This window comes from Prinia subflava, chromosome 3 (assembly GCF_021018805.1).
Source record: "Prinia subflava isolate CZ2003 ecotype Zambia chromosome 3, Cam_Psub_1.2, whole genome shotgun sequence".
NCBI lineage: Eukaryota > Metazoa > Chordata > Aves > Passeriformes > Cisticolidae > Prinia > Prinia subflava.
In genome coordinates this window covers 47,191,892-47,263,980 of record NC_086249.1, presented here as the reverse complement: position 1 = coordinate 47,263,980, position 72,089 = coordinate 47,191,892, and the positions used below count along the sequence as shown (strand labels likewise).

The window sequence follows — 72,089 nt, the reverse complement described above, 5'->3', positions numbered from 1 at the left end:
GGCTCCTGGACACCCAGGCTTCTACCCAAAGATCAATCCTCAGCTTCAGTTTCCCACTTCTTAGGTTATACTCAGTGGCAGGAAAAGGAACAGAGAAGCAAACAAACCTCCTGCCTGTCTCTGTGCTGAAAGGACACAGGTTCAACCCTGCCAGGCTGAAAATATGCTGCCCTATAAAACTGTGCCACCATGCCCCCTCCCCTGCCTGTGGTGTCCCCAAGACCCAGAAGGGTGGGCCAGTCCCTTGCTTGTAGGCACGCCCACAAGCTGAGTCAGGCAGCTGGCACATCTGAGGCTTTCATCAGCATCAGTGTGAAGCCATCAAGGGACCACAGCAGGGTCTCCTGAAAAGAATGGGACCACGGTCTCAGGGAAAAAACCCCACAAACCACAAACCAAATATATAATGGCTACAGGCATAAAGAGATTTCTGCCTGGTGCCAGGGGTAAAAAAGGGGGCAAAACCCTTTGACAAAGTCCCAAGAGACACCTGATTTCTCTGAGTGAACATGTCCAAATGTGTGTGTGGGCATCCTTTCCTTCTGGAAGGACAGAGGGTAAGGTATTTCTGGGCCTCCAGGATACTTGCAGAGGCACGAAACATCTAGCTACCAAATGGTGACTTCCCTTAACTGGAAACACAGTCCTGGGAAGTGAGAAAATGCCCTTCCTCAGTATCGTCCCTCCCCTCACTACAGTCCCCACCGTCCCCACCCGGCAACAGGCTGCAGCTGGCAGGGCATTTAGTGGTGTTCTTCACTTGACAGTGAGCTACTTTTCCCAAAGTTATCACCTTTTCCCAGCCTTTTCCTCCTGGCAGCAAGCCACCACTGTCAATCTCCAGGCAGATGTGGTAGCCAGACCTTCTAGCAGGCAGAGTCTGCTGCCCTCAGCCCCATCCTTGTGGGGTGGGAATGCTCCCTCAGACTGTAGCAGCCCCTTCTCAGTGCCAGAGCAGACTTTGGGCAGATGTTGAGCCACTATCCTGGCACAGGATTTCTCCAAATGATTTAACTTCTGTGCTACCTGGCTTTGCAGTGAGTCCCAGCTCTTCACAGGTGCAGAAAGAGGCCAGACATGTCCTCTTCCCCTTTGCTGCACAATGGTTTGGAACCAGGAATAGACAGATACCCTGAGAGCTGCACTGAGATCCAAAACCTTGCATCTTTGATCGATTAAAATAATTCTTTTTTATGCTGGAGCAGACAAATGGTGCATCTGGAATAACATGAAAATATTTGTTTGTCCTTTTTATTTTTGCTATGCTAACAAAAATGGTTAAAATAAAAATAGCTCCTGTAACAAAAAGATGTTGTTTAAAACTCCTACCAGAACATCAGCTTTTTCTTAAGTTTTATTACATACATTTTCCTCACAACATATTTCTTGTTTTATTCAGATTTATTCAAAATTATTATGTTATTTCACTTTGCCAAAAATAAACAAGAAAAGGAGAATTGAGTCACCTGGCATACCTATAGAACATTGGCAAAGTAGTAACAGATTCCAAAAATGTAAAGACAACTGTTCCAAAGTCAGCACCTGCTGCTGTGAGTTTGGTATTATTGTTTTTGCTGGTACTTCTATTTCTCATGGTTTGTCGAAGCAGATGTTGCCATTTGGGAAGGCCTCTAGTTAACAAGACCACTCTTAATCAATCACAGCATTTTTCCAGCAGATTTATTCCTCATGGCAAGGTGTGCAGTCGCACAGAATGTTCTCTATGTGCAGGATCAGAGCTGAATGAATGTAACATAGTTCCCCAGCCCTCCAAGCAATAATACAAAATGACACAGTTAATGTGGTTCCTCATTAAGAAATTGCAATGACTGATTAACACTTCACTCCTTCATGTCTGAGATCACCCCCATTCCCAAGGACTCCCGAGTATTTCATTTTATCCCTGTCAAAGCCGTACAGTGGGAAGGGGATGTGGCTGTCTCCCACAGGCTGCTTGGTGATGTTGGCAGTGTTCTAACATGAGAGGCCCTGCCATGGTGGCTCATGCTGCAGTACTGCTCTGCTCATATGGTGGGATATGAGGCTCATTTTTGCATGGACAAAGTGAACCTGAGGACCCACTCACTGCTTAGAAACAACAAATCACTGCTGGGATAAATGAAGCTGAATTTGAGGGAGCGCACAGTGTCAGTCTCTGTTATGGGGTTTTATTACTGCTTGATTGGGCTGCAGGGAAAAGTGCTGAGCTTGTCTGGAAAATCCATGACCACACAGAGGAAATGAAACCTAGACAGTAATTTGTGGTTCTTACCATTATAGGTAAGTGTGGCATGAAATTAATTGTTTAAAAATTGCACCTTGCCCTAAGCATGCTAATTCAGGTATGACATTCATCAGAGTAGATTCATGGCCAGATGATGCTCTTGGAGATGGAGATGTGTGTGCCTTGCTACAAGCTCTCTCCCACAGCCACAGGTCTTACACTGTGGTTGTGTAATAGCTGAAGATCACGTGAGCTGAAGATGATGTGGTCCAGCTCCTCTTCCCCTGCCCTTGAATGTCTTTCTCCACCCATTTCCAGTGCTGGTACCACTGAATATGAACAGTGGCAAGTCAGTTCAAGAAGCTGATATGACTAAAATCAGACCTGGATGGTTGTGTGGCAACTTCTGCTGGTGAGAAATCCCCTACAAGTCATTATTTTATGGCTTGTTTCTCCTAAGCAGTAGCAAAAGCCACGAACACGGCTTTGCAAGACTTCCCCTTCCTCTGCCCCTTCTGTGCCACTCCTTCTTCACCTTGGTGTGGCTGAACTGTCATGACACTGGCCAGATCCTAGGTTCAGCCTTACTATCAGCTTCCAAATGCCCAAACTCAATTTTCCCTACTCTGCTGAAAGACTATAGTTGATGTTGAAGCCAATCTGTGGAAATCATAAAAAGGAGCATAAAAAGAGGAAAATAAAGATTTTAATGAATGAAGGGAAATGTGATTCAGTAGTAAGTTACTTGTCTAGGGATGTGCTAACATTTTCTATCAAATGAGTTTCTTTTTACTGAACCCATCCTTTACTATTCTCTGTATGGTGGTTGGAAATCTCCCATTCTCCCACTGATCCTAACTATTCACAGCCACTCTTCTATTCTTTCCCTTCTCAAAAAGTAATTTCATTCAAGGCAACACTGCTCCTCCTAAACCTGAATGTTCAGAGCATCATCACCAAATGCCCAGTTTGCTACTTTTGGCTATGCTTCAGCAGAAATCAGTATGGCGAAATTCCAAGGAATAACTCTTCACTGAGAGGATGTTCAGTCCCTGGAACAGGCTTTCCAGGGAAGTGGTTACAACACTGAGCTTGTCAGAGGTGAGGGATTGTCTGGATGATGGTCTGAATCATATGGTTTAGTTTTAGGTAGCCCTAACTACCAGCAGGGAGTTGGGCTTGATGATCCTTAGGGGCGTCTTCTAACTCAAGATATTCTGTGATTCTGTTTCTATGAACTCTGGTTCAGGCTTTTGTGGTCAAACCTGGAAAGTATAAAATAACAGACAAATATAATTTTAAATTAACTAAGGGGTAGCCCGATATTATACTGACGGGAAACAAATGGTCTCCATGGCCAGAGACAGACCAAGAAACGGTGGACTGTCAAACTGTATTGACAGGACTTCTGGGCTGGATCAACTCTTTTTGGTATTGAAACGATGCATTCCCTGCCTCTCCTCCCATTTTTCTACCTAACTTTCCAACCCCAGGCCTGCATAAAAGAATTCAGACTTTATGCTTTTCTAGTTTATGTATTTCCATCAAGACTGAAGATTGCATGCCTGGGACTTGGCAATAACAGTATAGAGCAAGAGGAGAAGCAATAAACTTATTATGTGTGTCAATAAAGTCAGCAAGTAAGTCTTGGAACACACACATGGAGTGAAACTGCTGAGTAAGGGAGAGAGACTTTTCCAATTATAACACCACATTAACACCCATGTCAGAGGTTGAAATATTAAAAAGCGGTTAACAGGTCTCTTGAGAAGCCCTGGTAATGCACTGCAGTTCTGCATACTTGCAGACAATGTAAAAAGCCACAACATTATCCCTTAATACCACACACTTAATGTGCAGAGCTCAATTAGTGAAAGCTGTTCAGGAACTGAAATGTTAGTTCTGCTGGGAGATGCCCTGCCTGCAAACAGAAGTAACAGCACTGTGCACCCCAGGACCCAAATGTGCATTGCCAGGCTGGGACACTGCTGAAGGCTGTCTGAAAGCCAGAAGCTGGAGAAAAAATTAAAGGTGCTGCTGCCTTTTTACACAGATAAACATCCTTACTCATGACTGCCCTTGGGTTTTCTGTTGCCACCCACCACGCTTGAGGTAGTAACACTTTGGTTCTAACAACCTTGAATGCAGTTTCAAGCATGTCACACATCCCCAACTAGAGCTAGATTTTTTAATAGAAAGGTTAGTTAGTTATTAAAACTCTGTATCTTTTATGGCTCTTATGCAATTCACTACCCTCAGCTTACTGACTTTTTTACTGAGTGTCACTGGGAAACACAGCACGTGTCCTTTCCAACCTCTAGCTGAAATGTTCTTATCAAATACATTTTCCAGCACGGATGAGTTAGTGTTAGGGGTTCAAAAGCACCTCAGGCTCCATGCACAAGCAACTGAATCCCACCTATCTCACAGTCCCATGCTACAGATGAGCACAGATTGCCTGCTTCTCTGCCCTACAGCATTTCGTGATTTCACATCTGGCCTATGGGACACATGTTGATGGACTGAGGTCAGCATGGGAGTCCATGATTGTTTCCAGCTTATCTGCTGAATTTGACTCACTGTTTTACTGCATCCATGCTTGGCCTGCTGTTAGGAGCACATGTGAAGTGACTGTCCTCCTAGCTATTCACTGGTTTAGGGGAGAAACTATCTCCTTGCTAAACAGTATTTGCTTGCTTATTATTATACTATAATTGCATCTAAGTCACTGGAGAAGAGGCTTTAGTTTTTCTGTAAACTCCATGGCTTTTGTGGTTTTGTTGCAATGATTTCATACCCTGAATTTAAATAAATTGGGAAATAAGAGACTGTTGTAGAGCCCACCCAAAAGATTGGTGGTCTTCCCAGTGCACTGATCAGGCAATAAGAAGGGAATGTAAAACCTACATCTGACCAAAACAATATGAAACCAAAGTTTCTGCGTGCACCACGCCAAACAAACAAACAAATGCTGAGCCCAGCGATTTTTGCAGTCAATATGCTCCATCATCTGCATGATAACTTGGTAGATGCAGTCAGATCTTCAGTCCCAAAGCAGAGGCTGTTTGACAATGAAATCATGGCAGTTTCTTCTGCTGAGCAAAGCAGTGCCTGGCTCTGCCAGAGATAAAGCTCTGCCTGTTGGGAGGAAAATCTCAGTCACTGTGGTGGTGTCATCCTCACTCTGGGTGGAAGCTGCTTTTATGGGTAACAGCTGTTATTTTCATTGAAATCTGAAAGACCTGTCTACATGTTTTGGTGTTGGTTTTTTTCCCCCAGTATAGGATGTGAGAGAGGGAAAAATAACCAAATTGACCTTTCAATTGACAGAGATGCAGTGTAAAAAGAACTCCAAGAAATGAATATCCTTACAATTATGCATAGTAAGGCATTCTTACTAAGTTTTTCTCATGTAAAGAAAACCAAGAAAAACAGAGCTATTATGACTTTACCCACCTACAGACAAAGATCTTCTGAGAAGATCCTATTTCTCAGACCTTTGTCAAATTTTCAGTCTATCTAGTGGGAATTCTTTTTCCTCCCTTAAAAGATAAATATGCTAAGTATTCTCAAAGGACAATGGCTTCTCATCTGAGAAAACAAATGTCATCACTGTTTCTCATTCTCAACCTTGTCTGCCTTTCCCTGCTCCATCTTTTACGCCTATCCCTCTAGCCTATCCCTCTAGCCCCGGGAATACATATTCTCCTTTGCCATTAATCCCTTTTCCTGAGATCTTAAAACATTTGGGGACAATATATACTGAGTCAAAAATTGAACTTTAGGAAAATAGCCGATCTTTCTGTTTGGTTTTAAGTAAAATATAGTAGAAAAACATTAAATTAATGAGGATCTTGAGACAAGGCAACAAAAAGGAAAGGACCTATAAGAGTCATAGCTAGGAGATACTCAGAGATCTCCCCTCATTCTGAAATAGGCTGGGTGCACATTTGAGGCTCAGAGGACTGAAAAAAATTGTGAAGGTACATTTCTGCCCACTTCCATGGGGTCACATTACAAATTTTCATTGTGGGAGCTGGTCTGGAATTGCTTGAGACTCCAGAGAGTTTGGCCAGCTCTGTACAACAGTCTTGTGTCTTTTGATGCCTTGTCCAAAATATTTGTATCTCCAAATAAGGCTTGCCAGAAAATAAACAGTAACAAAATAGCTCTAGAGATGAAAGTTGTGCATGATTCTGATAGTTACAAAACACACTATAGTGTATATATGTCTACCATGTTTCCTAACTTCCTTTGCCATCTTTTTTGCATTCTTATTTGTGTGTCTTCCTCCTGGACCTTTAAAGACAGAAGATGAAAGGATAGAAGTCCCAGTGCTCAGCATCATTGCGCAATGTGGATTTGAAGGACTGGAACATTTCAATCTAGTACATGGGCTTCTACCAGTTGAACTAAGGAAAAAGCTGCTTTTGTGGGTACTGTAACATAATTGCAGGGAAAAACCCTTTAAAGCCAGATACTGAAACCTCTGTAGTGCAAAATGACTTCTTGTCTGCCAGCTGACATCTCACTAGCTATGTCCAAAATAAATGGGTTTGACTTTTTTTTTCTTTTCTTTTTTTTTTCTTTTTTTTTTTTTTTTCCTTTTTTTTTTTTTTTTCCTTTCTTACCATTGTCATATCCAACATCAGCAATTTCAACCTGGACAATAAAAGATCTACTGACTGACAAAAAAGTTAAATTAGATCTGAATGTCATAACAAAGAGCATTGAGTGAGACTAGATAGGCAGAACCACCTTTGGCATCTATCTAGGTGAGGAAACAAGCCCAAATGCACTTCCAGATTTGGTACTAAGTCACAAGGATGCTATTTTGTGCAAGAATCTTAATGACCCTGTTTACTTTTTCTCTCTTGACCTCTCTCACTTCTGTTCTCTCAAGTTCTTTGATAATCATTGCAACATATCTGAAATTGGATTACAAAGCAGGTGTTGGTAAGTTTGGCTCACAGATTTCTTGGTGTAGCTGCCTTATTTTGGTGTAGCAGTGACCATAGGTTATGAGCTCAAGAGGTATGATTTAGGCTGTTACCTAAGAGGGCCAAACTATGACTTCATATTCAAGAAACAGAAAGGTGTTAAGGATGCCCAGACCCCTACTGCAGGTACCTGACTTGGCATTGACTTCACACTGACAGCCAGAAAATTGCAGCCTAGACTTCAAATATTTGTATCTTGGTGGTGCTGTAGACAAAGCTGATTTCTCCATGCAGCCTTTTCAACCAGCGAGCTCAGGGTGACATCTAGAAAGAAAGCTATGTTTGGGCATTTTAGGTAATCAGCTGTCTTTCCACTGCCCTCCCTTGCCTTCTGGCTTGTGTTTGGAGAACGGGAATTTTCCTCCACACCATTCCTCCCTGCTGTCAGTGCCTTTAAGCTGGCTCCTGCAGCTGTACTGAGAGACGTGCTGGCCTGCAGGCTCATCGACACTATGCAAATTCACCCCGTAAGTAGATTACCTGTTACTGTGGGAACAGGCTAACCTGCATCTGCCAATTTGCTTTCGCTTTTACTGGACAAGGTTAATGATGAAAATAAGCTTAATCTTGTAAGAGGTTAAGCAATTTATTACAGAACAGGAAACGGAGTTACAAAGAATGACAAAAATAAAGCAGCGGTGCTGCTGTCTTTACTTGGTTCCTTCTGGGTTTCTTTTCAGCATTTTGAATTTGGTTACTACTTGGGGTTTGGGAAAGTAATAGTTCCTCATTTTGGCAGGAGGATATTCTTCATATTGGCAGGTAGATATTCTATGCTAGTAAAAAACAGATTTAGTTAATTTCTATGAAAAATGCCACTAATTTTAAATGTATCAGAGGAAATTAATTGCCCACTTCATCTTGTTTGTTGGTGGTTTCTGTTTTTGGTTTGAGTTTGGTTTTTTGTTGTTGTTTTTTTAGTGTGTTGACTGTACATTTTTTTTTGTTTTTTTAGTGTGTTGACTGTACATTGCAGAACTACTTTCAGGCTAATTTTAAGGTTTATCCACCTCTTATCCTCTCAAATTCAACCAATAGTGATTCCCATACAGACCGTACAATGCAACTTCTAAAAACTGTATCTGACACTAAAACTTTAAGACAGATTTAGAGTGAACAACACTCTTACCAGAATGGAGAGCTATGCTTGTTTTGTGATAACTAACTCACCAGGTATTGAGGCCTAATGCTGAATATAGTGTATTGCAAGCAAGCAAAAAGAGCAAATGGAAATTGCACAAACCAATTTGCACTTTTCACTTATGCTTCAGAGGTCTGAATGTCATCTTGGGTTGAAAACTTCTTAGCAGTTTTCTCTAGCCATCTGAAATCATTCTAATACATTGAAAAATGGCAGTGGCATTTCCCCAAGATATTTTTATGTGTGATACTTGGTCAATCCTAGGTGAGAAGTGTTATAAAAAACAAGTGTGTCTTCAGTAGAACAGCTCCTTTTTCCCCCCACAATATATACATGTTATTCCAGATTTTTTCCTAGAAGAATAATTTTTAAACATTAAAACTACTGTATTAAAAGTACTGTATTTTTAATTCAGAATATAACTGAAGTAATAAACTCTCTCTTCTCATCTTTCTTTTTTTTTTTCTTTAAGTAGACAAAACAGCAGTTGCAGTTACAATTCATACGCTTGCTATTCTCTCGTCAGACTGAACAGAGCCTGAGTGCAACCTCCTCAGTATCAGCAAAGGCATTTGGACTGGCAGACAAAGGGTTTAATTTAATGGATATTTCCTTTCTCCCCACATGATGGTGACTGAGCTTCAAACAAGCCAGTGCACTTCAGGTGAACTATAAACTTTAGGTGCATACAGAATCTGGGAAATAGATCCAAACCAGTCCTGGAGTAGACATTTACACACACACCAGGTTTTACAGCATTTTTGGGCATTGCTTGTGTGGAAGAATGTTTTACCCACTACCAGACTGACTAAGGAAAGGACATTATCAGGTTTTAGCTTCTCTTGGAGTACCTGGAATAATGCTGGGTATATCAAGATATGCTTTTCATGTTGTCACGGCTGAGCAGGCAACAGACAGCAACACAGGGTGCTATAAATATTTTTTGCTATAAAAATCCACACACATCCCCTAGAATCAAGGTGGATTTAGAGCAAAACTTGCCCTGGACAATCCGAATGCTTACATGCTTCTCTTCTGGTAGAGCAAAATGACTCCACAGTCCCATGAGCATCTGGTGCCAACTCTCCTATTTCTGAAGATAGAAATGATGACCATGAATGAGACCATGACCTGCTCTGTAAAAATTATCATTACTACCTCTGAGGTGATGTAAGCTAAAACATTGCTTGCTGAAATAAGCTACCGCCCTTATGCTATTATTTTGTGCATATATACTAAGAAAATAAAGGAGTAATTTCTACTGTCAAAAGGAGCCTTAAATTAATATTTTTCAAGTGATATTTTATTTTGGACTGGGACCAAGTAGGAGTCACTTTTATTTCTGTATTTCTCACATAAAATCAGAGATAGGCTTCCACCTTTAATGAACAAGAGGGAAGATTTATTACATAGAGAGGAAAATCTATGACCTAAACTCAGAGGTGCTGTTCATGGATGTATGATTTTTCACATATGTGCATGAGTTTCACTCTGTAAAGAGCAGAAAAGCAACTGCAAGAGGAGTGGGAAGAGGACAAAGGAGGACAAAGCTTCTGTGTATCATTCCCAAGGGTGAAGCTGAGAAATAGGCACCAGCATCTCCAGTGCTGTTAGTACCTTACAAACATAAGGTCCTGCCACCTTCATGCCTGGAGTGTAAACAGACCATGGACACAAAGTGGGGTTGGCAGATGGGAGAAAACATCCACACCTGCAAAAAAACCTGGGTAAAGCACAGGAGTGTCCAAATATAAGTGATGTGCAGCCTTGTCTGAAAGTAGCAGTAGAGCTGGAAGGCCAAATAGCTCACTTTGAAAATCTCAGATGAGAGGTTGTTCCTTATTTGTTGTTTGGGTTTGGTTTTTGGTTTTGTTTTGATTTTGGTTGGGTTGGCTGGTGATGTTTTTTTCTGTTGTTGGTTTTTTTCTTTCAGGGATGTACATGATAATTGGTGTTTATTCAGATAATCAGCTTCACAGACAAGATTGGGAGCATAAGCTGGATTTTCATCCTGGCTAGCATATTTTTGAGAGAATCACTTCAGTGATTGTAAGAAAGCCCTGCAAACACAATTCCTGGAAGTAATTCCCAGCTGTCATGTTGAATTAGAGAGACTTAGAGCTGCTAAGTTTTCTATGTCTCTGTTTAATCCTCTGTAAAGTGAGCAAAGTAAAACATAGCTCAGAAGGATGTAGTAAGTTACCAAAATGATATTGTGAAAGATTTCCTGTCTCTTTGGAAGAGGTGAGCTGTCTAGTGAGAGGTATTAGTGTTCATCTGCGATGAAGCAATCTCTCTCCTAGATAAAACAAGGCAAAATCCTGTAATTTGGTGTTTCACTACTGATGACTGACAGCTCACTTTCAATTCATAATTATAGTCAAAACACACATCCATCTTTTCATAATAAGTGTTTGGATTTGTGTAATTATGATGTAAGAAAAAAAATGTTTAGACCACTTCTTTAATTTCTGTAAAGAGGAATAAGGGAATAGCATGACATAATCCACCAGTTTCAAAGAAAAACCATCAAAAACATATTTGCATTTTGTTTTCCTATATGTTACACATTTTCCAGGTTATGTTAGAAATCCATATTCACTTCATATGTAACGTATTTGCTGTTTTCTGGTCTTCTTCCAAGACATTTTGCCATTATCCTGCCAGGACTGTATGTTGTCTGACCACTTCCCCATTGCAATTAAGGATTGAAACCACTTGCTTACGCACAACGGAGACCATCATACCTAACCCCAAAGGAGGCCAGAAACTCCTAGCACACTGCATTTCCCAGACCAACCAGGAGGCCCAGGGCACAGGACAGCATGCTATTTGCAACAAGGGCTGGCAGACTGACAGTCCACATGAGTGCAGCTATTCAAAATAAATTGAAAAAACCCCAAAACTTGTGTGTGTGGGGATTTAACACATCTCATAAAGAGATACTGCCTGAACTTCCATAATAAAATGAGATACACTGCTTCAAAATCTGTTGTAAAGAAGACACTGCCAAAGAACCAGCCTCAAGGAATGATGTTTAACCAGATGTTTTCCTTCAAATCATGCAGTATATGTTTAGTAGAGAATGTGCAGAACTGCAGGCTTGATTTGAACAGAAATCAGAACATGAAGCTTGCACAAGAAACACAGCTTTTCTTAAGAATTTCACTTTGTCCCTCCTATCCCTTCCCTGCTTTTCCTTCTTTCTTTCTCCCATGCCAAAGCCAAAGAGGAGAGATGATGCCTCTTGGGGTGCTGGAGGCAGGGTGGAAAAGAGAAGAAGGCATCTCTGACTAAATTAAAATATTTCATTCACTTCAATGTGAAGATGAAAGTGATTGCTCAGTTCAGACTGCAGTTTTCATATGTTTGTGTGTGTGTGCATGTGTTTGGGCTGGGGATAGTACTAATAAATCATGTTTCTGAATCTTTAGTCTTCATAAGGCAAAACTTGTCATATTACACAGCAACAGTGAAATGTGTGTGAACCTGGTAATCTGTGCTGAAAATAATCTTTGCAGCCATCTCTGCTTCAAGCCTAATATTTAAGGACTTCAAAGTGAAAATTGGTTTGGATCACCAGAGAATACATGAAAACCTGAGAAGGAACAAATTGTATTTGATATCTAAGTCCACGTGGCAACATTTTTGAAATGCTCTTGCACAGTTACAATGTGAGGACATGGTGTTTTCTGAGGATTAGGAAACACTGGGAAAGGAAGAACCCTCTCAAATGACACACCCGCACAGACATGCATACATACAGACAGAGACCTTAGGTGGGAGCAGTGCTCTGTCTGCATGCATATTTAGTTTGAAAGTGGTTCTGAAAGAAAGTTCCAGTTCAACAGTTAGAGGAAAGATCTTCTTTACCTTCTGAATTTTCATATTAGTCTGAAGTGACTATGGATAGAAAATAAGAAGCTGTTTGGATTTATTGTGTTCCAGAGCCATTAATTACAGTGAGTCCTGCTTCTGTTTATTTGTCTTAGTTCTTCTTGGTGTTGAAACACTGACCCTCATGGACATAAAAAAGATTATCTAGCTTCATCTGTCTCACCATCTTCTGCGGCTCAAGTCCTTGTGGTAGAGCACTTCCCCAGACTACATGACACAGCCAGATGCAGCAACCAGATACCAGGCTATGAAACAGCACTAATTTCAAAAGTCAGCCTTCACACTCCATAAAACAGGGAGCATATTACAGTGTACATTAAATTCCAGAGCAAATAATACTTAACATCTATGTGCATGCATTGTAGATTTGAATAATCTGGCAGAGTGTATTTGGAAATATTATCTAAATTTCCTCTGTGCCTGCCCTGAGACTGTGGTAAGTAGCGCAGAGACCAGCTGTCCAGCCTTGTTTTTCTAAGCCATTGACTAAACAGTGAGTTCATGTTCAAGATAACTGTGGGGAACCAGTTCATGAACTTCTTGAACTCTGCTCTCCGTAAGTGTGGGGATGGGATAGAAAAGCTGTCATTTAATTAATGATGAGTCTTGTAGCTAGAAATGAATTTTGGGGCAAATGGGGTTTTGTTCATTGTTTTTTTGTTTTGTTTGTGTTTGTGGGTTTTTTGTGGTTTTTTTTTTGTTGTTGGTTTTTTGTTTGTTTGTTTGTTTTTTAATTACAAGATGACTGGATAGCAAAAATAAGTAAAATCCATTGACTAATTGCCTGGGAAATGCATTGCTCAGGAAGATAAACAGGAAGATAAAACCGTCACCTGCATAAACAGTTCAAGGACTTGCAGTGCATGTTGGCTGCAACGCCAGAGCATTAATATGGAGCAGAATATGTGCTCCTTTCCAGATTCACTTCTCAATTTGCAAAATTGCTAGCATGGAGGTCTTTCTACACTGGTGTCTATTTTACTGTAAGAGTTTGAAACTTTCCCTTTTCTTTGTGGGATTCAGTTTTCTGCTAATTACAGGCACAATAGGTACCAGTCTCCGAGAGAAGAAAGCTGCACAGAACTTAAAATTGAAATCTTGTATTGCAGTTTCATTCTCTAAACCTCTCTATTCATGTTGATAACAATACTTAGATATTGAGCCTTTCTCCCATAAAATTATTCACTATTTTAATTTTAAAAGTGCAGGAGAAACAGCCTCATTTTATAGAACTAAGGTAGAAACCACTTAATTCCTCTGTGCTTCAAGGTACATGCACCTTGCACAAGCATAGGATCATCTTCTGCTTTGTATTCAAAAGTTCTTGACATCCAGAAGCAGAAGTCACCATGGGAGGAGGACTGGAAAACACCTTTCAAGACATATACTTGCTGCTGCAAGACTTACAAAACACTTAAATAACTCCTGTCACAGATAAAGTAAAATCTATCTAGTGAGATTTCTGGAGAAACTCCTTGCTCCATTTACTCCAACTGATAGGTTATTCGAGAAAATTACTCTTTCCATGGGTAAAAAAGGAGCTGTGAAGCTGGTGAAGGGTCTGGAGCACAAGTCTTATGAGGAGCAGCTGATGGAGCTGGGGTTTACCCTGGAGAAAAGGGACATCAGAGGGACCTTATCACTCTCTACAAGTGCCTGAAAGGAGAGTGTAGCGAGGTGGGGGACAGCCTCCTCTCTCGGGCAACTAGCATAGGACAAGAGGAAACGGCCTCAAATTGCAAGAGGAGAGGTTTGGGCTAGATATTAGGAAAGATTTCTTCGACAAAAGGATTGTCAAGTGTTGGAACAGGCTGCCCAAGAAAGTGCTGCAGTCACCATTCCTGTAGGTATTAAAAGACAAGTACGTGTAGTGCTTAGGGAGAAGGATTAGTGGTGGAATTGGCTGGTTATGGCTGGTTAATGGTTGGACTCAATGATTTTAATGGTCTTTTCAAACCCGAAGTATTCTACGATTCTGTGAAAGCTTTCTTCTGATGGCCTGTTTAACAATCATTGACAATTTATTATGATTTGTTTGTCTGTAGACCTTTACTTTAAATAAAATCCTTTTCCACTTTCATATACCTAATGTATTTGTGACAAGTAATTACACCCCTTTAGCCTCGACTGAAAGCTTTTCACTCCTCTGGTATTCTAAAAGCACTTCTTTGTTCTGGGTCCTGTTTGAATTTTTTTCTTCAGTGTGGTACCAGATTGGGACAGATTGTGAGCTTTCACCAAGGTTTTAGCCCTATCCCCATGTGTAAATAGATCAGGAACAAGAGCACTGTATTTGGAGTCTCACCCAACTTCACCAGCTTGCTGGTAATTGCCTTTGAGGAAACAAAGCAAATGCAAACATTTCAAACTATAATTAGTAGGAAGTTCTCAACAAGCAAAGTATTATTTTAACAGTTTGCTTTTATATGAGGCATCAAAGTATTTTATGACATGTAATTAGGACTGAGATCTTAAAAAATGTGGCAGAATAAACAGCATTATTCCCTTTTTCAGTTCATTCTTTTATTGTGCTTTTGTGTGAGGAAGCAGAATATGATGTAATTGTAAGTAGTTATTCATGAAGAAACTATCCTATTTCTTCAGGCTCCAAGCGATGCTGAGCGAGTTTCTGCTTTACACTTGAAGATTTCCTGAAACCACTGCTGATTCTGTGCGGTTCTGATGCATTTGTTGAAGGGTTTTATACAAGTTTTAGCACTACAGCCCTACTGATAACTGATCAATACAAAAAAATGATAACAAGTATAAGTGCATTTCTTTGCTATTGACTATGCTACAGCGGCTATGCTATGTTAGGTGGCCTCAGACTGAAACCTGGTTCTGCTTTATAAAGCTCCTGGGCAGCTTCTACCACAGTCTTTATTTGAATTGTTAAGTACTGCTGGCTGCAGGATCAAATGAGGTGATAAAGGAAGAAAAAAATAGTGAACATGTGTTTCAGCAGGTTACTTCAGCTACTGTGCAGGCTTTGATCATCTACAGCACACTGGGGCTGGCATATTGGGCACTGTGACACTAGACTTCAGGTTGTCCTTAACAAAGCATTGGGACACTGTCCTGAGCTGGCTCTGCAGTCAGTTCTCCAAGCAGGTACTTGGAATGAAACTCACAAGGCTGGTGCTGAGTGCGAACTTCCTCAGACCTGCATCCCTGCTCTCAGGATATACATTCAACATACCATCCTAAATGACATGAAATCTTTCTCTAATTCCATCCCCTTTTTACACTGAGCATCCTACTAAGTTTTGAAAATCCCTGTTTGTTTTCTTTCTAATCATTCCAATCAATGTGGAATGGTTCTGGCGGGTAGGTGGGCTTACGCAAACGCATTTGCTACCATGTCAGAAGGACAGATGATTGTACTTCTTTTTGGGGACGTGGGACATGCTTCTGTGCCTTCATGGAGGCAGAATTGAAACCAGATGCTCTTGCCCCATGCTTTAACCACTGAAATATGTGGAGAAAAGAGGAAGTGTGAGATGAAGACAGATGTTCCAGATAGATAGATAATATCTCTAAGGCAAACATTGCTTTCTATGGGAACACACCTATACACCACCTCCCTCCCCCATATTATTCTTTTTCCCATTTCCTTCCTCTTCAAAATCCCTAAAACTGTGCAAACTGGGAGAGCAAATTCTTCAGCCAGCACACGGATATGTGGTTAGGATTTCTTCCTAGGGATCCTGGAATATTTGTGGGCTTGAATCCCACTGGAAAAAAAGAAATGTGAAGAGAAGTCTCTCACATCCTGTGGAGCAACTGTGGGAGCGCCCAGCATCTTCTCCTCAATGGCTGTTCTGTGCCAAGCCCAGAGAGCACCTACAGACATGACCACCACCACCAACATGAGTGGGAATAAAATAGTTTGTGAAATTTGATGGGATTTGATGAGAGCACTGTCAAAACTTTAATGGGAAGGGTAGAGGCACTGCCTTTCCTCTTCCAAAAAGAGATCCTTTTTCATCCTCCCATATAGCCTGGAATGGCATATCCCTTTTGTAAGATGAAGATTTGTCTGTATCAAGTGGACACTTAATTTATTGGGAAGAAACTTCCTTTGCAATATCACTTTGTACTTAGTACTAGATGATCTTAAAGGGCCTTTCCAACCGAAGCCTTTTGATGATTAAGTTAAATTTTAAGAAGGAGGGGTTTTTTTGTGTTGAACTCCAAGTGTTTCATCTTGCTATTTTCCCATGGGTCTTCATCCAGTACTTCATGTTTCCAGGTCTCCTTTGTTCAATATTCCCTCTAAGGGATCTTTGCTACATCATCTGGTACTCTCTGTCCTCTCTTGAGAGCCACAAGCACTGCTGGGCATGTCTGACAGCTTCTGACTCATATTCCTTGTTGTGATCACTGCTGTGTTATGCCTTTTCTTTTTGTGTCACATCTCCTTGAGCCTGCCCCATCCGAGACTCAGCTCCCACCAAGACTCCATCACATGTCCACACACCATCAGAATCTTCAGGCAGCGTCAGGTACAAACTTAAACACAAAAAAAATACCACCACTGACTTAAGGCAGCTCTGAGCCACAAGCTGCTGGAGTGTACTGGGAAGTCTAATTACATGCTTGCCCTGTTCTTTTATTTCTTTCCTGGGCATAAACTGTTGGCCGCTCCTACTTCTGACATCAGAAAGTTATTCTCTTGTCTTAGCTGGGTTTACTCACTATTGATTTTGGGTTTCTTGGGCAGCAAGAGTCTGGATATTGAATAAGCATGAAACTGTTCTGCTCCCTGTCACTGTGGATGCAGAACTGCTGGTGCTAGTGCATAATCCTGGGTTGGGAGTATTTTTTTTTTTTTTTTGCCTGAACCAGCCAGTTCAAGAAATCAGATCCAGAAATTCCAGCGTGGTGGCTGGAGCTCTAGACTCCACTTGATTAACAAAACCGTCCCTGTGAAGGACAGGCTCCAGGCAACTGCAGTCTGGTTTCCAAAGAGCAGGGCTTGGGCTAGCCACACTGCTTTCCACAGCTGGACATGGCTGCTCCTACCCTACAGCAGCTGCCACCCACACAGGCCAGTGTGAGTAGATGGATCTCCATCTGACTCAGTGCTGCTCTTATCCTCCTGTGTGAGAAAGCTGTCCTGCAGCACAGCTGCTGCCAACAAATGATTTGTTTGCAACTGCATATACCTTAACTCAATCTAATCAGTACTAGCAGCAACAGGGTCTTCCTTAGCATCAGAGGAATTCCACCATTTCTAGGTAGTGCTGAGAGCAGTAGGTGTGTAGTACCAGCTTGGAAGACAGCCATAAGAAGGTAAAGTTATGCAGTTATAAAGTTATACTGTTCCTAGCTGCAATCTAAACGGAAATATTTAAATTTAGGCAGCTGGTCTTAATAAAACTTAGGGCTGTGTGTATTTCAGCATAAAATCATGGAGAAGGAAAGGGTGCTCAGTGAAATAAAATAGAAAGTGTTCATCTAATTCTGATGGCATCATTTAATGAAAAATACTATTCTGAAATACTTTAATACATTCAGCTTATGTATTTTATGATGCTTTGATTTATTTTATTTAGAAAAAAAATTTGAAGTACTTCTAATGTATGGTTTGACCAGAGTGACCTTGTCCAATATCAAACTCTTCTGACCAAAGTGCTTCATTGTCTATGCTCCTGGTATGGATTACAATCACCGGGATGTACTCTCACCTGACTTTTGACTCCATCTCAGGAGTTTCACAGCTCTGCATGTCACCTGTAACTTGGACATGGACTAGGATACTTGAAATTCAGACACCACAAGGAAATGTGCCATGACAGTCAAGTGACAGTAAAGAAATCTTTTATATTAAAAAATGTTTCAGCATATCTGGCTTAAAAAATATCCAGAAAGTCTCTTTTCTGCAAAAGAGGTCTTCAGGTGCTGCAATCCTAATGTGTGAAACTTGTACAGTGCAAAAATAATTTGTGCAAATCCATATAAGGTGACCTCAAGCCTTCTTACTGGAGAAACCTGATCCAAAACATATTGAAGTCCTGAAAAATATATTCACCAATTTCTCTGAGCTTTTCAAAAGGCTCTGAGGACTTTAGCTACTGACAAGCAGAGTGGTTTTTTTGGTTTTACCAAACCTAGAGAGATATGAACTCTTCTCCCAGTAATTTCCCCTACAACCCGTTGTTGTCTTCAGCTCTAAAATAATGTAAGAATGTTCCTAAAATTTCCTTTCAGTTATTTTTTCCTGAACAGGGATGAAGTTAATTTTATTATCTTAAGTGTTCTTACATAAATATAAAAGACAAATACATGAATTATTTCTGTTGATATTTCAAAATCAGTTTCATTGTTTTGACCTTTGTCATATCCACTAGACTAGAAAGAAGCAGATTGGCAATTTGCTGGAAAACTTAAATGACATTTTAATGCATTTTTCCACTCTTTTAAAATATAGTAATTATTTCCAGTGTATCAATTGCTGTTTCCCAGACTTTTCTAGAATAGTATGCTAAATAAAATCCTAAGTTTTCACTAAGGCATTCTCTGTTATTGGTCATATTTTGCCATCCTTCTCTTTACATCTACATATTTACTTATATTAACCACTGTATAGCATGCTAAGAAGTGGAAAAAACAAAGGTAAAGTTCATGTCATGACAATTTTGGAAGCTGTAGAATTTCATTCCCTCCCAACATACATGGAATTTCTGCCTATTCTCACTACTTTCATCAAAACATCCCTGTGCACACTGAGTAGACCAGAGTTTCAGTACAGGATTCTCTTTACATCTCCTAAAGAGTGTGCTGTTCCTTGGAATCCTTACTGTCCAAAACATGCTCAAAATTGATACAACTCAATTAAACATTTGTGTCAAGTCAAAAACAACCTTTGGCTAAGGAAACAATTTCACTGACATTGACTGACAATATTCCAACCAATAGTAATACCAGAAAGTTTAGTTACAAACATATGTCCACAGGAAAAAAAATCTTGTTTAAGAATATACTGCTTGTTTAACTGCTTTACCAAAATGGAATATTTCAGCTGCATAATCTCTCTTGAGGTAGAAAACACTGTATTATTTGAAGTGTAGGTCAGGACAACAACTTTTTGTGATTCTCTGTGCTTTGAAAAAACAAATTAAAATTAAAAAGCCTAAATTTTCCCCCTTAATGTTTTATTTTGACCTGCAAGCTTGTTGCTCTTTGATATTTTCAGATTTTTCAAAACTTTCAATTTTGCAATGAGAATCAGCCTCACAATGAGAACTACTTTCAACACAGGCGTTTTATGTAAACACAGTTTCCTGTTTTGCTTCAAAGCAAAATGATGAAAAAAAAAATCCTAGCAGCTATGCAGTCTTATCACAACAGGTACTATATTTGTGATCACCTCTTGCAAAACAAGTATTTTGTAGACAATAGGGAAAAGCTGTCCTCTGCTCAAGGCCCAAGAGTTCATATTACAGAGCCAGGACTTGTTTATGGAAATTTTTGTGTATTTCATTAGTCCCCACAGAACCCAAAGAATGACACATGTTTTAAGAAGAAAATACTTTTATTAGTCCCACAGAGACAATTGTGTAAATGAGATACCAGATAAAGCATATTAATTTTCATGCAGATGAACTACTCTTTGAGTCCAAAATATAGAGAAAATATGAAAGTAATTGCAGGTCATTGCTTTGAATTCCATTTGATTATCTTAAACAATCTGACTTTTGAGAGAAAAATGTTTTCTATTTGGGAGCAGAGGGTGATGCTGACCCAAGTAAGAGTATAAGCAGTGACAGAAGCAGAATGATCAGAGCAAACAGTAATCAAAGATCAGCAAGACTTGAGAAAAAGGGAAACTCAGAAGTCTTTCTCAAATTCATCTGATATGAAATCTGGTATCTGATAGAGTTGTACATTTTGGTTCTCTGGCCCATCTTTGGTTTTGTAGTGTCAGGATTGCAAGGTTAGAGATGGACTAGTTGTTTTGGGAGTATATTTTTCCAAATGGTAAGTGGGTGTTGCTGTTCTTTCCTAATTAGGTATCTTGTGGTGGATGTTTGGTTTCACCCACAGAGCTCCCTAAGAGCAGTGAGTGCATTTCATGCTGCCTATGGCGTATCAGAATGCTCATGTGTAGGATCTGCATATTTTGGTGGTTCTGCTGGAGCAGGTGTTTATCATGAGGGCCGTGGCAATATTTGGGTATGATTTTCCTGAGCTTTCTGGCTCTAGCCAGCATATACTGGTCTGCCAAAATTTGCTTTCAGTGATGGAGCTAATGCTAATGAGTGTGGTTTGAAGGGAAGGATGGGTGTTTCTAGGAAAAATAATTTCAAGGTATGATTTTCTTCCAATATAAGCTACAACTTGTTAACATTTTCCAGTATACACTTCTTGCATATTGTGGTATATGATACCCAGGAGGGGATTTCCTCTCTGCATTGTAGTAAGTTTGGAAAAGGCTTAGGTGGCTTCTTCAAGTATGTGGTCCTAGTGGAGTGTCAGTGTTGGATGAGCATCATCTGTAGCTTTGTGAGGGCGTGTCATGAGTGCTTTCCTCAGAGCAAATGAGGTGATGTCTGTGGGCTATATCAGTTTTTCTAGTGTGTTTTGGATAGCTGATGGTTTGTGGAAGGAGGTGTGCTGGTCTGTGGATTTTCTGCATATGGTATTTTGACGGTTGCTATTTTTTATGTTGACCCTGGTGTCTAGAAAGTTGATGCTGATGTAAGTTTTCCAGAGAGTTTGATGGGCAATTCTGGTTGCTGAATTTGTAGTAGAAATCAATGAGGGAACCTAACTTTTCAGTACAGAAGTCATTTATGTGCCCCTAGCATACCCCAGGAACCCATGTTGGTTTGGTGGGAAGGTTCCTGTTTTACATGGGGTGACTCCTGACGAGCCTGATGTCCTGGTGCTTGGATACAAGCACCTGGGTGCTTGTAGTCGCATCTGAGATTTTGGGAGGGTGAAATGGTTGTGGATGAACATGAAACAGATGGGCATGATTATTCAATGTCAAGAGACTGGCATATATAAGACACTTAGGCATAGGGTCAGTGGTAATGGTTCCCTGGTTCCCTGGCAATGCTAAAAGATGGTGCCAGTAGAGAAGATAGTTAAAGAAGCAGCGATCCTGGAGGAAGCATGTTTGTCCAGAGAAAGTTGTTTCCATATGTGACAGAGTATTTAAAGATGGTGTCTGCAGATCCTCACAGCTCTTCACTGAAAGTCTCCTTCTATTTCCTACCGCAAGAATCTAGAAGAGCACGTCAAGGTGGCAAGAGCTGACATCATTTTTTTCCATCTTCACTAGGAAGAAATTTGAACTCTAGGGTGAAAAAAGCGGAGATCTTTCCTAAGTTCCTTCTCACAGGAAAGCATAAAAAATCATGTGCTAACCTCACTGACACTGTCCTAACTTCTCCTTTACGTAATTGGTGACTGGATTTTAAAAACTATGTAGACCCTTAAAAACCCCATCCATATGTTTAAAAACATTCCTTCTGAAAGAATTGTTTTTGTAGACCAATGTAAAAGTGATTTAGAAGGGTGCAGCTCACTCTAATGTGAGACTATTTTCATGGTTATTTTACAGGTGATGGTGGCTATTTTCTTCTTTTCTTTTTCTATAGAAGTTGAGACACATTTACACATTTACATCCAACTGGATTGTAGACAACAAAGCTCGCAACTTTTCCAAGGATAAAAGTAAGCATTTAGAAAGAAGAAATAGTGGTAGATATTCAAGGTTGGGGCATTCCTCCCAATGGCTTTGTGGTGGATGATGTTGAAATGCAGGTCCTCTCATCATAATTTCTTAGGTGTTGTCTTGTTGGTGAAGGAATTGCCATTGCACTACTTGGGTTCAGTGCTAAACATCAGTTTCTTTTGATAGTGATTTGTTGCATGGTGGTTTGGTGAGTTCCCGTTTCCTTTACTTTGTTGGAGCTCATAATTATGTCTGGTGCCGTCAGCCTCTCTGGAAGGTAAAATTTTCTCAGTTTCTTAGATTAGAGAGACCTAAGCAGGATATTGTGCCATGTATTTGAGTTGAAATACAGACTGTTGTCCATAGACAAGATGACGTGCAAGATGGATCTGTGTCATTCTCCCATGTTCCTCAAAGCCCCAGCTGGACTTCAACTCACTTTTATATCTGGCCTAAACAGGACCCCGAGAGGACCATGAGAAAGAAAATGCCTACAAACTGTAGCATGGCTTTACGAAGAAGAGGTTTTGATACTGAATGTAAGCTGAGACATGGAGAACACCAAAAGGTGTTCCTCACCAAGGGTTCAGAAATGTGTCTTTAGCAGGCTGGCTGCATGTGGGAGATGAGAAGGCTCTGAGCTGGTTTCACTGGCAGCCAGGTGTCAGCACACCTCTGTTGTGTCTTTAACCCATTCCTTTAACATGACTGAACTGTGTTGCTTCTTTGGACAGTACAGGTCAACAGCACTTGTGATCATTTCAGCCTGGTTTGAGATAGGCGAGAGTGAGACAGGGAGGGGTGAGAGGCCCTTGGTCCCCTGAGGGCTTGGACCCACCGAAGGGGCCAGGGGATGTGCGCCCGAGGCGCACGCTGACTTCGGATACCGGGGATTTAGGGGAAAGGGACCCTCCAGATGCAACCAGGGGCTCCGGGAAGCCTCGGCTGCCGGGGCCGCCTGGGTGGAGGGCAGAGCTGAGTGGGGCAAGGGTGAGGAGGGGCGGAGGCGGCGGGGCCGGGCTGCCCGCGCGGTGCTCACCGCCGGAGGCGCGGGGCTCCGAGCGCGGGGCGGAGCGGCACCGACCGCCATCCCTGGGCGACCCGCCCGGCGGCGGGGGCCGGGGCACCGGGGGCAGGGGCGGGTCGGGCCGGGCCGGCGGGGGCCGGTCTGTGCTCGGGGAGGCGAGGCGAGGAGGGGGCGGCGGTGATGCGTGTGGCGGCGGCGGGCAGGAGGCAGGAGGAGGAGGGCGGCGGGGGCGCGCCGCCCGGGGCTGATTGGCCGCCCCGTTTATAAGAGGTGCCCGGCCGGAGCGGCGGGGTTGTTTGCCGGCACTGGGGAGCTCGGTGGGGCCGCGTGTGGAGCCGTCGGAGCGGAGCGGAGCTGCGATGCGTCGCGCCAGCCGAGACTACACCAAGTACTTGCGCGGCTCCGAGGAGCTGGGCAGCGGCGCCGCCCACGAGAGCGCCCCGGCGCCGCCGCCGCCCCCACCGCCCGCGCACCCGCACCCGCCGCCCGCGTCCCGCTCCCTGCTGGCCGCCCTCGTCCTCCTGGGGCTGGGGCAGGTGGTCTGCAGCGTCGCCCTCTTCCTCTACTTCCGAGCTCAGGTAAGCGCGGACTGCCGCGGGCGCTTCCCGCCGTGGCAAGTGCGGCCGCCTCGCACCCTGCAGAGGAGGGGAAGGCCCTCGTGTAGGTGCGATCGAGGCGATTGATTAAAGGAAAAACAAAACAAAAAGTTTTAGAACACACTTATCTGTCTCTGAAGTTGATCCAGGTCTGAGAGGGGTCGGGCCAATGGGCTCCCAGTGCCCTGCCCAACTTGTGCTGTCCCCTGATCACTGGAGCTGCTCAGTGCGAGGGGTTCCAGGTAGCGCTTCGGGCATCGGGTGCTTTTTGGGATACAGGGATTCGCGGCGCGATTGGATGGGAGGGGCTCCCTGACTCCGGGGACAGGTTAGTCACGATCCTTCACCTGAAGTCTTGCAGGGCTTTGGTTTTTAATGATCAGCTTTCAGTTTTCCACTAAAAGGGAAGTCTGACATTGGATGTTAGAAAAAGATTCTTCACCCAGAGGGTGGCTGGAAGCAGGTTTCCTAGGGAAGTGGTCACAGCACCAAGCCTGACAGAAGTGTTTGGACAATACTCTCAGCACATGGTGTGATTTTTGGAGATGCTGCTGTGCGGGGTCAAGAGTTGGACTCGATGATCCTTGAGGGTCCCTTCCAGCTCCGTGTGATCTGTGATTCTGTGGCATGGCTGAGGTCTTTGGGTGCCATGAATGTTTTACGAGCAGGAGAAAATGTCTTTAAGGACAGGAAAGGTCATCGTGCTGGTTTGTGCCTCAGGCTGCGCAGGGGCACCGCAGAGGAGCGGGGTCTGTGTGCTCGTGGGCATCGGCCAGAGGTGCCTGCCACAGCTCGGGAGGTTTTCTTGGCATTCTGGGCATTTCTGGGAGAGAGCCGCCCCTCACCTGGCAGGCCTCAAGTGTGCCGGATGGCTCAGAAGAGGCAGCGGTGCGTGGCGAGAGGAGCCGGGGAGGTGTCGCTGTGGGGGCAGATAAGGCGATGAGCGGTTGGGCTTCAGAGAGAAGAGGAGCCCGCTTCTTGGAAATGGCTCGGCTGCCTGGATTCCCTCGCTGCTGCATCTGCTACCCTGCAAGGCTGAGCCCTCTCGGAGGAAGTGGGGAGCTGCCAGCTACTTGGTTCTCAGGGCTAGGTGTTAGATTTCTGCTTGGCTTTATTGTCGGATGCTAGTTAGTTCTGTTAACGTGGGTCTGACTGCCGTCATGGGACTGGTGCTTCTGTTGTGTGTACTTTTCATTTGAAGTCGGCAGAGACTGGAAATCTGTTTCTTTTGGTTTACTTTCTAGGTAGAGGCTCTTGATCTTGAGGTAGCAGGCTGGATTTCTTAACAAAGTGCACTCTGAGAACAGGTGTTGCACAAGTGTATACCCACTTCATCAAATGAATGACTGTCAAATATACAGTAGCACTGCTGATAATTTATTATGCAGACTGTTTTGTGTTTTCTTACTGACAATGGCTTTTTGCTTTCCATTTTCCCAAAAATAAAATGTAACAGCAATACAGCACTTAGTTAATCTTAACTTGTATATTTCAGAGGAGTGACATCTTGTTTCTGGGGCTCATTGACAAGTAGCTTAAAGCTATTTGTTTGCTTGACAATGAAATAAATGAATGCCTGCTTCAACTTGTGATGGGGTAATGTTTTTCACTCCAGATGTTCATGAACCTGAACAGACATTCTTGTCAAAACATAGCTCAGAGATGCACAGCTACACATTCATTAGGGGGCTCGAGAGCCGTTGCAATCAAAGCAACTAATCAAAGTATACCCCTTATTAAAGGGACTCTTTCTGATAGGTACCTGTCAGGGTTTCACGTGGGCTTAACAAAGGGTAAAAAGGATCATAATAGCTATTTTTCTTTTGCTTCTTTGATTTAAAAAATGGCTCAGGTGTAACTCTGGATTTGACAGCTTAATTCTCTTGCTAGTTTCTTGTTCCTGTAGATTTGGAGTAGTGCTATTGAATGAAGTCTTTAGTAAATTTGAATTTCCAAAACATCTGGAAGAGGTGATATAAGTCAATGTAGGCTTGACTGAAGTAATTTTCTAAAAGAATTTTAATGGAGAAAATGTAATCAATGGAAAATAGAATAATAAGTATACTCTTGAACTAAGTACATCATTCACTGTAAGAAGATATGGTAATTCATATTTGTTCATCACTTCTAATTGTGAAATAAGATAGGTGGAAAAACATGGTAGGTCCTGCAGCAGTCAATTCTTATTTCACACTCTTAGAGATTTATTTGATTTAAATGGGACACAATCAGACCTCTTTCTTTTGAAAATATTTCTCTGAAGTTTGATTTTATTAAGCTACTTCAATTTGGCCTTTTCAGTGTAAATTTCAGCTAAGTTTGTACTTTAATAACAGAACTTAATTATTTTAAATTAATTTTGTTAAAGTAATGAAGCATTAGTAGTAGAAGCTATGCATGGAAAGATTTGAATTGCTTGCTTGGTAAATTAAGCAAATGTCAATTGGAAAGATTTGACTGTATAGGCTGATATAATTTTTTAATATCTTAGAAGCTCTTTAAAACCTTATCTGAGAGTCTGAGTAAACTCTGACTCAGTTTTACCACTCACATTTTGACTGTATTCTCATAAAATCATTTGGGCTGGATCATGACACACTATAAGCTGAGACAATAGTTGAGGTTTTGGTTTTTCCTTAATTTTGTTTATTTTGTGGCTTGAGCATTTGGAATTTCACAAGACACATAACTAAGACTGACACTAGGTTTTCACGGGTAAACACATGTTTGTGGCCAAGAAATAATGCAGTGCCATGCAAGTGAGACAATGAGCTAGTATGTCGAAAAGGAAAGAAAAAAAAGCAACAAGTTTGAATTTTACCAGTATTCTCATAATAATGTACTGACATGTAAAAACACTAGCATGTTTTATCCTTGGGTTTTGGTCCATCCTGTGCAGTGTACTGAATCCAAGAATTTAAACAGTAAAAAAATGTATTGGTCTTAAGCATTTATTTTGCCTATACTTTGAGGAATATTTTCTCATTATCTGTAAAAATATCATGAATATTTAGTTAAGATACTCAGAACAGCTGGAGGTCATCACTCGATAGTGACTCATGCAAAGCACAGAGTGAGAGAAGTATTTTCTTTAGCTTTGACTGATAAACTCTGAGGTATAGTCTCCAAAAGCTTAGCTTTTAAGCTTTTCTTTCTGGGCCATTTCCTTAGTGCACTTAAATCTCAAAAGAGTAGGAATCTGGTCTAACACTGACTGAGCTGGAGGGCAGTGAAGCAAATTGAAAGTGCTCAAATTGAAGTGTGGTGGCTGAGTGTCTTATGCCCACAGTTTAAGCTAGACCTCCAAGAGTGTGCACTTTTCCCATTAAAAAGAAAAAGAAAAAAAAAAGAAAAAAAAAAAAAAAAAAAAAAAAAGTCTAGACAAATCTTAACTATTCTGCCAGATAGAAGATTTGGATAAATGGTGACCTGGAAGCCCAGTTTTTATTGTCATTTCATGCTTATGTGGAATTCTGACATTCATTGTGGTATGTTTTCAAATGATTACCTTTCAGACTTCATCTGAAGTTTTGTGAGCATTGTGGCTAACAATAAAAACAGCTTGCTGGGGGTCATTATCATCTTTCAGAAGCCTGGAAGAGCCCCTTCTTAGTGCTTAAGAAGGGTCATGGAGTGCAAAGTGACATTTGATAGTCTGGAAAGTGGTTTAAGTTTGAAAATAAGTACAATATAGATGTTAAACATTTATTGTAACCAGTACGTATTTAATGCAATATTGTATCAGTGCATAATCAATGCAGAAGTTAATAGTAAAGGTGGGCGGAATATATTGTGTCTTTTAAAACCAAACTGAGTCCTTTTTACATCAGAAAATTGGTTCTTAATTCTGTAAGTTCATTTAGTCTCACCCATGATGCTACAGTTCGTTTTGGCTGCCCTGAAATGGGTGAATACAGTGCAGAAATAAAACTAGAATGATGAGAGATGCTGAAAACAAGGGCTCACTGATCAGACTGATCTGATTTCAAGGTCAGACAAAATGGATATTAAAAAATAAGCTAGACACTCCTCTCTTTAGTTTAATTCCTCTAGGGTATTTAGGTTACTTCACACTTTATAAAGCTTTCTCCTTTGTTTTTGTTTGCATCTTGATTTTTCTTCCAGATGCTAAGTCTTTAGGACTTTTTGCTGAAGGTGTCCTGTCCTGCAAGTTAGCAAGCTGCTTGTGGTATTTCATCATAATATTCTTGTTCTTTAGAGGTTCTTCTCAAAACATGCCCCTGGAAGTTTTTCTCTGCATCACTACTTCCCCACAGTTTTGATCTCTTGGTGCTTGGTAGTGCTTGTTTACAGCCATGGCAGTTCAGTGCATGTTCCTTGTGAAGACCTAAGATACAGGATTTCTGAGAATGTCTTTTCAGGCAAGTGAGCTGATTTTCATAGTTAAATGTGGTGAAGACTTTTCTTAAAGGTATTCTTTGAAAAAGGTGTGGGCCACAAGTGGGTTAGCTAGTCCCAAAATCAGTTTCCCCTTATCAAACAGTAACTCTGGAGACTTGCAGGTTTTGTCAGGGTGAGCTGCACAGCTCCAAGTTACTGAAATCATCAGCTACAGTGTTTCCATTAAGCCTTCAGCCTTTTAACTGTAGGTGTAGAGATGCTGGTTTTCTGTCTTAAGCCTTGAGCAGATAAAATTACAGCACTTGCTGTAATCTGAGCAAGTGATTCTGTGCAAGCTGCTATTACTGCTGAGATACAGTACTGTGTGACACATTTGAATGATTGCTGATAGCTGTGGGCCTATGATTTGTCATGCTGAATACTCAGGCATTTACAAATTCCATGATCTTTATGCTGTAAACCCTATTTTTCTTGCCTGTTGTTCAGATGATGTGTTTTAATAAATGCAAAACTGGGACAGTAGTCTCTGTCTAGTAGAATTACTGATAAAAATCAGTATTTATTGGCAGTTATTTCCTGTAGCTTTCTGTGTTCCATGACTTGTGTAGGGGGGAGAAGATTGATATCCAGATGCTGTTAGAGACATCAGTTCTGTCAGGTCTCTAACAATCCCAGCAGGAGAAGTCACATTTGAAATAATGGGTCCTATTTTGGGTCCCCTAGTACCAGAAGTGTATCAACAAACTGGAAGGTCCAGCAGAAAACCACTGTGACAGGAAGGAATCAGAATGTATAAAAGATTAGAGAACTGAAGCTAATGCCTGTTTTTAGCTACCTGAGACAGTCAGGCTCTTCAGTAGTGTACAGCAGAAACAGGAGGCACAGTCAGAAATTGCAGCAAGGGGAGCTGTAGCTGGCTATAAAAACCAAGGGTTTTTTACACACTAGAAGTAGTGAAGTTTTAGGACGGTTTGCCTAGTGAAGTTGAAGGTCTTCAGTGATGGACATTCCCCAAAGCTTGTCTCAAAAAGACCTTAACCCAGCTGACCTAAATTACAAGTTGGACCTACTTCAAGCAAGAACTGGACTAGAGATGTTCAAAGGTACCTTCCAACCCAAATCATTCTGCATTAATGGCCCTTTAGTAGCTGTTGGTAAACATTTTGTGCTTCTTTTTTTTTTTATTATTATTTCAGTTTACAGTTGATTTTCTGAGTTCTGAATACAAGTGGAACATAGTGTGAGAGATGCCTTAGGAGTGCAGTTTTGCAGTCAGTTAAAGCTTAGTGCTGCCTTCCTGATATTTTGTTCTTATGCCTATCCCTATGCTGACTTCGATGCTGATATCTGGAGTGACTTCATTTTGGGGAACTAATCTTAAAGGAATTGGGCCAGCAAAAATTCATCCCTTGTTACTGATATAGGATACTGAAATCGAGGAATTAAATGCCATGGTGAAGAGGGTGCGAGCAGAGAGGTGCTGGTTTAGATCTCCCTGTGCAGTTAATGAGGCTGTGCTGCACTAGCTGACTTCAGAAGGCATTAGTGTAGGTCTTTAGCACTTAATTCCTAGAGCTGCGGTGGCTATACACAGATTTTCTTTGGCATGTTACTGCCTCCAAGCCACTCTCTAGCTCATCACTACCCCTCTGCTCAAAGCTGTGGCATCTTATGATCTTCGGGTGAACCTTCTGTGACTTGTTTCATTCCAAATCTGCAGGGATGACTGAGACAACCAGGCTGCAGGATCTGACACTGGTCTGAATGAATCAGGCAAAGAGCTTTCCATCTGGAGACTTGTGCAGAAGGATGATGGTGGAGGAGGCAGCATTTGGTACTGCTGAGTCAACAAATGACTCTGTGCTGATTGTTACTATTGGGTGGCTGCCTGGGTGATGTAGACTTTATTTCAGTTCTGTAATCTTAACCTTACACTTGTAAGTTAACTGATTTTTGGGGGGGGGGGGGCGGGGGGGGGCACGGTTAGGGAATTGAATTCATGTTCCTGTGAACAAATGATATATTTGATTCACTCTGGCTGTTTTGCATTGTGAAAAACTTCCTTTTGATATGCTGTTTTGTTCAGCTCGGTGTTAAAGGAGCCTGAACACTAGACACTGTCCATAATGTCTTGGTATTCCTGTATTTGCAATTACAAATAACCTTTTGTAATTCTCAGGTAAAAGTGTTTCTTCCAGCTAAAGAGAGAGGAGTAAATGTTCTTTAATAGGCCAACTGCTACAGTTAGAGAACCTAGACAAGAGTTTGTGTGCATAAATCCTTCTTTAAGCCTGAAGTAAAAGCAGAATAAATGCAAGTTGAGAACAATTTCTGAGAGACCTGTCCTAGGCCGTCTGTGAAAGATGGTTGTTAATGCCTTCAGTGTAAAGGATTTTGAGTATGTAAAAAAAAAAGGGTGAAATGGTTTAAATAGGTTTTGTGCAATAAAATTCTGTCAAGGTACAATCCTAATCCTTGGATTGTCTTCCGATTATTCTAAGTGATAGGATGCAAGATTTAAAAATATACTTGATTCAGTCACAAAGACTGATTGCTAAAAATGTCTTGCAGATACTCTAAACTTACCATTCCTTGTCCAATAATGCAGAGATGTCTTGTGGTGCAGTTTAATCATCCTTTGGTCTTTGATTTTTGCTGTCTTGGTCACTATTTCACACACCAATATCTCTCGTCACTGTCATGGTTTAATCTCAGTTGACAACTGAGTCTCAGATAGCTGCTGATGGGATTATGGAGAGAATTGGAAGAGCAAAAGTAAGAACTCATGGGTTGAAATAAAGAAAGTTTAAAAGGTAAAAAAAAAAGCTGCACGCACAAATGAAGCAGACTATGAAGGCAGGTGTTCAGCCATCCCTAGGACAGCAGGGCTCCACCACATAAAGTGACTTGAGAGGACAAATGCCATCGTTCCAAATGTCTCCCCTTTCCTCCTTCTTCCCCCAGCTTTATATGCTGACCACGATGCCATAGGGTCTGGAGTATCCCTTTGGCCAGTTCTGGTGAACTGTTGTGGCTGTGTTCACTCCCGGCTCCTCGTGCACCCCCAGCCCTCTCTGGTGCAGTGGGGTGAGAGGCAGGAAAGGCCCTGACTCAGTGTCAGCCCTGCTCAGCTGCAACAAACACATCCCTGTGTTACCAGCACTTTGGTGGTAACAAAGTGTGTGTTTTGGTCACAAATCCAAAATATAGCCCCAGCCAGCCACTGTAAAGAAAATAGACTCTATCCAGAATGAGCACATCCATACAACAGTTTCAGTGATGGCTGATTGATAGCTTCAGTGATATAATTTCAGTGATAAAACAGTTTCAGAGATAACTTCTGTTTCTCCTCTTGAAAATGATGTGCTATACATACATATACACACTTTCCCCAGGTTTCTGTATTTGACATTCTTGTGTCATCAATACACAAACAATACAATACAAACAATAGCTTTTGAGGTAGGATAGCTGTGTATCTTTCCTGCTAAAAAAACCTGTGATATTGCCCTGAGTGGTTGAAATATGGAATTCAAAGTTATTGACTTTACCGTAAGAATGGGGTTTATCTTTAACTTTTGAAAGTCACATATCTAGTCTAAGCTAATGAAATAGGCAGTACCAGAAGATAATTCATTTTCCTATCTCACATGTTTGTTGGAGGAAATAAAACTGATGTTGGGAACTTTTTCTTTCTACACTGTATATAATGAGAGTTTAGGTAACAAACCTAGCCATAAGCCAAACTTTTAGGTGGTTGAAAAATGTCTCTAACACTTAGAACTGTGATTGTGCTTATGTTTTTGTTTCAGATGGACCCTACTAGAATTTCAAAAGAACATGCACACTGTGTCAGAACACTTTTTGGACACCAAGAAAGTACAGATTTACGCGATGCCTCCTTTGAAAGTCAAGAAGCGAAGTTAATGCCAGAATCCTGTAGAAGTGTGAAACAAGCTCTTCAAAGGGCTGTGCAGAGGGTAAGTGGCACAGACAATGTGTTTCTTTATTTCATGGTCCTGTTGAAATTAAAACATTTTTTCCTAAATCTATATTCAGAGGTAAGTTCAATAAATTATTTCCTGGTGTTTGAATAACACCTGAAGTTTTATCCAGGATTGTATTGTGTTTGCTGATGAATCTGGCAGTGGCTAACCAATTCTGTATTCAAGCACATTTTATTTATTTATTCATTTGAAAAGAAAGGAAGATTTGAAATTGTACTAAGAAAACTGATTGAAATTAGGTGATTATCTATTCTGACATTTAGATGGGCCTGAACAGTAGTCATTTAGGCTGATATTTGTATAGATTTTCCAACACTTTGGATGCTCATAACAAGAGTCAGTTCCACATTCTTTTCAAAGGAATCTTCCAGACAAGATTCTCTTACCATCATCAGCAAGCAAAATACTGCCTGAAAGAAAAGCAGATAGCGTTTGCTCTTATTTACTCTTGTTTCTTACTCTGTCTAAAGTCCAAAGTGAGTGTTAGTTCCTGCTTTGGTTTTGCTCACTTTGCCAGTCCTGTGTTCTGTGCAGACCATTCTCACACTGGCAGAAGACCTGTTTTGCCATAGCATGATAACTGGGTGGTCTTTGCCCAGGAGCTGAGAGTGACAGCTTGTTGCCAAACACAAATGACAAAAGAAGTCAGCTCTAATGAAGAAACCCAGGCAAGCTGGAAATATGCTACAATCCCCTTTTACTAAAGTTTCTGCCTTTGATCTTGTTGTGTTCATGAGAGTGTTTAGTGCTAATTATGGGCTGTGTAACATATGGATGTCTGCTATGGTATTTGGTTTTCCTGGCTTATCAGGCCCATTACAACTTTACTGCCTCACATCTGCATAGGACTGGCAGTTTTTCATTAAGTCTACTACATTACATTAGATTTGAGCCGAACTCACATATGCTTTAGCATGAACTGTACTTGAGTTAAATTTACAGCATTTGAATTGTGCTAATGTGGTGTTTGCTTTTAACAGGGAACTCCTGAGTGACAGATCTTTTTGTGACTAAAATACAGAGAGACATAGGAGTCCATGTCTTGTCCCTTTTGCTAGCCACCTCCTTCGGGAGTGTAAGGGGGGAACAAAGGGTTATGGCTGTAGGATTAGCTCTTTCCTCCTGCATTTTATACAGCCTCTTACGCTGCACCTACATATGTGCTGTGTGCTGGCTGCTCATTCACTCATGACAGAGTAAGGAGCTTGTTACAGTAAGTCAGTGAGAGGCCCTGTGTTCTGGTCATTTGCTGCTGGTTACTCAACAAAGGCACGGGCTTTAGCTGAGGCTTTATATCCTTCCAGTCTGGATGGAGGTTAAATGCTGCAATGTCCAAGGCCAGGATAAATAGTGAGTAGGGAAAACTTTTTTGGCTGCTGATGGGATTGAGAACAATAAAATTTCTCTTGGCAAAGTGATTAGACTCTGAATTTCCTTTGAATGCAATGGAGTTTATTAAGCAGCTGCACCAGTGGTCTGAATGCTTTGTCATCTTGTATCAATGACAGAGAAAAAATAGATAGGGAGATAGTGAGGCTTTTTACATCTTTTCGGTACATCAGAGAAGTGAAAGTAACAGTGTCAAGGCAGAATTATACTTTATCATCATCTGTAAATTCCACCTTTCAGTCACCCTGCAACAATGAAGAGAAGAGATGCAGCTGTACCTTACTTGTAGTTGTGCCACTCCTTTGTGTGTGGATCCAGCTAATGTGACTTAAAGCAGGTTTCCTGTTGAATGTGCTTTTTTCACTTTCCTTAAGGAGAATCTAAAGAATCTAACTTATGTGTGTTTTAAGAACCGATATCCTTATTTGAACTGGCGGCATGCTAAGTGACTAAAATGGAACACTTCAAGATATCATTTATGTTTTTTGATTTTTCAATATATTGTCTTTTGCAATTCGAGCTGTTCAGGAAATGAAAATAGACAAATTTATTTTGCTCAGGTTTATGGTTCCAGCTTCTTGCTTCCTGTGCCAGTTCTCATCCGTTTTCTTTGCACACCTGTAGACAGAGTGCTTAAATGTAAAGCAGGGATTGATGTTGAAAGTGCTCATATGAAAACCAGTGTAGTAGGGCTGCAAGGTCCAGTCTAAATAATACTTGTCTCCTGAAAAAATAATACAGTTTTTTTCTTTTAATCAGAATCTAGCGATTGATTCCTTAACATATTCCGCGACAAAAGTTCTGCTTAAGGAGCAGCTTACTAAGTAGACAGCATATTTTCAATATTGCATATAAACTTTCAAGCAGACAAATAATATACTTTCCTAGCCAGTCTGTTTGCTTAATTTTTTTCCATGTAACCCTAAAAAGCTTTTGGCAGTCCAGCTGCTCTAACCACAGTCCTTATGAAGTCTGTTATGAGCCTGAAGTAGAAAGGACTACAAACATATCTTGGGTCAATCCATAAGTAACTTTGCTTGGCAGTGCTCCCAGCTTCTAGCTGCTTGTGGAGTTCAGGCGTAAGCTATTCTCCCACATGGCAGCGGAGTGCTTTGCTAGACCTCCAGGGCAGCATTTATAAAGAGATCTATATACTTAGCAGGCATTTAAAGAGCACATAGTTATGGAGCAAGTAAAGGTTTCACAAGTGATTGCTGTAAGTTGTTAAAATTTCACCTACAATTTTGTAGCTTTCCATCCTACAATCTTACATGCCTTTTTTTTCTTGCAAGCAGTAGACTACTCATTTGGATAGAGGTTTTATTGCTAGTCTCTAAACCACAGTCTGATGAATATAGGTTCATGTACTTTCTATTTCACTTCCTTCCTGATTAGCATCCTTCAAACTGGTGAATTTCCGGCAAGAGAATCAGATACTTCTTCCTGGTATCAGCTGTACTTACAGCACTTGGTAATAAAAGAATCAAATTAATAAAGAAGCTTTAAGACCACATCTGAAGCAATAAGTGACTGTCCAGGAGTTCTCTTCTCCTTGGTCTCAAAAGGCTATTAGAGCTGCTCAAAGTAGATACTGTGATATTTAGATAAAAGCTAAAGGAGACTAAAAACCTTCCACAAATCTCATATCTTCAGGGGCAGCCTTGTCTCTGCATCACTGGTATTGGACATGACTTCAAGAGCAATGGCTATTTTTTGAAACCTGCTGTGGACGAGGTAGAGAGCAGATCCCAACTTTCCAGGCACTTAAAACATGATTTTTTTAGCTTTAAAATGAGAAAGTTTTGGAGTTTCTTAGCGGCCTTTTTTTTTTGTTTGTTTGTTTTTTAATGAAAGGAAGACATGTTTTTCATTTTTGTGACTAACTCCTTGTCTGTTGTTTAAACAGTGAGTTTATGAAGGAGGTTGGAATGTGGGAAGCAGGCCAGCAGAGTTGACTTGGTGGGCAGTGAACAAATGACAAAGGTGTACAAGTGCAGCTTGTCATAAGATTAAGAGTGGGGTGATTTCTGTGTACAGTTCTGCTAAAAATAACTGAATAGCTTGGTATCACACACAGTTCTGTGGATGGCAGTCTTAAGAGGAGTTGCTGGTAATGCGTTGTCAGCAGTTTTCATGGCATTATAGCAGTGTCTTAGTCACGGGTTCTCTTGAGCTATTTCTGCCTCCTTAATGAGCCTCGACATTATGAGTAAGTATGAGACACCTAAGAGCATTCAGGACCTAAAAAACACAGTTGATACCCTGGTGATTTGAGAAATCACTGCACTTAATTCCTTAAGAATACCACGGGATTTTTAATGCCATTAAGAGGCTGCCTTCAAACATCCACTGAAAAATGTCCTTCAGGGTCAGAAGCAAATACACAGTTAAATTCTTTTCTAAGGTAGGTTTGTATCAGCACCTTGGAACTGTATGAACATCAAGTTAAAAAAAAAAAATCAAGAAGCATTTAACTGCTTATTCTTTAGGAGGAAACCTACAACTCCATATCTGTTTTCTAGGGACTAGTTAATGTGTTTCACCTTCATTTTGGAAGCTTGAAACAACATAACAGAAAGAATAGCAAACTTTCATGAGGCTGGTCAGAATCAAGTAAAGAACTTGACACTAGTCCAGAGCTTAGAGAACTCCTGGAGGATTTTTTCTGGCCACAGTCTAGCCACTTCTGATCTAGTGATAAGCTCACAGAAGAGTCAATGAAACATTGGCTCAACCCCCCAGCCTTGGTGTTACTGGTGCCATGATCTAACCAGATGAGCTAACTGTGGGCTCCAGACAAGGAGAGTTGTGGACCCAAGTCTTCCTGGTAGCTGTCCTGCTTACTGAGTGGTGACGCTGCAGATGAACAGCACCACCTCCAGTTAGAGGGAAAGCAGCTGATCTCATGAGGACCAGAGCTATTCTCTGTGGAAGATGAGCTGAGTCAGGCTGCTGGGTCTCAGAAGGTGAGGTATTCAGCTGCTTAAGCTAGAACATCTTTGGAAATGTGCAGAAACAGAACTGAATACCCCTAAGAAAAATGTAAGTTAAATGTAGAATAGCAGTCGACCACTTCAGTGTTTTCAAGGGCAGAGCAATTATCAACCATGAGATTTTTTTTTTTTTCTTTTTAGTACCAAATCTAGCTAGTAGGAGGTTAAAATGTACATGGTTCTTTTTGGATGTGCTCAGTAGGCTTTCCAGGCAAGGACATTGTCGCATCCTCCCAAAGGAAAGGATATTAAAACAAACTCCACATCTGAGAAGTTTCCACTAAGAAAGCAAGAAAACAAATGTGTCTCTCCTTCAAGGGAAAAAGGGTTGGGATAGGTGTGCTGCAATAATCTCTGATAGTGTGGTCCCTCTTCCAGGCTGCTCTTGCCTTACATCCTGTTCTCTTCAGAGGCTTTACCATTTTTCACAGTACCTAGTACTTGTGTTCTCTTGTCGTCTTCCTATTTCCTACTCTAGTGTGGCTAGTGGCTGAGGCTGGCATGCAGCTCCTAGAACTGAACTTCATTTTCATGTTCCTAGAACTGACATTGAAGTAGGAAGATCAGAGAAGCAAAGTGAATGTAAATGCGGGAAGTGGATGCGAGTTTTGGTCTTTTGAAGTTGTGATTCTTCTGCTTTTCTTCTCATCTCTACAGCAAAAAACATCTCCATGGTTCTTATCTATGAAATCAGCATATCTCAGCTGAAGTACTATGCTTTGATAGTCATACTACAACTTCCATACTGCTGTGGCTTTTCGTTTTGGTTTAACATTTAAACAGCTACTGAAAGGGGAAAGTGAGAGTAATAAATGCACAGGCAAAGGCACTACATATTTCACTGCTGTTGCAAAACTACATAAAAGCAGGACTTCAGGTGTTTTCAGAGCAGGATTTCAAGTTCTGAAACACCCCAGTGATTGATAGCACAGTGGGACTTTGCTGATCTGGCCAAATCTGAGATGTATTTCATATACATGGATTGAATCAGCCAAACAGCAGTGTGCGTGGCATAAAGATGAAACAAAGAAACTTTTAGGTTTCAAAGTGGACATGACTTTCTATCTTCAGCAAAATGTTTCCTTTTACTAAACATCTTGACAGCTCCATGGTATGAGGTATTCAGAATAACAAGCATATTACCCCTGTTTTTTTTAGGAAACAGATGAACAGTCATGGGGAAAAGGGAGACAGAACTGAGGGTTGAGCTTAATACTAAGACTCAGTCTAGGCTTGTAACAAGAACAGGCTGCTTAGATTTTTGAAATCTACTGCTTGTATATTTCTCTCAAGAGGAGTACAGGTGTGAAGGATTGAAAAGAAAGCTTTTTTGTGGTGCCTGCATTTTGTGCTATTCTTGGGTTTGGGTAGCATATTTTTCATTCATGTTAAAATTTATCTGCAGCTTTGAAGAATTACATACTTTCCAGATCTGGCACCCAGTCCCTTTGGTCCAGTATGGATGATACTTAATCCTTCAGTTCCTTCATACCTTGTTAGAAGTAAGCCTTGATTGTAAAGCCTTGTAGCCTTCACTGTTGGTGGCTAAGTGTAAGGCGTGGAGGTTTTCATTCACCTCATCACTAATGAAATCCAGAGTTTAGCTATCCTTAGTTGTTAGAGTGATTACACTCTAGTTCCTGTATAGAAATGCCCCTTTCCTTGCCTTTAGACTCCAAATAATTAAATCAGTTCATAAATTCCATTGTTTGATGTGAAGCTTTCTTATCAATCATTTTTGTATTATAGAGAAATATTCCAGGTAGAGTAAGTAGAAAAGATTTTAAATGTAAACCACCACTACTTCAGTAAATAATGCACTGATCATACATACTATCATTTCTATCCACCTTTTAGAATTACCAAATTACTAGAAGTAATTTGATAGTCTGTGCCTGTTACATACATTGTCATATTTACATGATTCATATCCCAGACATCTGAATGTGCTGCAGGTAGAACAGTGTCCCCAGATACATGCACAGGGTATTGTCAGTGTGCAAACTAAACATTGGTACAAAGTCAAGAAAACATCAAAACAAAATCTCCTTTTCATTTTAGGAAGTTCAGCGTGCTATGGGAAGAACACCACCAAGACCAGAAAAAGGTAGGTATTGGTTTATGAATAAGAAATATTTTAGTTCCACTAAACTTGTCTTTTTGGGATAATGCAATTCTTTTATCTCTAGCTGCAATGGAGGCATTAGGACTTGAACTGTACAAGAGGCACAAACCTGAGAAGCAGCCATTTGCCCATCTCATTATTGATGATAAGAATATTCCGTCTGGTAAGTTCAATTTTCAAGTGAATACTTCCAATACTAATATAAACGTATCAAACTGTGAAGTGTATATGAAGATATTTCAGCAAAACAGCAACAGACTGGGACTTCAGAAATGGCTTTTGGTAGTGAGAATAAATTGGATGCATTAAAGGATTTCAGAGGCAGCAGGGGCAGTGGGAAAAGGAGGAACACTCCCCTTTGTATCAGTCTCGTGCTGAATGGCCTCCATCTCAAATTGCCACTCTTCATGATCAGGCTCTTGAGGGGCGTGGGCCTGCCCCTTTGTGTTGTCTTCAAGTGAGGAAGGAAAATCTCTTGAATCTCTTGAATGCTCTCCTCTGAAGTTTCCCATTTTCCTTTGGCCCATAGGGCCCATCAGGAGTTTTTCATTCCCACTGGACACCAGCCATGAGGATGCATGCATCCATACAAGCGTGTACCAGCACAAACATTGCCCGAGCTACTGAGTAGGGGGAAAAAATTGTTTTTGTGGCTTTTATCTGCCCCTGTGGTAAGAGGATGGCATTTTTTATCTTGCCAGAGCTCTTATTTTCTACACACAAGTATTCAGATGGCTTTGGGAATATCCTTGCTAGTACAGTATCAGGGAACAAGACATGAGTCTGCCTTGGAACACTTTCCAGAGGAAAAGATTCATTCCTAAAATTGTAAGATAATGTCAGAACAGTTTTAGTTTTTGCCCTGGGTCACTGTCAGTTGAGATTTTTTGCTGTGTTCTCAATGCTGTATTCTCAACAGTTGGTGTGGTAGAAGTAAACCAGAGTTTTTTCTGAAGCTGTTAGGTAGAGGATCTTAAGAAAGGGTGCATTGATCACTGCTATCTTCTTTCTCTGAAGATTTATACATTCTGCAGGGCTGAACTCATTGTTAATTGAGCTATGCACATTGCTTTTCTGTTTTACATAACCAAACCAAAGGGGAAATGGTGTGTTGAGACTTGAAATATGAGATTTTAGCAGCCTGCATAGTAATACCTTGCTCTTGCTCTGTTTAAAGACAAAGCATTTCTGTACAGCTTCTTGCATGGAGGATTCTTTCAAGTGCTTTGGCATTGCCACAATCTAGAGCTTTATAGCAGAGAGCTTAAACAGCTTGTCAGATGGCCGTCAGAACTTCGACAACCTTTCTTGTTAGCTCAAATGCCTCCTGACAAGCTTCTATTTTAGTCAAATTTTGGCTTTGACCTACTTTTACAATAGGTCAATAGTAGAGGATTCAGTATCAGTAAACTTGCCTTAGCATTTTATCATTGGAAGGTTTCAATTAATTTGCTAGTCATAGAAACAGATCACTTATCTGCAGAAGTGGAGTGTGTATCAGTGTCACAGTCTGTGAAATCCACCTTTTTCTGTGTGGAATTCATTTGCTGCTTACCTGGAGGTTTTTCTGTAAACTGTAATTTTACAACTGTAATTTGCAGCAGCTGGTAATTTTTACAGTTGTGCATTGCTGCATTAACCTTCAAGGGTGTGGCACAGCACATCTGTGGGTAATGGCCAGGGAGACATTGGGGTTTTTTGTTGCAGATCAACTCCTTACCAATGTGATAAGCTGGGCATATACTCCCTCCTGATATGGCTTTTTCCTCTTTTGAAAGAGCATTGCCAGGAGTTAATCCATGAGCGCAGCTTCTGCAGCCCTTGTGGGCATTGCAGCAGTGAGGGGCTGCATCCTTAGGGATAGCAGGAACAATGGACCTGCTGGTTGTGAGGCTCTTTAATATCATGCTCAGTGGCATGAGGCAGTATCCACTTGGCTGGGTAGCATAGAGATTAGTGACAGGCATAAAGAAAGAAAAATTTGCCTGAGGGGTCACCAGGAGTTTTTCCTCTCCCATCTTGTTTTCTCTGACTGCAAATGGCAATTGCTGTTTTCTTCCCCTGATTCTTTACCTTGCATGTCTGAAATCCATCTAAATCTTTTTCTGCCATTCCTGAGTGGACAGATTTGGTCTTAGTATTTTAAGGTTCTTTACTGTCATCACATTCATCCAGAATAAACAGTGTCAGGAAAAAAAGAAAGCCTTCATCACTGTCAAACAGGATCTTAAGCAGTTTTCTACTGAACACCCTTCATGAACAGGCACTGAGCAGTGTCTGTGAGAGAACATTTTGCTTTGACCTGGTTCACTGTAATGTCAGGCCTCAAGTGGACTTTTGCAGCTGGGGGCATAGTGCAAGGGAGGGGAGAAAATAACCCTTCCCAGGTCCTGGTGTCCCCACCCACCATTTGGCACAGAAGCTGTAGTGGTTTGGCTTGCTGTGTGTATTTTTTAAGTTTGCTGCCTTAGGTTAGAGCTGGATGCTTGCTGTTTGGTTTTTACCAGAGCTCACTATAAATGCTACCTAGGTTTTAAATAAAAACAGTGAATTTTGGTTTATAAATTGATTACAGAAATTAGTCACAGTTAAAAGGGGAAAATTGCAAACAGAAATAAATATAAATGTTAAATATATCATTTGGGGTGTGAATTGATATCTTTAGCTGTCTAAGGAAATGCTGTAGTATTCTGAGCTATTTACAGCTGCAGGTTCAACTTAGCTGCCCTTTGCCTCCAAAAGACTTTTTAGAGCAAACAGTACTTTGGTCCTTTTTCAGGCTTTATTTATATCTGAAAGCTACTAGGATGCAAACAAATGATCAAAACAGGGCTCCTTTCTCCTCTGTTCCCTTCACATCATCTTCCTTCTTGCTAATTAGATTTATTTAACTCATTTGTATTTGGTTCAAGCTCACAAAAAGACAAGACATTGTTTATATTTATCTTCAGTTTTAAGAAAGAGCATGCATTGTCTTGAATTCTTAAATAATGCTTCTTACCCTGTCTGCAAGTCTATTTTGCTCATTATGCTACAGTCACTTCCTTCTCTGTCAACAGGACTTACCTTGTGCTGTTTTCTTCATGGTTCCAAAGTAAATTAGTTCACAGAAGATGCTGTATTGCAGCACTTTTGACCCTCCCATGGCTTGGGTTACGTGTCAGAGTTTCTGATCCATAACATTCGTGGACAGCAGGTCCGGCACTTCCATGCTCCGGTTTCCTGCACTTCCTGTGTTTCAGGGTACTGATTGTTTTGATGTCTCCAAATCTGGGTGTTACCACCAGGAGTCCTGAGAACCTGCTTGCTGCTTCCATTACAGGTTGCATGGCATAACTGCTTCCAGAGCATCTTTGTGCTGTGCTGCTGCCTGTGGCACGCCTCTCCTGGAGCTCTGAATTGTGGCCAAATGCTACCTCAGCACACACGATCATAGCATTATAGTCCATCTTGGAAGGGACTTCCTGAAGTTATGTGTACAAATCCTTTGCTCAAAACAGAGAGGGTCATCTCCCATCAGCTCTTGGCCTGTTCCTCTGAACATCCAAATAGTCTAAACAAAATTCATCCAGAGCCCCTCTTTCAATTACAAGTGACTGTGGCATCTGTTTCCTCTCTTTTCCCTTCTTCAGCAGAAAATCTTCCCACTAAGGATTTCTTCAAATCTGCAGCTTGACTGGCAACTAAAAGTTAACTTGTCAGGTAAATAAAATCTACCTAGCAACTACCCAGTGTGCCGCTGGGCAATCACGGCATGCCTTTCCTGTTCCATCATAGGTGTGCATTCCTGTCCTGTATCTAATGTGCCTCTCCTCGATCTAGGCACTGATTTCTTGCCTGTCCTCCTCATCTTGAGGTTAGCCCAGTCTCCATGGGGCAGTATTTCTCCTAGACTTGATGTTGTGCATGCAGAGTTCTACAACTCCTTCAGCTATTCCTGGTGCTTCAGAGGTACCACACTCTGGTACCTCTAACTCAGCATATTTTGTAGGTGAATAATTGCAGGCTAAGAGACTTAAGTGTCTTAAGAGACTTGGTGTCTCTTCCAGTTAATTGATGAGGTTCAGGTTGGGTTTTTTTGAGGCACTGCAGAGAAGATGGCTTCTCTGTCTGGTTTTGCTTTCATAATTTCTGCCTGGCTGCACTAGACCCACAGGGGAGCAGCTACTTGTGATCTGCCTTTGACAGTGCTTCTGCTTTGTGGGAGAACACCAGAAGATTTTCGTTGTGGGCTGCTGTTAAAGTATTCCTCTCACAGGGAAAAGTTGCTTGCCCTTGGCAGTTAGGGAAGACTCGTCCCTCTCAAATTCCCTGCTCCTGCTTCCCCTCCCTTTCCTCACAGACGTGGCAGGGTCCTGGGGCATGCCTCTGTTCATGCTTGGAGGAGAGGGCACTGTGCCCTGCTGTGTGCCATGGAAAGCTTGCTAAGGATGGACTGTTCTGGTTCAGTGTTGGGAGAATAAGGTACTGAGTATTTCAAGCAGGCATTTAGGTGCACTGGGAGGCTGAGGTGTGAAGTCCTCTGGTACCCACGTGAGCCCACTGCTGTGAGAGGGAGCAAGTGGAGTCAGTCTTGTGTGCTGAAAATTGCTAGTGGTTAGAAGGACAGATTGGCCACCTCCCATCTGTTGTGTTCTGCTCTGGGTATTACTCTGAATAATAGAATGTTAGTGGCTTGTGCCTATCAGGAAGTTTATGTCATAAATACTTGAAGTGCTGTGTAAAGTCTAGGCAACTTAGGGTGTAGTACTAAAGATGCACAATTGCTCTGATTTTTCCCTATTTTTGGTGTTGTCAAATGAAAATATGTTTGCCTTTCTAGTGCTACAGTCACACAAACATAAAATACGTAAAGTTTTGTAAACTTTCTCCTTTGGGCATTGTCAGTTCAGCCTTTTTTTTTCCAGAGTTTTAGTTATTCCTTGTCAACATTTACATGTTTTAGCCTACACCAAGTTTTTTAAGTTACTCTCAACTGTTTGTAACTTGAATAAGGTTTTAGGTGGAACGCAATGCCTATGCAGAGCTTGTTGCATGGTTGTTTAACATAATCAAGCTATAGGCTAAGCAATTGTTTTGTACCACAGTCCAGCAGGTGTTGTGTTGGGAGGGCACAATTATAAATACTAAGCAAAATAGGGGAGTGTATGATGAAAAGAGGAAATTTCTTTGGAATTTTTATCATAATTGTTTCGTATTGACTTTAACCTATAGACTTCTAGCTGCTCTTGATTCTAAGAACACAGAAGTTGCTTTCTAAATGTTGGAATTTGTGAAATGTTTATAAATAATACTCTTATTTTTTTATCTCCAGGAACTCGCAAAGTGAACCTCACATCCTGGCATCATGACAAAGGCCAGGCAAACTTATCGAATATGACATTCAATGATGGAAAACTAATTGTTAATCAAGATGGATTTTACTACCTTTATGCTAATATTTGTTTTAGACATCATGAGACTTCAGGAAATTTGACTAAAAGAGGGCTTCAGTTGATGGTGTACGTGATTAAGACAAACCTTAAAATAAGGCGCTTTGATGTATTGATGAAGGGAGGAAGCACCAAATACTGGTCAGGGAATTCAGAATTTCATTTTTATTCTGTAAATGTAGGTGGTTTTTTTAAATTAAAATCTGGTGAAATGATAAGTATACAGGTATCAAACCCATTGCTACTGGATTCTTCACAAGAAGCAACTTATTTTGGAGCATTTAAAGTTAGGGATTTAGATTGAATCTTTCTTTAGTGTGCTGAAAATTGTTTGAGGTTTTTAGTTGTCCAAAAACAATTTGAAGAACTGAAAATCTTCTGCACCCCAATTACATCTATATAAGCCATATATCTCTAAAGACACGGTTTTGTCCCATGCAGACTCCAGTAGGAGTCCTGCAAATACACAAAAGGGCAAAATGATACAGTTCTGATTTTGTGTTAAAGCAATTTCACTTCATTTGTCTCCACTGGCGTCACTAGAGTCATTGTGCCTTTTGCATTGGTGTAGCTGAAATCAAAACAATTAATATTACTGAGCTTCTGTTTCCAAGTTCTGCCCTGATTACCCTTACTAGTGCTGGTGCAAACATAGGGCAGGACAGAACTTGGCTCCCAACTTGCATTTAGGGCTCCATTTCGCTTGGGGTTGAGTGTTCTGACCCTGAGACAGCAAAGACTATGAAAGTGTGACTAATCCCATTGCATCTGATGTGGCTTTTCACACGTTGAATTGGGGCGATTTTGCTTTGCTGGATTAGGGTTGGAGAGCTCAGACCATGGCAGAAATGGGTTGGAGAACAGCTAAACAGTTCAACTTAACTTTTACCTGATTAAAAGGGCCATTCCAGGAAGAAGGGAGCTCATCTGGCCTTGTAGTTCCAAAAAGTTAATTACAGGTCGTGTTATTATTGTTGCACAGTTAATTGCAAATATAGATTACCAAACTATGCCGTGCCTTTAAGTATTACATTGTGCCAGAACCTGCAAAGACATTTTTTAAACAAAAAATATGTATTTTTATATTCTGTAATATCTAAAGTTATATTTCAGGTGTAATGTTTTGTGTAAAAAAAATGTAAATTATATTGTCCTATAGTATTTGATACAAAATATTTAAAATCTCTTGCTGTTTGTATATTTAATGTTTTAAACTGTTTTTATGTACAGATATGTTAAACTGGTGCACTTTTTAATCCCAATGGGAAAAAATGCAGCTATAAGAGGTTGTTTGCAATTAGCAAATGTAATATATATCTTTGTTCTTCTTAACTTAATAGATTTCTTTTAAACTTGTCAGTATTAAGGGAGGCAAAATCACACCAATGCCATGAGTAATTTCACCAGAATGCTGGTCACTGGGTGCCTTTCAAACCTAGAGGGTAATTAAACTGGCATTATATAAAAATGAAATTTAAAAAATAATACATAGTAAGCCCCAGAAATATTTTAGGGGTATTTATAGTTACTGAACAGGCATATTTTCCTACAACAAAATCTGGCAGTCTTAAATTCTGCAACCGAACAGTAACTTTTTTGCTTAGTTTCCTGAAAAAGTGAAGCTTATGTCATTGCATTGCCTGTTCTTGTCTCCCACTGTAGCTTTTAAAACTCTGCACCCTTCTGCCAGCTTTGGCAAATGAATGGCAGAGTTAAGAGATATCCTTGCAGGTTTTATGAGGACAGACAGCTGAGAACAACTCAGCCATTTATACATTATTTGTCAGTGGCTGGCCACTGTTCATTTTAGCCAAGAGATTGACTGGGGAGACTCCTGCAGCAGCGTGAGTTGTCGCTTGTGTAGTGCTTGGCCAAGAGAGGTGGGTGGGTACAGGGGCCAGGGGAGGGCTGCAAATCCTGAGTGATATTTAGAGCACATCTGGACAGGGGACAGCAGCTTGTTGGGTAAGGGGATGAGGGAGGTTTGAAGTGTTTGTGTGCTCTATGGATGATGTGGGGAAAGCCCCCTATTTATTGCAGGAATCAAATCTGTAGGAATTTGGGAATCTGTAGGAATTTGGGAATCTGTAGGAATTTGTAGGAATCTGTAGGAATTGGGACTTCATAAAAATCCTCAGGCTTTTAAATTTTTTTTTTTGTTAAAGGAACCGAGTTGAATCCAAGCAATGATTTTATACTGTATAATAAACGTTTCTTTTTAATGTTAATATTGTTTTCTTACAAAATATATTTCTAAGAAAAAAAACCCCAACTTTGTGATTTCTTTATTTTCGTGTGTACCTATATATCTTATGCAGCTTTGATAATTTTGTTCAGATTTCAGAATGTGCAGGCTGGGTATGGTGCAACTCACTCAAGAAAACTGAGGCATAAATCAACTATTTTGGGAAAATGACAATGGATTTTATGGAGTTTTGATTTATGGAGATTTGATTTTGGTCAGATCTACATACACCACCTTCAAGTCAGGTTAGATCTTCAGGTGTTGGAAATTCAGCTGAAAATGAGGACTTCCCATTTGTGTTTCACATCAAACAGTTGTCAGTTCAAACCCAGAAATGACTGAGGAATCTGGGGCTCTTTTTTTTTTTTTTTTAATTTCCAGGATCTACAGGTCACAATCATTTTTTCTGCCATAGAGATGTCCAGTGGCAGGCTGGGAGAAAAATGTCTATTCCGTGTCTGTCCTGGGGGTTTAAGCCACCTTCTGGGAAGGTAGAGATGGGGGTTCAAGTGATTTGAAAGTAAAGTTAGACTTAGTAGCTGACCTCAGCATATGCCCACAGATGATGTGATATGAGGGAGGGGAGCCACCAGCACTAAATGTCACCTGAATGACAGTGGCTGTGGGCTGTGAGTGTGTTCTGGAGAAGGTCACAGGACCTCTAGCATGTGTTGAAACCCTGAGCACAGACTTGCTGGTTGTCTGTGCATCCCAAGCCACCAGAGCTGAGAAAAGGGCTCCTGAGGCTCACTTAGCATGCATGTTCTCAATAGGAGGGCTGTAAGCATTTACATTTCACAATACAATACGAGGCTTTAAATTTCCCTTGTGCGACAACTTTGAAGCCTAAATGGTTTGAGGTTGTGGTGGTTGTGTGGGTTTTTTTACTTCCTTAGCATCTTGTGGCTGCAAGTTTGTCCAGTTGTGTGATGAGCTAGGTGGGAGGGTTGTGATAATGCCCTCGTGGGGCTTTATAGGCTACTGTGAGAGTAACAATTAGAAGCCAAGCCCTAACTCTGCTCTCTACAAAACAGAAATCAAGTAAGAGATCTCATTATTATTCTGCCTCTCATGCCTTGGTCCCTTCCTTAGCCTTTATGCATTCAAAAGGAAGGAGGAAGCTCCAGGTAGAGCTCTAGGTACAGTTTGACTTTGTTTTTTATATCAGAGCAGCCACAGATTGAAAAGCTCCAGTGCTGTCATTTGAGGCAACCTGGGCACGTATTCCAAGATGATGAAACCTGCACTACCACTGACCCTCCTGAAACCAAGCATTCTCCCAGGAGTCTCCATTCCTCTGTGTCTGCTTCATTTATTTGATTGCTTCATCAGAACACAATTAATGAAAAGAGCAGACTAATCAATTAATGGAGAGAGTTACCTTGAGGAGAAGGGGGTGTACTCTAGGCAAAGAAAAGCACCCGTGACTCTTATTTTATAATCTTCAAAAGATAATTTTGGTCTGTGGATAGAGGGTGATTATTTGCTGAAAATTGAAGTTAAAAACACCTTACTTGGAAGTAATTTATTTGCAATTCAGTGTATTTGTGTGCATGTAAACATCTGTATATTCTTACCATGTTCTTACTAAGTTAACTTTTATACATGGGGTTATGATTGCATATTTTGGCACCTGGGCACTCCTCCCCCCGCCTTCCCAAACTCACTCCAGCCAGTGGCTGTTTCTTTTTCTGTCTATCCCACTTCCTTTTCTCTGGCTCCTTCCAGCTGCCAGTGTGTTCTGCTCACCCCACTCTTACAGCTCCTTTTCCTGGTGGTAGCAACAGCCTTGGTTCTGATCTGGGTATACTCCCTTATTTGGCCCACTTTCAGGTAGCTTTGCTGTGCCTTGGCGTGGAAAAGAGTGAGAATTTTGTTTTTCAAAAAGATTTTTGAACCTTTGGTGCAAGGACTGAGCTGGATAGGAATGAAGAAAAGTAGTTGGGGAATAAGGAACCAGCTGGTTGGACACTAAGTATTCTGTGCTGCCCTTGGTTTTGAGTACCAGCTTTGGAGGGCTCCAGACAATAACCACATATTTGTACCCTGCTGTTAAAAAATTAGTCTGCAGCAAAACTTAATATAGATGGCTGTATGCAGCATTTTGCTGTGGTGATCAGAGAAAAATCACACCTAAAACAGAAAATGCTCTTGCACATATAAGCAGGTAATTCTTGTTCTTTCTCCCTCTCTGTATTGGTGTTTTGTCCAGTATTTCATGGTTGCTGTATTTGGGTTCACAACCTGCAGACTTTGCCAACTGTTTTTTTTTTCTTTCAGCTCACTGGGGTCTGACTCTGTAGATCCCATACCTTTCCCTAATGTCTCCATTTGTGACTAGCTCCAAAGCAAAGCTCAGTCATGGAAAGCTGAGAAACCTGTGTCAACTTGAGGTTGTTTGAATCAGATTTCAAAAACTTCTTGGCAACTTCAAGTGGTTTTTTCTGCTTTTTTTTTGCCTTAAGTCTGGATGTGCTGGGGTTTCTAGCTGTGTTTCCAAGGAAATATTTGTGCTGGGGTGGAGGTGAGGGCTTTGGTATCTTTGATATAGTGCTGTCTGTTCACAGTCCATTTTATGAAGTTTAGAGAGGGCATATTTTCCTTCCATTTGTTCAGTGCTTGAGCAATGTGCTGTTTTACTGCCTGCTTTCTTGTGCCACACTGCTTTTCCCAAGACTGCACGTCACCAAATGCCAATCAATTTATGCTTGGCTGTGACAGAAGACAAGCAGGAACTCCAATTGCTTTCAGCTCTCTACATGCTGCAAGTCACAAAATGATAGATTCATTTTCCCAGCTTTCTGGATCTTGATTTGTTCACTGCACAAGAAATCCCTGGTGTTTTTTTAAGTAGAGGTTGCCAGAATCCTCCTTTGACTACCAAGGTGCTATTATATCTTCACAAAGTAGCTGCTTTCTCATCCTGTAGGTTCCAAACTACCTCAGTCCCTGTCTGCATTATCAGGTATGAATAAGGATGCCTGAAGGGTGGCTTTGGTGACCCCAGCTCCTTAAGGGGAAGATTTACAAGTAGGATCTCCTCCCCCTGTCCCCTACACCACAGGGGATGGATTTTGGAGGCACTGAGACATGATCAGATGGCAGATAACTTTTTGGGAACTTCAGATATACAACTTCTCTTGTATATAATTCTCTTACTTGATATCCCACCAGTTTGGAGGATTTTAACCTACTCTTCGCTGTTAATTGGTATTAGTTTGAAATTTTTTTCCTCACTGTGTCACAAAAGAACATACAATGACAACCTTCCATGGACATCACAGATAAAATCAGTTCACCACAGATGTTGGCTACGAATGCAGTGTGGAGCAGGCCTTCCTTGCTTGTCCACAGTTTACTGCTGTGTGTGCTCTGACCCCAGCATGGGCTCTCCACCTTGCTGGCATCCCAGGGAACTGATGTACAGCAAATATTGTAACCTGTACGTGCTTATTCTGCCCTCTGGGAACTAATAGCTAATGACACTGCTTTAGTTAGCAACCATTTGCACATTGACTACTCTTTTTCTGTGTAAACATCTTCCAGATACAAAGTTTTCTGTGTTACATAGAAGTTTGACCAGCTCCCTTCTTGACCTGCAGCTTTCTGCACTGTTAGTGTTGTGGGTTTTTTTCTGCAGTGCAGTATCACATGCAGTGACACATCTAAAACAAAACAAGGTCCATCTGGTTTAATGTTTTATCGCTCATCATGGCTCCAGATCTTTGCTCTGGGAAAACATCTGCAGTTCTGGAAATGGATAGTTAGGTTATTTCTGTCCTGCTAACTGGAAGAGGGCTGGAGTTACGAGGCACTGAGCGGCAGACAGCCTTGCAGCTCAAGCCAGCTTCCCTCTTCAGCAGAAGATCCTACCAAGCTGCAACCCACTAAGTTGTGTTTTTATCACATGAAACTGAGCATATGTGCAGCATGGCCCAGGGCTCGACAGAGAGGACTCCACCAAGCAGGTCAGACAGGGCTGGCATGAGAGCTAAAATAAACCCATGTGGGCAGCAAAGCTCCAGGACTGAGCCTCTACCGTTTGTTTTGGTGTTTTTTTTTTTTTTTTTTTTTAATCTATCACTGTCAATAGAGAATAATAAATTAGAGAATACTCTGGTAGCACAAAATATTTTTAATAGTAAATAAACTCTCAGGAAATAGTAAACTTTTTCTAAAAGTAACTGTTGAATTTACAACCTGTTACCTAAAGGTGAATTTACCTGTCACCTGTAAGTGTGAATGTGAATTACTACTTATGTGAATCTGCATTTACTCTCAAACCTAACAGACCTATCATGCCACTATGTAAAAAGAGATAATTTTATTTAAACCTCATTAGTCTTATTGTATATATAAAAAGTAGTATTATGATTACTATTTTTCACTCATAAATGCATAGGACTGCAGTCCAGCATTCTGCTTCCTGAAGCACTTTATTCTATTCTTGCTTTGTTATCTGGCTATTTTTTTTTCCAGTTTGGCTTAAAATTACATTTTAAAAACATTTTTTCCCAAAATATGAGCCAAGTAGAAATGCCCCATGATTTATTTGAAAATATCTGCACAAATTTCCTCAGTTTTGCTCTTGTCCTCTGGTATATGCCATCTGCACACTTGTAGAATTTTGCTGATGTGTGAGACTGTGAAACAAAGCAGCTCGCATAAAAAAGATAATTGAGAATGCTATTGGCCCAGCTGTGCTGTGAGACTTGCTGAATGTGAAAAATTCCTCCAAAATACATAAATTGCTTGTTACAATTCATTCAGTTTTATTAATCCTGGTTAGTATTGCACTGGAGTGAAAGGGCTGAGCTTCCCACTTTTAAATCAGTGGATGTTTTCATGCTGATATCAATAACATTATCATAAATAGCTTTATTTGAGACAGTTTCTTTTTAAGCCTTTTTTAGATGGCCACTGTTTTAATATGCTATATATATTTAAGATTTTTCACTGTGCAGTAAAAACTGCTTTAATACAAAGCAACAATGCAAATAATGTTTATTCTGTTATAACTATTTCAAATATAGCATCTACAGTTTATGTGTAACTGAGGATAACACAGCCCTGAGAATAATTGCTCATTGGTGACATACCGTATTTTTGTATCTATTGTGAGGTCTGTCATGATCATGAACAAAGATTATTAACTTGTCTGGGCATTTTTGTGTCTGTGTTAAAAGGATTGATACCAAATGTCTCTCACAACATCTACGACAAATGAATAGGTGGTGGAAATGTCTTTGCTCACCAGATATCCAGAATGATCCATCTTTTTGTCAGCATCCCAGCCAGGAATAGGCACAAGGGCTTCTAGTTGCTCCATGTCAAGTTTTGAGGCAATAATCGAGTGAGGGAGAAGTAATATGGCACACCTGACTTGCCAGAGATTTCCACACTTCCACATCTAAGGCGCTTGCATCGTATAACGTAAGACCCAGGCAGAAATTCTGCCTTAGTGGTAAGGAGATTTTTTTTGTTCTGCTTGTGTTGTTTTTCAGGTATTGATGATGCTTACAAAACTGAAAGGTGGCCAGCAGAGGAGGCTCCAGTCTTCATCCGCTGCTCCTCTTGCAAGCCAAATGCCTGGGAGCGCAGATGGCCTTTATGACCATTATGGGCTGGAGACACATTCAATGAAATGTAATTCAAGTTCTTACAGAAAAAAGAAAAAGTATACGAATGTGGGTTTGTTCCCAACACGAGACAGTCTGAATCAACAATGGGAATGGGCCGGTTACCAAAGAGTCTGCTGGAGCAAGTTCCTGCTGCCAGGGCAGGATCTCCTCTCCCTCTTGGCCATTAGAGGGAGGAAAAAATAACAGACTATAAGAGCCACTAAAATAAGGACCAACACCAAGAATGTACCATGGGTTTAATACCAGCTCCTCCTCTCAAAGTAATTATAGCTGATGTTGCCCAATGGTTACCGATGAACTATCTTTCATCGTGGGCTTTTGTTTGGAGTCAGTAGTTTGGGTTGAGCATCAAGACCAGCACACACTGGTTGGCTTCTCACAGAGAGTAAAATAGGACTGAAGGTGACAGGGAGTGTCATGCTGCTTCAGCCATGGAAACAGGCAGACGAGTTTGGGCTAGACCAAAGCCCTTCCTACGTGTTCCTTTCACATTAGATAACCTTTATGCAAAAGTTCACCACAGTATTAATGTTAAAGTGAGAAAAGACCAGCCTAAACGAAATACTGGTATTTCTCATATTATCAACTCCTGCATACTCGGAAATGTGGTATTTGCTAAAAATATATTGGTAAACTCAGAAGTTTTCTTTGAATTTCATGATGTGACCTAGATTTAGGTGATGCAAGTAACCCTTGCAATACCATTTTCGCCTAACTCATTCCTACTTATGTGCAAAGGAGATGACATGCAACCATCCCTATGGCTCCCACATTTTGTGTTTGTAGGGCATTTATTTTTCTTAACAGGAAATTTAACTCAGAACTTGCCTCTGAAGGCTCAAATTCTGCATCACTCTTAAATTTCAATGCTGCATGTTTTGGTGTTTCTTCTGCTATGAAAATGAGGTGTTTGTTGGAACTGGTTCATCACTCTAAAGCCACTGATGTGATGGATGTGATCGTGTGTAACTTTCAACGTAGAGGAACCTCCATTTTAATTACAGCAGTGCTCCTTTGGTTAAGCAACACAAAATTTTCTCTCTGATATGATTCCTCTTGTTCATCTGTTTGGATGTGACAATGAGCATTAGGCATTTAGACTGTTTAAGGCAGAACCTTATTTAATGCCGTGAAAAATTTGGAAAAGTAGTGGGAAACCACGTGGAGCTCTCTGCAAATGGTCATCAGCAGTTAGGACAATCTCAGGAAGGTTTTGATGCCTTTGCTGGAGCTGTGATGTGCTCTGCTAAAATCACAGCATTTAAGAGAAAAAACTGCTTCCAGAAAAGCTGCCAGACCGTTTCTGTGTAGAAGACCCACTCTCACCATCTCTTTGCTTTCAAGGGTCCCTATTTTTCTATTTTGGACAGGGTTAGAACTGCCCTCATCTGAGCAACTCCTCCTAATCCAGGTAGAGATGTAAAGAGAAAACATGCCAGTGTTCTTTGCCCCAGAGGTATTAGCCAGCTGCTGTGCTAACATCAAGCCACCAATGGGTCCAGGCTCTGTAGCAAACAGATCATTTGCTCGATATTTAGAGGTGCTGAAATATTCAGCTGTGAAGTAGAGAGACCAGAAAAGCAAGGAACCATTTTCCTCCCTCATTGCATATTGTTTGTGCCAGAAGGAAAACATTGGCCCATGCCCTCCCCACACCACACCATGCTTCTCCCAGGTTGTTCCCGTGTCAGCAGTGCCAGTCACTCTCTGTGCTCAAGCTTCTCAACCACAGGGCTACCCAGCTGTGTCTTCAGTGGTGAAGTGGTGATCAGCTGACCTTCAGACGACCATCCTTTGAAGGGATCTACAGAAGATCCCTCAGGCCTTTTTTTACCATTGGGGCTAAATCTAGGATATCAAGTACCTCTAAATATTTTTTTTTGTCCTGAGCTTTCCAAATTAGGAAATGCTGTTAAGTTATCAGGGGACAGATTAAAAGGACCAATGCTTCAAAGCAACAATCCAGCTCACTTTTCATGAGGAAAAGATTCCCAGATTTTACAATGCTGAGTTCAGTGGGTGCAGGCTACCTGTGAAACTAGGTCACGTTTTCAAGCTGTAACTTAAACTAGGTCATACTTTCTGACTAGTGAAGAGGGGGAGTATGGGTTTCAAAAGTAAATTATCATTTCCTGGAAAAGACCCAACGCGATGAAGTGCTATCCAAAAATCAACCAAGCCAACTTGACACATAAGAGGAAGTTCATAAAACATCACTTTATCTTCTTCTGCTTCATGAAAATGGAAATGTATTTCGTTTTCAGAATAATTGGTGGTGCAAACATTCATGCTGATTGTGGTTTTAGCTGAGTAATTTAAAGTTTTCTGAGCAGGAACATTCAACACAGACTTTTCTGGTTCTATTCCTATAAATTGCATAAGTAAGGAGGAGATTTGCTCTGGCAAGTTTGAAAGTCACCTGGGTTTGCAGGGGTCAAAGGAGAAATTTAGAGCTTTCTAAATTCACCGATGAAACATTTTAACATTAATAACCCTCACAATACCATGCAAAATCAGTAGCTCTTGGAAATGATACATGAAAACTAGAATACTCAGTGAGTTCTTTTGGCTCATTAATGGGAGAAGAAGCCTCTGATGCTCCCCACATCTGTGGAATCAATTGACCAAAACTAACTCTTCTGACAATTTGACATATCTGTGCTGATTCTTGCAAGCATTGATTTCTGCACAAGAAAGGGTTGATATCTGCAGGTTCTTCTTAACATTCCCAGTGAGTCCTAACTCAGTGTCATAGCAAACAGTAACTGGGACATTATTTAGCATCATAAATAATGCACTTGGCCAAAAGTATCAAATACAGAATAACAACTGCAGTGACTGATCTGGCTGAGATTTTGAAGCTGAACTCAAGGGTTTAGCTACTAGTTTTCCAGAGAGCTGAGCACTGAAATTCTTTCAGTGTCCCAGAAAAACCCAGTGCTCTGAATTTTCCTGTTTGCCATGCGGAATGAGAAGTGTCCATACTATAAGGACTGTAGGGAAGAATGAGCAGTGCTGGGATGGCTGTTGAGAAGAGATAAAACAGAGCCACCTTTTCCCCAAATAGGACCTTAGTCCAGCCCCGGTCTGGTGGGGAAAGACCCCACTTGAGTTTAATCCTTGCTGACTTGCATGACAAGACATCTCTCCTCCGCTCAGGGGAAACCCTGCAGCCAGCAGGCTTGAGAATGCACGCCAGGGACTTTTGCTGCCTTCATTTTCGCTCCCTGTGTTGACTGCTTGCTCACACCCTGTTCCTTGTGGCATCTCTGCCACCCACGTCTGCTCAGCTCAAGGTCCTCCTCTCCTCCATACCCTGTCCTCTCCCTCTTTCTTAGCTTGCTGTCTCACAGCAAACCCTTTGTCACTGTTCAGAAACCCTCCATCCATTTGGCACTGAAAGTCCTTGCTACAATGACTTGCTTTTTGGTTTGTATCTGCTGTGAGTTCTACCTGCCTCCACCAATGTCCAGAGACTGTTTTCTGATGCCTGTATAACCCCTACTCTGGGGAGCTTCTTGGTTAATCCTTCACTTTTGCTGTAATAATTGTGATCAAAGCTAACTATGTTTTACATGGAGCTGAAATAACTTGTCCCAGTGGGTCAGTCAATCAGACAAGTGGGAGTTTTTTGACTCTTATTTGTACACACTGGAAAGCCTTCCCTCTTTGCAGCACAGACAGGGCAGCACACATCCCTCCAAGGGAGGTGGGAGTTATTAATTTTCTTCTCTTCTTCCAACACTGATTAAGACAACTAAGAACTTGTATCCTCTCAGTGTCCTTCTATCTCTTGTGTTTAAGGATATGTTAGCCCCACCTCACCAGTGACTGTCCCTGGAAAGATCTTTCCTCCTTCTCTTGTTTTGTCTAAAATCTAAATACTCTAAGATCAAAGCTGACTTCTATTTCCTATCAGTCTTCTCCTCATCCCCAAACACCCAAGTTCCCCAAATGAGATGTATCATAAAGAGACCAGATTTAGGGACTTTTTAGGGACACATTGTATTAGCAGCTGCTTCTTAGCAAGCAATGAGTAGATACTGAGGTGTTTGCAGTCTCTGATTTGGCCTTCCTTTGCAGAGCCAAAGGAAGTATCTGCATCAATGGAGATTTATGCTGCTTATCACACTCTGAGCTAGTATCCACAGTGCTAGTATCCACAGCACCAGAAATCAGCCATTGGCAGACTGGAGGGGTATAACACAGCAAGGCAGCTGCACTACCTAGAATTTCCTCTTCATTTGAAATATATCATAAAAAATCTGAAGCAGGAAATGGGTATTCTGGTAAAATTTCAAACGATGCGCTTATCTGGTACAACCTCAGCACATGCTAGAATTCACCGCCTGCCTTCTAGTCCTGGAAATCAGTTCAATTGTGTCAAGCTGTTACTCATTTAATTTCTCATGGTAAAGGTGCAGACATCTACACTCTGCTCTACTTCGTTATCTGTGGGTTATTTCTCCAAAATGCCACTTTCACCTAGGAGCTGAAATTCTCAAAATATCAATGCAAATGAGGAAGTAGGGTTATAATAAAATACATACATACATACACACATATATATATGTTCTTAAATGTTTTCTACATACACATTCACAAATAAAAATTCTCACATCTGAACTACCTGTTAATTTTGTTTCCCTGGAACATCAACAGCATGAATGGCTTCAAGAAAATTCTTGTGCTGTCTGGTGAAACACATCCCTAATAAATGTTTAAGCATTATGATGTCAGAGAAACACTACCATTAATTGCCTAGGAAAAATGGTTGTGCCATCAGTAAGGCACAATTGTCCTTGGCCTTTGAAGTGCCAGTCATGTGAGGATTAGGTTTCTGAGACATTTTCAAGTCCCATTTTAAATATTTATACCACCACAGTGGTCCAGGTAGACCTGTTTATTTCTGGTGGGTACAGTTTTCACTACCAGTGGCAAATCCCCGGGTTCCAAGGTCATCCCACAGATGCCTTCCAGGAGCACCTGCGCAAGTTGTCAAGAGTAGGGGAAAACAGGCTACTGCTGTGCTCCCAGAAGATGAGCCCAGAGGGAGACATCACTTCTTCCAGTGTCAAAGGGAGTAAGGAGGACTCAGAGGGTGCTGTGAGTTCCCTCTTGTCAATAGATGTGTCTTGGAGTGGTCTAAAGGAAGGTCCTGGCCTGTGCCAAAGGGTATAGCTGTGCTTCTAAATAAAAGAGGGGCAGGACAAAAGTTTGAGTACAGGCTCCTGTGCTTTGTGTGCTGTCTGGCTGTGGCTCTGCTGTTTGCTGCTGCAGTCCTGCTCTGCACAGGGCAGAGTTGTCTGCAGGATGGCCTGGAGCCCACCTGCAGGCTTGGCCTCACACTCATTGCTGGAACTCTTCTCTGCACCAATGTGTCCTGAAGGTCTCAGCAGAAGCAACTTCCTGGCCTGGAGATGAGGGTTCCTCTGAAGGAAAGCCTTTGAATTAAAACAAACAAACAAGCAAACAAACACCCACCCCCAACCCCCCAAAAAACCCAACCAACCCCCCCCACAAAAAAAAAAACAAACCAAACCAACCAACCAAAAAACAACCCAAAAACCCCAAACCAACCAAACATATGAAGTAGAGGTGGAAAATTCAAAAGACGTGTCAAGAATCCAAGCAACCTCACAGGGAAGATTTCTGGCTGCTCCTCTGAAGGCTCCTGTTAGCAGGTGTCAGGTGAAATCAGCTGGCAGTTTTCCTGTTGCTTGAGGGTAGAAGGAGCAAGGACATGTCCCCAAAGCCCTGGCAGCTGTAGCAGGGTCTGCCTCCCCTTCCCTCCTGCCCTGTGGTTGGAGATGTGCTGAGCAGGATCCAGCAAGGCAGAAGGATGAAGAGCTTAGCTTTCCTTGTTGGGCATGTGAAGGAGGAAGAAGAGCCCACTGGAAACCAAGGGACATGAAGTAGTCTTTAGCTTCCCCTTGGCAGGCTTTGCTTGATTTGACTTTTTGCCACCATGAAACACAGCTGAAAGAGCTTTCCAAGTCAGCAGCTGGGCTGCTGTCTGCTCAATTTGCTTCACAGAAAATTAAAACATTTTTGAACAAAATTGAAAATTTTCTTGTGCAAAATTGCCCTTTATTTTTTTTTTGTGAGGACTATGTTATTTTCCCACTGAAATAATTCCATTGCTCTCTGTGTTATTGGTGCAAGGCTGACATAGTAAACTGTGAAGCAAGAACTCTGTGTGGGCTGAATCTCCCGAGGATGTGTAAGTCCAAAGAGTCATGACTATTCAGGCTCTTTTGTTCCTTTTTGCCTTTCACACTGGCTTCAACCATACTTCTCTCTGTCATGTTCCCACAGTGTCTTTATCTTCTTTCCTGACAGCCTTTCTCTGCTCCCCCCTTTCCTGTATCCCCTTTTGACATTTGAGCTTGGCATTTCCATGTTTAACCAGGCTGGCCCCTCCTGCTGTATCGATTCCATGTTCTCTGTCCTGCTCATTGGGGCTGACTATTATTGTGCTCCAAAGTGGTTTTTCACAGCCAGCTTTCCTGAGACCTCTAAGCAACCTCCCACAAGATCCTGCATACTACTGCCCTGAAAAAAAAAAAAAAAAAAAAAAAAAAAAAAAAAAAAAAAAAAAAAAAAAGAAAAAAAAAGTTGTTGTCTATTCTCCTTCTATTCATAATAAATTTTTGCTTCATTTGTCTTCCTCACTTCCCTAAGGGTCATAGGCTCTACCAGCTCATGGTCCCAACAGCCAAGGGTGCTCTCAGTTGTCACAGCCTTGGTTGGTCATTCATTGTCCACCAGCAGCTGAACTGGCTGAACACCTCCCTAGATATCCTGCCTGTTAAAACTGCTCTCAACACAACCCAGAAATCTCCTGGCTTGCCTGAGCCCCACATCAGATGCTGGAGTGGGTAAACATCACCTTGAGAAACAGAGCTTGAGACAAGAGAATTCATCCAGTTGTTTAAAGAAGGCACCACCTCTTTGATTCTAGACATTTCTTTTGCAATTTCCAGTCTGTAGCAGATGCCCAAGGTAGCATCTCCCTGGCTGACCTTGGGCCTTCAGCATTACAGTGATGCAGAAAAGAACAACTGGAAAATGTATCCATGCCAAATGGTGTCAAACAATGTATTGTCACCAGAAAGCAACTAGATACAACATTTATTATTGAGAACCGATTCAAATGAAAGACTGCACACAGAAACAATACATGCAAGCCACTGAAGAGTCTGCAGATGAGAAAGATAATGATTTATTCTTGAGCGTGCACCAGTTCTAATGAAATTTTGATTCCATTGACTACAAACTCAAGTCAGATTGGCAAACACACAAACGCTGAATTTAATCAGGCCTTTTACTGTTTGCAAAGCAGCAAATGATATGCTTGGTAAGCAGAGTAGGCAGATCTGTGTGCTGATCCCTCTGCAATGTGCGATGTGTGCCATGCACAACTGAGCTTTGGCCGCTGCTGCCAAACTCCTCTGAGTGAGAGAGCAGAGCATATCAATTTACAGAAATAAAAGAGCACATCAGACCTCAAACTTTCTGTATCCTTGCGAAAACATTAAAAAAATCAGCATCCAATGAGGGTGAGAAGAAAAATGTAGAGCAGAACAATGTTAGCTGGAGAAAGCTAATTTGAAAAGAGAATCACCACCCAGAACATAGCTAAGGTAAAGAATTGCAGAGGGAATCTGGAGAGCTTCAAATTAAATGGATTTTTTTGAACTCCTGTTCAATTCATGGTCCTTTATAGTCTAATTCTCCTTTCCCCAAAATATCACTTTCTGTGTAGGCCTTCCCTAGAGAGACATTAGGGAGTAGTACCTTTTTCTGTAAAGGTAACAGAGTAAACTGCCTTTCCACCACAGAGATGTGTGGGGAAAAGAAAGGAGAGAGCACAGAGACAGGAGATGCACAGGAATGTGTCTGTCAAATAAGCCTGGATGTTATACAGCTGAACCTCAGAGACAACAAACCCCCACTAATTTCTGAAGCTTTAGGAGCCTAAACATCTTTAAAGGTCTGTGGAAAAGAAGGGATTATTTTGTTTCCCCCTCCAGCCTGAGCTCAGGCATTGTCTGTCTGTCTGCATTCTTCAGTTCCTGACTGTAATAGTAATGGCTTCAAGTGTCAGCCCTTCTTCTGTCTCTGAATGTTCTGCCTTATTGTCCTCACTTTGGTGGTTCCAGGGGCAGGACAGCAGTGTCTGCACAACACTGCAGGATTCAGTGCCATGTCTCCAAGGAGGTCAGGGAAGGAGCTGCCAGGGCTTGACTTTCTGATCTCATAGGGTGCTGAAATCATGCACAATTACTGAATAGTAAGCCTTGAGAGGCTGTGTTAACCGTGACTTAACACAGCCATGATCAGTGATGACACTGAGAAATTCGGGCACAAATTAGTATTTAACATTTACCTGGAAGCAGATTGACTGGTGCCCTATCTCCTTATACAGTCCCTTGTTGGCCAGAGTGCTCCTGCATGTTTCAAGAACTGCCTAATCCCTTGCTATGATCCAGAGAGTTGATTGCTTGCTTACAACCAGCCATGATGCAGCCATAATGGTGATAGTTGTAATGCACAAACACCACTGGTAAGGGCAGCACTTTTCTTCATCCTGTAATTAGCCCTTAACCTTGTATAACTCTTTCTATGGGTATCTTTTTAGAAAACTGTGACTGAACACCCAATCTTCTTTCAAGGTTGGATCAGATTCTCAAAGGAGTTTTGAGACTCCTTTCACCTGACTCTTATCCAAATAGGCACATAATTACTGCTATGTGTAGTACAACATATGAAATTTGTTATGTCATTCAGAAAATGTTAAGGGACTGCCTGAGACACAGTGGTAATGGTGTTTATGGTTGGGAAGGCTTGTTCTGATGGGGCTGGAGCTTCTGCTCACAGCAATGTGTTGTAATAATTAATCCCAGCAGTGGTTAAAGTGTGGATCACAGTGGGAGAGCCTGTATCCATTATGGGGAAGGTTATTTATTCAGATTTCATTAGAAAACCTGTCCCAGTTTGCAGTCTGATATTGCATATAATCCATTTGGACGTCATGTTGGTAAAATATGAAGCTCTTTCCCCTTACAGAAATGACAACACTGCGTTTCTACCTCACTCTCACTTTTCTTGTGTTTCAAACCACAAAATTTCTCAAGAAATATTCAGCCATCCATCAGTCTTGATAGGGTTTACATGCAGCAGGGAGATGGCACAGGCAGCCTCAGAAACAGGCATTGTTCCAGACCTCGTGCTGCTGGAGCCTGGGATGCCACAGCAGAGAAGTGATCAGCTGCAGAAAGCTGGATGGAGAATTTCAGGCTTTGAGTCCCTATCACTGCCCCTCAAGAGACAATAAAGCTGGTGCCCTAAAATCACCTGCCACATGCATACGAGTGCACACACATTCCTGTATAACATTTGTACCTTACTCGTATCTGGAATTTAATACATGTGGAGTTTAGGAGGTGCCCAAAAGATGGCACTGTTTATTTGTGCTTCTTTCATTCTTAATTGCATACCTTCTTCTAGGCTGGCATATCATCTGACAAAATTAAGACAGGATTTACATACTCTATAGAGAAAAGAGTACAAATCAAACTATTGGTGCAGTGTGGCCTTTCCTATAACCTTTAATGCGCAATATTTTAATGGAAATGGGCATATTGATGTTGTGTACAACTATAACTACAAAGCAGTTGCCCTTTTATTTCCATCTAGTATTTTCACTGTAGATATTTCAAACTCATATGTTTCTTTTAATGCCTGATGAATGAAGAATGTACTTCAGCCATTTCAAAAGAGAAAGAATTATTGACAAGAGGTGGATCAGAACCACAGTGGTGCCTTGAAGGTCCCTGAAAGTTAGCCTAAACATCTCTGCCTGTGCAGTAATCATTATCTGTATGCACTGAAAAAAACCCAACAAATGCCAAATAGCATGACAGCCAAATTACAGTGAATCAGTTGCCCACATTTCTGTTGAAACAGCTAAATCCCAAGTCCTACCTTAACAGCTTGCTGCAGCCATAGAACAAGAGCAAATGTGGAAATACAGTTTACCTTGCAGCAGTGAATTTAATGAAAGGTTTGCTGGTAATCATAACAAATGGCAACATTAATCCCCATATCAGCTGTCAGGTTTCTCCAGGCCTTTAAAACCAGAAAGTGTGCCAAACAACCTGTAATAACAAAACTAGTATTACAAATACCTATGATAATGCCTTATTTTATTAAATCAAAGCATTTTGCAATCTCAGCATGGGCGTCACTTCACCTAGGACTGACATCTGGCCATTTTCAAGGTAACAAATTTCAGGTGTCAGAATACCTGACAGATGGCTGTGATGGCTTTTGACACCCTATTTCTCCAATCCAATCCAACCCAACCCACGTTTCCTGTGGCTGCTGTATGAAACCAGAGGGTACCAACCAGTGATGGCCCAAAAGGAAGACAAACTCCATTGCCTCCATCCCTTGCCAGAGCCTCCCTGAGGCCTGGTACCTCCTGCAGTGGATACAGCTGGTCAACGGAGATAAAGACAGAGAAAATCTGCCTTGTTGCTGCTCTCTAGGCTGCAGAGCTCCTAGAGTCAGAGCACCTAGTCCAGGAGTCAGCTGAACAAACACCCCTCAGACATAAATCTTGAGGCTTGACAGGTCTAAGTGGGTCATAGCTGCAGCTGCACAGACATTTTCTGGTTGCTCAGACCTCTGTGGAGTTTCAATAGGGAGCAACGTCCCTGTCCAAATTATATTTCTCAATCATCTGTGCCTTCTTCTGCACTCTCTTGTCCATGGTATTTCCTGCTTGCCCTTACTTTTGACTCCACACTTCTTCAATGCTATGTGTATGTAGATTTTAAAGAAGTATGGTGAGCTCAGATGTGCAGAACTAAGAGATTTGGCTGCTTAATACCGGCCTCCTCTGAAGCAGCATGTGAACAGAGGGGTACCTTGTGCTCTGGTGATTGCCTCATTGGATGGGCCTTACTTTCCAAGTTTCGGATCCCATCAGGCTGTGTGGGAAGTAGAAGATGAAAGGCAGGCAACAGAGGCAGGTTATCTTAAACTCCACCTCTTTTTCTGACTTGAGGGTGGCTTGAGACCAGGAGACTGCCTGAGTAAAGCTTGCTTCTGAGTCAATCCTCAGCATGAAGAAGTTTGAGGCTGTGCTTCCTCAGGAAGAGTCCTATCCATCAAGAAAAGCATTGGACACAACTACCCTGCTGAAAAGCCTTTAAAAAAGAAGAGTTATTCAAGGCTCAGGGTTTTAGCTCTCACCCACAATGAACTGTGAGCTCACTGTGGCAGCTCATAAGCCCAGTGAGCCCCGAAACATCAAACTCTGGGTCCTAAAAGCCATGTCAGCAAACAGAAGATACAAGTCTGATTATTCAGTCTTTAGTTCCAAGGGTCCTTGTACTGCATGTGTTTTGTTTTGCTTGTTTGTTTTAACCAGGTTTTTCTAACCAGAGGTTAGACAGCTGGTCTGTCCCAATGCTTACAAACATTGAGGGAGTGCCTGGCTTTTGCAAAGAGCTGTCGATGCTTTGTTAGTTGTCATTTCAATTAATCAAATACATAGATGATACCAAAAGAGTTGAAGCTTGGGTTACATCAGGATGCTCAGTTACTTACTGCCTACATTCATGGGTGGCAAAATTTGTGCTCATAATAATGACCATTGTTTTTGAGAATTTACTTCCACTCAGAATTATATATATTAAAAAAATATATATTTGTTTTCCTTGGCTAATTTATTCTTGTCTTGAGAAGCTCATTTGCCATTCAGGAAAAACATGTTCCTTTTTTAGGGGTAGTGGAGATGGGTATTTTTTTTTTTTCAGTGACAGTTTCAAGAATAATATGGATACTGGAAGTAAAACCTAAGACCTAATTTTTTTTCTTTTGTTTTTTCTTTTCTTTATTGCTCCTTATATCTTCACTGCAATAACAAAGCATAGGAACTCATAATTTAGCTAGCAGTTTCGATGATGCTGCAAGAGGTAGGTACAGCTTGCTGTTCAGCTGTCCGGGCTCTGCAGAACTGAAAACAGTAAACATTTGATTGTGTCAGTAAATTGAGCTGACGGCTCTTGGAAGGTACACACAGGCAAATTCTCAAAGTGCTGCACGGGGCCGGGGCCGCAGAATTCCGTACTAATGGGAAGTGAATGTCAGCACTGAAAACTTCAGCCACAGATAGCAGATCCGTGCACAGTGTAGTGCCATGTTAAAATCACCCAAATCACTGCTATTTAAGGAGGTGTTTTTCTTGTAATGATTGTTTCAAGGGCTGGTGTAGCTAGGCAGCCATGAGCTGGCTGTGTACAAAGCAGGATGTGTAAAGGTGGCTCTGGCACTGTTCCCATCCCCTTGCCTGCAAGGGGATGAATTTCCCCACCCCTAGGCAGCTTCCCCAAAGCAGACTTGGGAGCTCAGCATGGGGAAAACCTGTGGAGGTGGCTGATTTTGGAGCTAGATACATGCACGGGCAGACTGGCTTGCTGGCAGTGGGTAGCAGCAGAGGGAAAACAAGAAGGGATGTTTGCCTGGGGAAATGCAAGCCCCAGGAGCTGGCATCTGCCTGTTCCCACCCCTGCAGCATGCCTTCCTCAGCTCTCCCAACTGCTGCCTTGTCCTCTTGGAGCTTCCTCTCTTGTCACCCCAGAGCTTGGAGCTGGAAGCAGGGCTGGGATGGTGGTGGTGTGTCTTTGACCTTGCTGTTTCATGACAAGGGCCTTGATTCCTGTTTAAACACCCCCCACCGAGGAGCACTGTTGCTTGACAGGCTAAATTATATTTAAACACAGATTCTCAGCTGGCCTCTTTTCTTCACTCAAGTGACAAAGGCACACAGTGCAAATAGCTTGATATATTAGCTGAATCTAAGCTAAAATCTTGTCACAGGCATTGCCAAGCCTGAAAGAGGCTTGTCTCATTCTGGGCTAGGTTTGATACATAGGCTGGACACAGGAACCTGGCCAGCACAGATGAATTTGAGGCAGGGCTGGTGTGTGGCTTGCCACATGCAGTCAGTTTTTACTGGGCACTGCCTTCTTTTAGAGTATGTGCTTCAGTGACTCACCTTGTAAATCAGCTGTGGTCATAAACTGCTTCCTGATGAAATCCATCTTTTTTTGGCTTACCACGTTGTAGGGGCGTATAAGGTGCCCTCTGTCCAATCCATGCTTCATTTTCAGACAAGTCTTCTCTGTTTCTTCCTTTTGAGAGTGTCTTTCTCCTTTGATACCAGATACTAAAGGGGTTGTTTTATATCATATCTACCCTCTCCAAGTAAACTGTGGTACTCACAGGACTGCCCAGCTCCAGCTGGATGGCACAACCATTCCCTCCTGCAAGCACTGCCTCACAGTGAAGGGGAGAGCAAGGTGTAAGACCTGTGCTGAGACCTCCTCCAATGTTCTAGTGGCTGTCTGGCAGTAAGAAGTTATAAAACTCCCTTACCTAACTCCATCCCTGCTGAGGAAATTAATCTCATGGAAATCCATCCAATTTCCACACACCAGGGCATCAGGCATCCAAAAATTGCTGCTAAATCTGGATTACAAAGATAAAGTAAAAGAAGAAAAAAGAAGAGGCATTAGACTGTCTTCTCTCTCTCTTTGCTTTTTGACTACTATTAAACACTTTAATCCTCCCAAGGCTTTTTCTTTTTACTGTAATTCCTTATTATGGTCTTCACTGTTTATAATCATTCTCCTTTCTCACAGTTATAGGTTACCATTTAAGCTACATTTTTTTTACCTTAATTACCTGGTTAACTAATCTGTGAGGAACTATAGACACGTGACAGAGCAAGCCCTTATGATGAGGCTGTCTTCTTGCCCAGGAAAAGCTACTCACAGCAGTCTGTTTTTTAAAGCTTTGTTCAGCAGGTGAGACTTAATTTCCTAAGTCAAGAGACTTTTACACTTCCTTTCAGATATTACACTGCAATAGAATGGAAGTCAGTGTCGGGAAAATTTTCTCTAAAAATTTGCAAGATGGGTGTTTTGTTTCTTCAGTGTATTTACAATCAGCAAGTAGTCCCAGCTGCATGGCCTGTGTGTTTCTGCTCCTGGACCTGGAAGCAAACCTCATCTCCAGTAAGCGCTTATGTGGTCTTGTATTATCTTTTAGCTGAACAGTTAAGGTAAATTTATCCAAGAAGGAGCAGACCAGATCATTGTCCTGGAAGCCTGGAGATTGAGAGGAGAACTGAGAGCACTCAGCAGGATGGTGGTGAGGCTCTGGTTAAGGTTGTAATAATTGTGTCTGATCCTCTTGGGTGATAAAGTCTCTGGATTGTGATAACTTTGGTGAATATTTGGTGCAGTGATGTAGGGAGGAAGAATCCCAGCATGTGCCAGCATAAGACACTCTCTTCAGTATCTGCTGAGTGAACGATTATTTGTTGTTTTGTTTATTGTCTTTCTTAAATGATGCTTTGGATAGTCTTCATGGGATGCAGCTGTGCCTATCATTGCAGAGTCGTGGGCAGGAGTAGGCAGTGCTTTTCTGCAAAAACAACAGAAATGAGCCTAATAACCACAAAATACCTCCTAGAGCAAATAACTCTCAGAAATTTCCATTCCAGAATAATATTTTGAAGTAACTGGAGATCATTTCCTATAATGTTCATCACCTTTTCTGGTGCTCAGAATGACTCAGAACCAGCTGCAAGGCTTCTGCGGTACTGCAAACACTTGAAAATGTACTCTTTTCATGAGCAGCCACTACACAGTCACAGAATGACTTGTACACTCTCAGCATCTCCTCCTGTGATGCAGCCTTCACTGCTCAGAAGCTATTTGGTGCTAAGGACTCAATGTTTGACAGTCCAGGACATGTAGGGCTCCTGCTGATGTGTTGTTAATGTTATCTCTAACACCCCTGCCCACATCCAGAAGGACACTCGGGTACTTCAAATGCCACACAGGTCTAGCTGAGGCATGAGCAATGTGCCTAGCCTTTCCTCAGGAGTGAAGACTCAAGTGTTTGCATTTTTGCCTGGCTTTGGCAGACCTGCTTAGCCATTTTCAGAGCTACTACATTTTCAGCTGAGTGTGGGGTTAGTCTGAAGTTCCTGTGAGATCCACAAAGTTTTGTTAGGCTCAAACTCCTGAGCAGTCAGGTTGGTATATTTGTCATTAGCACACTGTCTTGGGTTGAAAAAAGTAACCAAAAATGTGTATTCTATTTTCATCTGTTGAAACCAGTTGGGAGATACTGTTCCTTATCTCTTGTAATTCTGGGAATGGAAAGAGGGCGGATGCCTTCTGTTAATGGGACACCTGGTAACAGCAGATAAGGCAGTGCCTCCTTATCTCTTCCTCCACCCACCCTGCTCTGAGGGATATCACCCGTGAATGGGCCATTTAAGGCCTCTCACATCACTGATAACATCACCTCATTCCAGGGTGAGATGCTCCACCCAGTGGGAGGAGCCAACACCTTTCCACCAGGATAAAACCAGCAATCCCAAATACCAAGACAGCCTGTTTCCACTGGATTCCCAGAGGACAACTGGACCCTTTCCTGAGGATCATCTCTACTTCAACCGAGCCACATCTGTCACTCTGGGAGGACTTACTTTGGGCTGCTTCCAACACCCTGACCAACAGGGTGTCAGGTTTGCATTCTGACTCTGTCAGATGGCTTCATCTCAAAAGGGGTTGTACATTCTTCTCCCACAATCCAGGGTACTATGAGAAGTTTCGTGTTCGGAGCAAAACAGGACAAGGATGAAAACTGGATAATTTAAAAACTGAAATGAAAAGAATTAGGAGATTGGAGGGATCCCTTGCAAAATCACCTTATAATAAGGGCATTCACTGGCAAGTGCTTCTTCCCTCGTTCTCAAAATAGTTAATGTATTTTTATTGTAAGAGCATGTAACATAAAATTAATGCTCAGGAACATGACTATTCCCTCAGCAAGTGAACTCTGTAGACATTAGGCTTTAAAGTTTTTTCTATTCTATGAATCTCTTATTCCTTTCTGGATGATGGTTGAGTTTCCAGAGAGGAAAGAGCAGAGTTGTCACTGTGGTGGTCCTGAGCTCTCCCTGCAACTGGTGTGGGCTGCTGTTGGGTGCAATTCCCTGGCCTGTGGTCCCCTTGGTGAACTCTGTGATTTTTCAGGCACACCTTTCTCGTGAAGTGTGGCACAGAGGATGATGGAGCAACAGCTGGTCCCAGCACAATGCTGTGCCTGGCTGGGAGGGGGGATTTCTCTGCAGCAGCAGCTACGAATGCATTTTGTTAATGCACCAGGTCTGCACTGCACCATTCATGGCTGGTGCAGGATTTTATCTTCCATGAGTCTACCTAGTAGCCTGCTATTGCCTGGTATCCCCTCTTCTATTATCTTTGGCTAACTACATTTTGGGCCTGTTCATTTGTAGATTCCTTAATTCATGTGAATGTCAAGGAGAACAACAACAACAACAAAGGCCCTTCATTAGTCAACGTTCATACAATACCTTGAAAATATAAAATGCTGCACAAATGATGAGTGCTATTTACTTCAGAGCTAATATGCCAACTTTTTTTTTATTTCAGGAGCCTTTGGGTTTAGCTGTTCATTTGTTTAATTGCATCTCAAGCTTCCAGTTAAAAAGGCAACACGTACAGCAGTTATACCATTCCCTGGGAAGAAGGCATTAGAGATGATGCTGCTGACTCACCTGCCACAATGCCTTCTTCACTCATGTTCTGTATCCCTCCCTCCATTTAGCCCCCCTGTCCTCTGTTCTTCCCACCATCTCCCACAGGTATAGCTGATATCACAGGTTTACATAATAATAATAATAATAATAATAATAATAATAATAATACTTCTCTCATGTGACTTTTTCCTCTACCTACTCATTATGTGTCTCCTTGGTGCTTTTTGTAATTATCTCTGCCACATCCTTGAATAAGCTTTTGCCTCATTTAGAGTGTGCTGTAAATGATATAGTTTTGATAAATTAAGTAATAATCAGAAAAAAAATTCAGTATTCTGTAGATTTCCATTAAGTTACAGTTTTAGTGACACAATTTGCTGTGGTACAGTTCGCAGTGAGTTAGCCCTGTTTTCATTAAAAACCTCATTATTTAGAGATTTATAACTCATCTATAGAAATTTGCCCTAGGGTTAAACTTGACTCTGTTTTTAGCTCAAAAAGAACTTTTTAAAAAAGTAATTCAGTTTGTATTTTGTGACTTTTAAAAGAAAATAATTCAACTTGTTTCAAGCTTTTTGTGTTTTGTAGCTAAAAATACACTCAGTTTCAGAAATGCACTATTAGTTATAGTAATAACAATAATTGATGTTACTATAAATTCTACTTACGTAGCGAGGATAGGACTAAAGGGTGCAGACAAGAATGAAATTGGGGTATTTACTCACAAGAGTGTATGACCCCTCCACATTTGGTAAGTGAATAAGATTAATTGACCCTACTGCACTATGCTTCCCTCTGGAATATTGTAAGAAACATAGAAAGAATCAAGCCATGGTGGTTTCTCATAGCTTTTCCTGGAGATTTGGATCACTGTCTGCACTAATTAGTGCCTTTGCCACTCTTCATTCCTTTAGTCTTCTTTGGGTAATTGAACAGGAGACAGAAGTCTTGAAACAGGAACAGCCAATTGTTAAGGAATGAACAGGCTAAGAGTATGTGGGCTGCTCTGGCAGGTAGCTTATAAACACAGAAGCAGGCACAGTATGAAAATCAAGGCTATAAATGTCCGTGCAGAGCAAGCGTGATGCAAGTGTATTTTTGGGATGTGAATGAATTTATCAGTAGTCTCTTCTGTCTGGTGTAGAGTAGCTGGTTCACAGGGATTTATAGACCTCCTTCATGCAGAGCCTCAAGGCACTCCAGCTATGAAGTTCTAGATCCTGATACACTGAAGCAGTGATGAGATTACAACATCAAATATTAATATTCTTATTTTGGGCAGTTCATTGACACTGTAAATTCTTCTGAGTGCTCCAAGTCTCTTGGGAGAATTTGCTCGTGTTTGGGCATCAGAACTGGAACCAATTTAGAAAAGTCTAAGGTTTCATTCTGGCCTTTTTCTAGTCTCACCTATGTTGCACCAAAAATAGTTCTGCAGTGTTTCATATTCAGTTGTTGACTGTAGTTTCGGAGCCTGCCATACTTAATATTATGTATGCAGCAGACTCAGAATACGCTTGTTTGAGGACACACATTCTGCCAATTTGAGCTCGCAAATAAGAGTTTTGTGTTCCCATTTGGGTGGGAAAGGTCATTTGTGCACAACAAAATTAGACCACTAATTATAGAGACTATCTTAAAATTTGGTAAAAGGCGCATTTTCCCCAGGCAAAGAAGTCACTGGGCTCTGTGAGTTTTGAACATTCAACCTGCAGGAGAAAGCTGAATCCTACACAATGTAAGACCTTACTGCTTTTTAATATCAAGTATAAAATATAGGAGTTGCAGTTTTACCATCTACCATATTCCCAGGCCCATAAGAACAAAACTAAAAAGACTTATCATTTTGCATAGATGCAGTGAATAATCCTGAGGGCTGTGTCTTTGAGTGCCTAATACACTCTGGTCAGCTTTTTGGGTCAGAATAGCTCAAAACCAACCTTGTCAGCAGAAACTGAGGGGGAACTAGTTATCTTAGAAAATAATGGGAATGTCTTGCCTCCATCTGTGTAGGAGATTAATTCTACCCAAGTGGAATGGCCTTGGAGACTGTGAAGAGAAGTAATGCTTGAGACTGAAATTTCAGTAATGAAATTTTTAGAAACAGTAGTACACTAGGAAGTTTGTTGTATGTACATGTGTGCTATAAAAGAAACACTGATAGCATTGGGATATAAACTTGATTTCAGTGCTATATAAACTGCACTAAACCAGCTTTTTCTGAAATCAGAACAAGGAGTAGATTGCTTTTAGGTAGTGTTTGGGATTGATGCTAGGGAAAAGAAATACTCAAATGAAAATTACTGATGTAATGAAAAGAAATTTGGATATTATTTTGTATCTCAACCTATCTTTCAGGCAAAGTTAGAAGACAACATTCTCTGAGCAAGTGAACACTAACTGTATATTTGGGGTTCGGTTTTCAAATGGGCATTTTCTGTCTCTACCCATTCCCACTGAAGTTAGCACCTTTGTTTTACTGAATACCATTGACTTAAGGGTAACACATCTGTGATGTTAAACTCCCTCACAAATACTGCTTTTCAGGGATGGAAAATCAGTTTTCTGAAGGTGTGTAGGAACATAATTCCTTTAATCTGCATTTTTCTGAGGATCTGGACGAGACCTACCCATCTGCACATGTATATTGTTAACTACAAATATTGTGCCACCTGAAAGAAGGAAGCAATGTCTACGTATTTTTAAGGTTCATTCCAAGGGGAGAAAAGAAGCTGCAATCTCTGAGGTAGGCAGATGTAAGGAAGATGTCTGAATATGGCTTCAGTAGCCCAATTCCTAGGGCCATTCAAAACTCACTGAACTCACAGGAAGAAAATGCTGGACATAAAAGCAACAAAAAGAAAGCAAAGACAGAAAATGGCTTTGCCTTCTTTCAATGTCAGCATTAATATTTTCTAGTTAATTTAATTAGAGGCGTGCAACAATAAGCTGTTTTTCAGATCTGTATCTGCACTGTTTCAGTGAACCTGTAGGGACTTGGGCAACTGCATTAGTAACATATCTGGCCTTTGGGCTTTGTAATGGAGTGGCTCAGCTCTGGATCAGAAGAAAACAGTGAAGACTGTCCCCTCTGTCATTGGAAGACAGCTTTGGAAAGGCAAACTGCTACGAGGCAAATGCTGTAATTAAGATGGATGCACAGCAGCCCTCTCTTTCTGCAGGCAGCGACAGAGAAGGACCAAAGAATTCCTCCCAAACCCACACTTCTCATGCAAAATAAATCAACAGAGCTTAGGAGGCAAGGTTCCTGATAAATCCTCTGGATAAGACTTCTGCCTCACATGAATTGCTGGTCAGCTTTGTACACAGCAGAGCTGCTTCTTCAGCTGGGTGGCCTGCCTCAGCAGCCTGCTCCTCTCTGAGGTCTCACAGATGGGAAATAATTACAGTTTCAGAAGCTGCTACAAGTCTTCCTAATGTGTACAAATCCATCTGTGGATACACTGTAATCTCCATACATACCAACAAGGGCTCATATGTGGGAATTCCCGCAGTTATGTTCCCAACAGCCTGTTTTTAGGAAGAGAAAATGAGACTGTTGCAGAATCCCTGAATCCCCCTGCTAGTACAGCCGCTTCAAGCACACACCAGAGGGCAGCTGCGGTTTTGGCATCTTCTTTCCCTACGATGAGACCCGTATCAA

The 72,089-nt window shown here is 41.4% G+C and overlaps 1 protein-coding gene across 1 annotated transcript; it reads left to right on the top strand.

Moving 5' to 3' along the window:
* Nucleotides 1-23,155: 23,155 nt before the first annotated feature.
* On the top strand, nucleotides 23,156-49,274 carry TNFSF11 (TNF superfamily member 11). The gene is made up of 5 exons (XM_063393533.1): nucleotides 23,156-23,555; nucleotides 31,748-31,915; nucleotides 38,386-38,431; nucleotides 38,514-38,612; nucleotides 43,764-49,274. The coding sequence occupies exons 1-5, from the start codon at nucleotides 23,337-23,339 to the stop codon at nucleotides 44,183-44,185; spliced, it is 954 nt and encodes a 317-aa protein (XP_063249603.1). The 5' UTR covers nucleotides 23,156-23,336; the 3' UTR covers nucleotides 44,186-49,274.
* Nucleotides 49,275-72,089: the final 22,815 nt, after the last annotated feature.

Excerpts from the sequence above, each read along its gene's own strand:
- TNFSF11 (XM_063393533.1), top strand. The coding sequence starts at position 23,337 with ATGCGTCGCGCCAGCCGAGACTACACCAAGTACTTGCGCGGCTCCGAG. Across the intron at positions 31,916-38,385 it reads TTCAAAGGGCTGTGCAGAGG|GAAGTTCAGCGTGCTATGGG; the intron begins GTAAGTGGCACA and ends TTTTCATTTTAG. Across the intron at positions 38,432-38,513 it reads ACCACCAAGACCAGAAAAAG|CTGCAATGGAGGCATTAGGA; the intron begins GTAGGTATTGGT and ends TTTTATCTCTAG.